General features: G+C 42.7%; 4 protein-coding genes across 4 annotated transcripts; 2 read left to right on the top strand and 2 right to left on the bottom strand.

Moving 5' to 3' along the window:
• Positions 1-11775: 11775 nt before the first annotated feature.
• anapc5 (anaphase promoting complex subunit 5) lies at positions 11776-23339 on the top strand. Its single transcript, XM_084359275.1, has 17 exons — positions 11776-12270; positions 12347-12426; positions 13627-13736; positions 13847-14090; positions 14405-14471; positions 14561-14662; positions 14758-14948; positions 15038-15119; positions 15232-15324; positions 16735-16916; positions 17659-17794; positions 17972-18046; positions 18732-18853; positions 18929-19036; positions 19301-19448; positions 20791-20953; positions 21054-23339. Exons 1-17 carry the CDS (start codon positions 12073-12075, stop codon positions 21272-21274), a joined length of 2322 nt encoding a protein of 773 aa, XP_084215401.1. The 5' UTR covers positions 11776-12072; the 3' UTR covers positions 21275-23339.
• An 866-nt stretch (positions 23340-24205) lies between these two features.
• ggt1a (gamma-glutamyltransferase 1a) lies at positions 24206-31904 on the bottom strand. Its single transcript, XM_084360494.1, has 12 exons — positions 31574-31904; positions 31368-31498; positions 31197-31286; positions 30669-30861; positions 30229-30389; positions 29973-30122; positions 29397-29533; positions 27908-28095; positions 27677-27804; positions 26061-26173; positions 25862-25975; positions 24206-24822 (listed from the first exon to the last, which is right to left on the bottom strand). Exons 1-12 carry the CDS (start codon positions 31744-31746, stop codon positions 24676-24678), a joined length of 1725 nt encoding a protein of 574 aa, XP_084216620.1. The 5' UTR covers positions 31747-31904; the 3' UTR covers positions 24206-24675.
• A 5296-nt stretch (positions 31905-37200) lies between these two features.
• On the top strand, positions 37201-58709 carry lrrc75ba (leucine rich repeat containing 75Ba). Its single transcript, XM_084360495.1, has 4 exons — positions 37201-37881; positions 43232-43360; positions 45498-45610; positions 54732-58709. Exons 1-4 carry the CDS (start codon positions 37600-37602, stop codon positions 55336-55338), a joined length of 1131 nt encoding a protein of 376 aa, XP_084216621.1. The 5' UTR covers positions 37201-37599; the 3' UTR covers positions 55339-58709.
• Positions 58710-59804: 1095 nt separating this feature from the next.
• ggt5a (gamma-glutamyltransferase 5a) lies at positions 59805-69616 on the bottom strand. The gene is made up of 12 exons (XM_084359444.1): positions 69365-69616; positions 68146-68273; positions 67970-68065; positions 65551-65737; positions 65303-65463; positions 64926-65072; positions 64621-64751; positions 63678-63862; positions 63378-63469; positions 61981-62087; positions 61698-61808; positions 59805-61614 (listed from the first exon to the last, which is right to left on the bottom strand). The coding sequence occupies exons 1-12, from the start codon at positions 69538-69540 to the stop codon at positions 61468-61470; spliced, it is 1668 nt and encodes a 555-aa protein (XP_084215570.1). The 5' UTR covers positions 69541-69616; the 3' UTR covers positions 59805-61467.
• Between the last annotated feature and the right edge of the window lie 1409 nt (positions 69617-71025).

Below are 71025 nucleotides of genomic sequence, written 5' to 3'. Positions count from 1 at the left end.
GGGTCAACTTGAGATTGGTCAGGTGAGACGGTATGTCATCCTGACATAAGGACAACAGGAGCAGCAGGAGCGCTGATGGACAGAAACATTGATTTAGGGGCATTTTTCCAACATTTCTAACAGGCGTGAAGATCATGCTAACAAAATCCACTGAGGGGACCACTGGGAAATATGGTGCATGAAAAATAAGATCAAAAAAATAATTGGTACAAGGTTTTTCTTGCTTGTGTAAAGTGTAAATTAATGGTCGGGAAGGCGATTCTGGAGAAAGATAGTTGATGGTTGAGTCTCGTCCGCAGGTCATCAAATTCAAACCCCAAGCGTCTTTTATTCTCTTTCCTTTTTTTCAACCTAATCACCAAAATGCAAACCGCAGATATGTTGAAACTTGACGTTTCTTTCTGCACAAATGTTCAATTGGTTAGGTTAGACACAAAAACTACTTGGCTAGTTTTGGAAAAAACATCGTGTTTTGGCTGGAAAAACCTGGAATTGTTGGCACAAACATGGCTGTAAATTGTCTCAATGTCTCGTCAGAACCACATGGTTCTGTTTGCACAAATGTGGCTGAAAATTGTCCCGAGGTCTCCTTCAACATATCCTGTGTTGTCATGCTTATCACAGATGAAACCCGATGGTCCCTTGTCAAAAATATCCAGTGGTCATACCAACATTTTGGGTCACTACTGGACAGCATTTGACGACCTGTGAATAAGACTCAACTATCTCTCTCCAGAATCGCCTTCCCAGCAATTAAACAGGTAGAAACTGTCAAATTATCTCACTGAAATACTACTTTGCCTTCTACCATGTGTAATTGGATGTTAAATTAGAAATAAGAAATATATATACTGGGTAAGATTGTGAGTTTTGCGGTTCATTTCAATGATCGATTTTTTGTAAAGCAATCTCCAGGATAAGGAAACTCTGAGAGGAACGAGATAAAGTGAAGTCTGAAGATCCATTTTTTAATTCTGATCCAAAGTGTTTTCTCTCTCCTGTGTTTATGACCTAAGAACAGGTGAAATGAATGTTTTGCCAGGATCATTTCACAAAGTTAATTTCATTTCAACTGTGAAAAGAGGTGGGAAGAAGAAAGCCGGCCGGTCGCCAGGATGAAAATGTTGGCAGGTATCGTTCTGCAAAACAATAAGTTAACAGTTGTACGGGTCTGTAATGGGTCCACGCACCATATTGTCATTTCTACAAAACGTGTCATATCACTGACTCGCATGTCGGCTGGTGGAGAGGACAGCGAGGCTGCAGGAAACAAGGTTAGCAAGCCAGTGACTGCAGCTCAAGACTGTGTTTCAATATTCTTACGGGTCCCGAAGGTGATTCTGGAGAGAGATAGTTGATTGTTCAGTCTCATTGTCAGGTCATCAAATACAGATGCTTTGGGCAAGAACTTCTGGTCCAATACTGACCCAAAATGTAGAATTCCCAACCCAGGTGTGAGACCACTGGATATTTTTGACCATGGACCATGGTGTTTCAACTGTGATGAGCAGATTTGTGCAAACCAAAGAAATTACGTTTTTGAGGAGGAGTTAGGAAATCTCCAGCTGTGCTTGTTGCAACAGAACCGGGTGTTTCTGATGAGACATCGAGACAATTTACAGCCATGTTTGTGCCAACGATTCCAGGTTTTTCCAGCCAAAACACGATGTTTTCCAACACTAGCCAAGTAGTTTTTGTGTCTAACCAAGCCAGACAATAAGCACAGTGTTGTCACAACATAAAAGTGAAACTTTGTCCCTAAAGTGGGTTAGTGGTTTGCAGATCCATATAGTGCCAATATTTATTCTGGCGAGCAGGTTGAAAACAAGTTTCGGCACACACTCACACTTTTCCCTTCATGACCCGGCTGCTCTCAATTCATATTTTAAAGGAATCTTGAGATAAAAACGTGACAGATTTCGCCGACAGGATTCAGGAACCAAGCGTGAGATTTATTACACAAAAACTGAATGACACACAAAAAAAACAAGAATCCAGGGAAACCAAAAATGACTCAAAAACACGAAGTAGCAACAAAAGAGCTTCAACAAAAGCAAAGTACAAATCAATGTGAACACAAGGAACAAAAAGACAAGTACATACGTGAGGTCAGACGGAGAAACGTTGGAATAACACTGGAGGACGCTGAAACACAACGATCTGACAAAGACGAGAGGAAGGACGAAGACTACACACACACAGACACACTAACGAGGGGATGAGGTGCAGGAAATCACACAAAGGGAGGAACTGAAAAGCGACACACGACACATGAGGTCACAATTACAAAATAAAACAGGAAATAAGAAAAAACAGGATCATGACAACAATAAATTATTTAGATTTGATACATCGTGAAGCCTCTTGTGGCCAAAATGAGGACGACATACACAAAAAAGTGAACATAGCATTTCTATTTTACCTGATTTATTTGAGCATGTATTTATTTGCCTCTATTCTGTTTTATTTTTTCTCTTAATTCATTCATACCTCGCGTTGCTGCTTGTTGTTATTGTTGACACGTTGTTTGTTGACTGTCAGATTGAATTTCTCCTACAGGGGCTGAATGAATGTTCATCTCATCTCATCTCATCTCAACAAACAGTTGGAACGAATTTTGCCAAAAATTGTTGTTTCACAGATGAAACATATTTTTCAACACACGGAAATGTTTCCCCCTTTTTTCACAGATGAAAAGAAAAAATTGCCAATTTTTTTTTTCCCAGCTGGCAAATAATTTCTGTTTCACTCATTAAAAAAAATAATTACGGAAAAAATATCCTGGTGAAATCTTTAATCCATCTGTAGAATATATTTTTCTCTTGCTTCTCCGTTTCCATATGACAAAAAAAGATACTGTCTGTTTTTCTTCTACTGGAGAACAGTGTTTGTGTTTGTGTTTGTGTTTGTATACAACATGAATCTCCATGTCTAAATATAACACAGCACAAAGTTAAATGTGTTATGAATGTGATGCTGTGTGTTCAGAATAAAGACAGTTGAAAGCTCGACAAAGCCTCAGTCGCTCTGAAAAACAGTCGTACTTTTTCTCTGAGAGATAACCGTCGATGCCTGGGTTGCCATGGCTGCGTAGCGAGCAGCCCTGATGTTTATTTCCCCCCACTGCTTTTAAAAAACTGCAAGACGGGAGCAGACTAATCAGACTCAAAGTTCCTCCATTGCCACACAGAAGCATGTAGCCTCTGCTGCCGCTGCCTTGTTCCTGTCAGTCCTTTTAAAATGATAAATGATTTTGCAATGTATTAAATAAATTACCTTGAGCACTGCACGACAAGGAGAGTGCTGCAGATCTGTGGGTGGGAGCTGATAAAGGTGTCCTTGAGGCATTTCATGCACGGATGAATTCGCAGTGGATTAAAACAAACTAGACGACTGCAAATAGCTCCGATCTGTGGAGCTGAGAGCTTCTCGTGATGAGCCTGCAGAGCCTCAGCGTGGCTCGGTTACAGAAACTCCTCTGTGTCGAAGGCTTCAAACCGCAGACGTGAAGTTATTGTTAGCTCATGATGCATTTTAACTGAGAGGAGGATAATTGTTGTGTTGTTCATTGATACAGCGAGAAAAACATCCTTCATCCATCTGTGATTCACTGAGTTCATCTTCCTCACAAACATGTTTTATTGGTTAGATGATAAACACAGACGCAAATATGACGCGTCCAAAGTGAAAGTCATCCATACAAACAGTACTCGAGTAAAAGTCTTGAAGTATCTGACATTAAATGTAGTATCAAAGTATCAAAAGAGAAGTAAAAGTAACTCATATGTATTTACATGTATGTATACCTCCCTGTAAGCCAGACAGTCCCCTTTAATTCAATCAAGCCTAATTAGATATCAAATAAAAGCACATTTCCAGATTTCTGTTTGGGTCCACATCAGGTTCAACTCACTCATAGACACCAGCCACCTAACTATGCCAGATTTTTTTTCAACCCACAAGATCCGTGCATTATTCCCTTAGAAATCAAGAAAAATGTCACAAAAAACATCTTGCAATGTTACAGACAGTGAGAACAAATTCCTGGATCTGCACCAAAGGTTAATGAGCACTATTCTGGGCTGAGACACATCCTCCATCCAAGTTTCGGGGAAATCCATTCAGTAGTTTTTGTGTAATCCTGCTGACAAACCAACAAACAAACAAATGGACACCGGCGAAAACATGACCTCTTTTCATGCAGCATGTATCAAATAAATGTAGTGGAGTGGAAGTATAGAGTAGCAGAAAATATACTTAGGTAAACATACTTTGTTCAAGATTTAACTAATGAAATTTGAGTTACTGCAGTCAGAATGATTTATTATTATTTTCTGCAATAATCCAAAAATCCAGTCGAAAGATCTCATCAGCTTTTTGTGGCGGGCTCCAGGTCGATGCTAACTTCAGGGTCAGCCTGCAAAAATAAGTAACTCCCGCCGCTCTCAGTTGTGACTGAAGATTCATCTTCAAACATTTGAACCACTGACTGTATGAAAGTACGGACGGCGCTCAGAGGGACTTTAAACCTGCATTGTTTCTGCTGGTTGCTAAAAGAAGTCCTATAGTAAGCTTATGAGAAAATGACCCTACTTCTCACTTGATTTTATACCTGAATAAACAACTTCTTGATGAGTTTATGGTCTCAAACCGTAGTTTCAGGTCTTCTTCAACACAGCGTGATGTTCATTCAGTAAATTATGGTCCCGTTTAGAGTAATTTAGACGGGATGCTTTAGTACGTGGCCGAGTTGTAAACAACAAGTCGCTACCACAGCGTGTCCTCGGATCAGTCAGGACGTCCTCCACAGCTCCAAGACGGTGACGGCCGCAGTGTGAAGATGACGGGTGACATCACTTTGTGTTTCCTGTGAAGATGCTGATGTTAAATAGTCGTTCTGTAATTTCACACTTATTATATAAAAATAAATAGTTTTATTTCTGAAGTTAAATGACCCAATTACCTGCGAGCACGACTGTGAGTTTGTTATTTAACACACAGCAGGTTGTTAATGTACAAACTTGCTTAATGTCTTTCTCTTACAGAGGAAACAATTTAAACAACACAGAAACACATTCATATTCAGTGAAGACGTACATTTCCAATCAGCTTCTCACTGAGAGAAACACATTCAGACGTTACAGAGACAACAGCGAGGTCTGAATTCACATCTTCTCCCTCCATCATCTCCTCGTTGGTTTAGAGAAGTTGGTGTCACGTACTTCAGATCATCAGCTGTCACTCAGACGCCCACACGCCACTGATGAAGCAGATTTACTGACTTTTTGAGGGTAAACGGTTTAAAGATGTGTTTTTTTAAAAACTGTTGCTTATTTTTATTCATGAATATTTAATGTCACAGAGAAAATATTTAACGATTTGAGCTGAAGTTTTAAACAGTTCGTTCACAGAAAACTGGAAATATGTTGGAAAAATACTTCAAGGAAATATTTTTGCACTTTCTTCGGTTCCTGTCTCAGATTATTGTCTCTGACGAAACTTGATTTTAAGACATTGTGTAAGACGGCGTGTAAATCCTCGTCGTCTTCCTGCAACTAAACGACTGTAGCGTCTTTATTAAGTGCTGGAAAAACATTCATGGGTTTATTGTGCTGAGGCTTTTTCAGTTTGGCTCTGTCACGAAACAGCAGCAACAGCTTCAAGATATTTCTGTGGAATAAAAAAAACACCCACTCAGTCTCACACACACACACACACACACACACACACACACACACACAGAAATAAACAGGCTCAACAAACTAAACACACCTCCCAGAGACAGAAATCCACAAACACACACAAACAAACTGACATGTTTCTGTGGATATGTGATGTGATGAAACGGGTCCAAATGCGCTTCACTCTGCTCTTCATGGTTCTGCTGTTCTGTTTTAAGTCCGGCAGCACGGACAGTGTCTCAGAACCGTGGACAGAGGAAGTCATGGATGTGTTCAAGGTCCATTCAAAGAGGCTCAAATGGACAGTTAGTGCATACACGAAGAGGAAGGTGTCACGTGTCACTCGCGGTCCAGTGAGCTGTGTGTGTGTGTGTGTGTGTGTGTGTGTGTGTGTGTGTGTGTGTGCGTGTGCGTGTGTGTGTGTGTGTCCTCTCGCTTTAGGTCAACAAGCTTCAGGTCGGGTTTTTTGTGTTTCTTCTTCCCCAAAATCCATTAAGTTTTCAAGATTCTCCTCGTGTTTCTTTCTCAGTCTGATCCTGGTTTTGGTTTGATGGAAGTAAACAACATGAAGAAATGCTGGAGAAATAAAAAAAGGTTTAGAAACTTCCTGATACAGAGTCTGAGACCTTTGGGTTTCAGCCAGTACCGATCCGATACCAGTGCATTACAGATATATGAGATGTTGGCATTGTACTTTTCCCACGTATACGTATCATTTGTACTTTTCATACGTATTACTTCAACATTTCTACAATCTGTCGTATCTCGCTCAGTTGGTGCCGTGATTTTTTTTCATGAGACATTTTCCAGCTACATTAGAGACAACAAACCGTATATTGTTGACAAGAAACAGAACGTGAGGACATAAACTGACACGTATGTTTCTGGTACAATAATAAATCTGTCAGGAATAAATGTTTGTCTCTGAGAACCACAAATATGAGTTGATACTACATTTATTTTGCTTTTCTTTCTCATGACAACGCTGCTGATGCTCCGGTTAGGTTCAGACACAAGAACAGCTCGGTGAGGGTTTGGACATGATCGTGTTTTGGCCTGAAACACCTGCTGCGGTCGCCACCAACGGCTGGAAATCATCCCGATATCCAGGGTGTTTTCCCACAAACTCAGCTGATGTCTTAACATTTGTAAGTGGTTAAGTTGAAGTGCCATCTCAAACGGTGGTCTCTTGCTTGCTTAATTCATCAGAATTAATGTTGGCGATGTAAATTTCAGCAATCTGGATGTTGAAACTTCACATTTCTTTACTTTAAAGGTTTATTTGTAAGAAAAGTCTTCAGATGATGACGCTTCAGGACGATGGCCGACCTGATCCCACAGCGGTTGTTGGGAGTGAGACTCAAAAATCAACTTTTCTTACAAATAGGATGTTTAACTTAGGTTCACGTTTACATTGTATCTTGTAACAATGCTGTGCTGATGTTCTGGTTCGGTTTAGGCACAAAAAAACACTTTGAGGGTTTGGAACAGATTGTATTTTGGCTCACCTGGTTGTGTTGCCACTGCTGGTGACCACAGTTCAAGCCTGTGTTTCAGTTTGTGTAAGACCTGAGACGACTTCCAGTCGTGATTGTGGGAACAAAAAAAACAGATATTTTTGACGGTAAGTCGAGACGTCTGCAGCCGTGTGTGTGGACGTCTCCTGTCCTGAGGTTTTGTTAACAACGGCCGGTTAAATCACCACAAACAGCCCAAACTCTCTTTAAAGATATTCAGCGGTGTGACGCTTACAAATACTGAAACTCAGAAATGTTTGCGTCTCTTCTCTCTGTCTACATCCTCGTCTTCTCCTGACATGACAGTCATAGCATGTTATCTGAACATGATATGATGCATGTTGCAGAAATGTTGATGCACGTATGAAACACACAAACGTAACATATCTGTGGTTTTGCAGAAAAATGTAAAATACCAACATTTATTCTGCAGATGTGTTGGTTGCATTCAGGTGTATGCAGGAAGCTGCTGGGAAGTATCAGAGTGCCGTTCCTAATAAATAAATTACATGCTCGGTTCGGCCCACAGACTCACAGACACCTGACGGTTTCCGTGTGGATGTAGAGAGTGAAGATCTCTGCAGAGTGAAAGAATGAAGAAGTTAATACGTGTAGAGCCGCTCCTAATTTCTGCAGCTCGTATGCTATAAATCGCAGCTCTAAAAAGATAATATTCGCTCCGGAGTCGCAGGAATATATATTTTCATTCACTCTCCTCAATGTGTTATTAATGTACAAGTGAAACAGCCCCGAGGAACCACAGAGGGCACGGCCATATCTGAGATGAGAAGAGAGAGAGAGAGAGAGAGTCGCAATAAAACCAAAGTAAATCCCCGTGATGCCATTTGGCAGACGGTTGCTTGATATACCTCAGGCTGGATATTAAAAATCTCAGACGGGCTGTCCAACTGACAACTTAATCCATTTAGAGACACTGAGTAAGCAGCAGGAAGCTGAGTCAGGGTCAGCGTACACACAGGTCTGTCATTTCACACACAGGAGGCAACAATACGTTCATCTCAGGTAATCTTTATTCCAGACGCTTCAAGAGTCGGACGCAAAACAGCAGAGAGGCGGCGGACGAAATGCAATCACCCCGCTCTGATATCACCGCGATTAAAAGGTGTCGCAGCAGCAAGCAGAACAAATGGTTCATGCTCAAAGACAGAAGAGACACCGAGAGAGGACATCAGTGAGGTTTTGTGAAAATCCTTGAATGGTGAAGGGCAGAGAAAATGACCTTTTTGAAAAACGGAGCAGTTCAATATGTTAATTAATAAGGCCGTGTTCCCAGGCAGAGCGTGATTGGCCGGGGGGCTCAGCGCTCTCACTCACTTTCCTATTAACGTCCACAGAAAAATAGAAGGAGACATTTGATCCAAATGGAGAAACGGTTCAGTACAGAGTCACAGACGGTTTCAAGTTGTGACATCTAAACGACGACCTCCATCACAAGTTCAGTTCCAGATGTCAGAGAAAATATAAAACTACCTTCACAAGTTCTCAGCACAAAGTGATGAATATCTGTCTGACATCTGTCTGTCTTAAAGTCTGACACTGAAGGGATAAATCACCTGATGATGAGGAGCTAATGGCTGCAAAGCTCCTTTAAAATAAACTAATACTGTTTATTTTTTACTGTATTTACTGTAAATATGAACGTCTTTCTGTTGTCAGACACACAAAACCCTTAAAGTATGTTTTGACCATTTCTTGCTGAGAAAGAGCTCTAACGTCTGTAGCTGAAGCCAGCAGCCAGTTAGCTTAGCTTAGCTTAGCTTAGCTTAGCACAAGGCTTTCATGATGTCAGATTTAGAAAGGTAAAATAGAGTACAGGCTCTGACATGTACTCAGAGTATCAGAGTAAAAGCTTCTTCAGCCATCGTGCAGACATGACGGTGGCGTTCACGTCCAACTCTGAGCAGAAATAAGCAGAATTTTTCCCAAAACTTCAAATAAAATCTGTAGCAACGACTCATGTTGAGTTTTTGTTTCCGATGATGAGTCGGCTGCTGATCGGAGAAACTGTTTGGATGGCTTTCATGACGTCGTTGCATTCAGGGATTCTGAGCTCACTCAAAAATTCAATATCCTGCATTAAAGAAGTGACGCCTGCTGAAGAGTTAGCAGGTAATGGAAATAAATACCGTCTGCTGAGGCTCTCTGCTGGGTCGCAATGAAAATGATTGTTTTCTTCTTATAATGACAGCAGGAGACGACTCTTCAGACACAGCTCAGACAGATAGACAGACAGATAGATAGATAGATAGATAGATAGACAGATAGATAGATAGATGTTGGTTATCTGTCGCTCACGAAGCCGTGGACACTTCCTCAGACTCGACACCAGAGTTTGTTTGTTCTGATCCACTGAGTATGAAAGCACACAGCCGGTTCTGTGGGCTGACACTGACTCGTGTGTTGAGAGAAGCGTTTACAGTCGATGGGTCGAAGCTTCGGCTCTGACAGGTGTCACTGTGCTGCTGACTTCACCTCAGCCTCAGGCAGAGAGGCTGGGTGGAGGGTGATGGAGGCTGATGGAGGGGGCGGAGGGCCCACAGTGTCCCTCTCAGATGGTTCTGATGAGATCAGATTCTGGACCCCACTGTACAGCTGCTGGCTCAACACTGCCATCTACTGGATACAGTGGTTTCAGATCAACGTTGGTACCTTAAATAACTCATCTACAAACTTTGGGGTGATTTTCTGTGTCCACAGCACAACAACACACAACTGCTGCTGGTGTTTTCTCTTTTGTGGTTTTTAATTATTAAAGTTTAAATCCTTGTTTTCAGACGTGATCCTGACCCGAGCTGACAAAGCTTTGAGTTTGAAGCTGTTTCATGTTTCCAGACTTTCATCTGCTGCACCACATTGTGCTCTTGTCAGAATAAGCTGGAAGCTCTCAGAGGTAGAAGCAGATGCAGTTCGTTATTGTTGAAGCAGCAAAAGTAAAAAATTCCCCTCAAAAAATCCCAGAACGTCTCGGTTGATGTGTGACACAGAAACATGGGATGTGGCTCTGTTATAAAGTGAATCTTAAACTGAATATAAGATGAAGTGTCCACTCTAATGTCTGAAAGCTGATCTGGGACCAGCTGAGCTTTGCTCCACCAGGTGACCGACCTGTTGTTAGAAACAGACTCTGCAGCGTGAGCCGTCTGCCAAACGCCACAACATCAGTAACCTGTTGGGAACATGTTACTCTCTATTATATCTACAACACACCTGTCTGCACTGGACTTTAACAAAACCTGCTCAGGTCTGTTGATAATCACATTATACCTGGTTAAAGAAACTGGACACAATGTAGTTCATTTAATTTAATCATAAAATATGTTGGTTAAATGTGTTGTAAAGGAGTCGACTGTTCAATAAACAACAAACTGGTACAGTTCACATCTAAACATGCAAATGTTTCTTATTTTTATTGTTTATGTTGTTTTTACTGCTCTTTTCCTTATATTTTTATATATTTTGACTTTTATTACTATACCTGCTGCTATTTGCTGCTGTAATATTGCAGATTTTCCCATTGAGGGACTAATAAAGGGTTATCTGATCTAATCTTATCTTATCTTATCTTAAATACATGTGTAATAGTCTTTACATCGGACTTTTGGACATTGATTTTCTGAAAGGATTTGCATGGTTGTGACTGATGATATTGAATATAGTTATATAGCTGATTTTTAAGTGTTTTTAGTTAACCTTTATTTTACCAGGAATATTCTCATTGAGATTCAGAATCACTTTTTCATTGTTTGTGAAAACAGCAGCATAAAGAAAATAAATGAAAATCTTAAAAAAAAGATTTTAATCCTGGAGTGTTTTACATTGATGCTAATCTCTACTGCTTTTGCCTTAAATAACTATTTAACATTTAATTCTTATTTATATTCACATCCTACATGATGCAGAATTTCCATAATTCGTTAAATCTTCAAATTATAATGATGTTCCGTTATTTGACTTATTAAAAGTCTTGTTTTGAAAGAGCTGGCCGGAAATGTTGGGTGCTGCTGTGTCTGCATTGACGCTAACTTGCCTGGAGCGCATTTAATCTTTAGTGCCATCTGGTGGCCACAATGTGTAACTGCACCTGCAGCTCTAACACGCGTGTCGGTGAGAACTTCCTCATTAAACGTTGGGATGAACTCGTGACATTTACATTAATGTCGACAGGATAATAAAATATAAACATCTGTGAAAATAATTTAAATAAAAGTTTAAAAATACGGAGTTGTAGTTACGATGTGTGGCCACCAGAGGGCAGTATGCACCCATCATGCTGACACTGTCAAGGCAGACACGGTAGCATACAATTTGTTCCGGTGAAGACCTTCAAAATAAAAGTGTTTCTACGCTGACAGGCGGAGTTCTCTCCACACAAACTGTGTCCGACAGAAAGCAGAAAATCGTCTCTTCAACAGTTTATCATCGTTATTTTCACGTCTTTGTTAATGTTGTTGTTGTTCTGCTGGTTTTGTTTTGAGAGCAAAAATAAAGTTTAACGTAAAAAAAAAAAAAAAAAAGAGAAAAAAAAAGGTACCGTCCCTTGATGACGTACATTTCAGGGGACGGATGGAGGGCGGTTTGAACGCAAAGAGGCAACTTTTGTCAACATGTTTGAGAATAACCACAAAACGTGACGTGAGAGAAGAAAGCGTTCACTGTCAGTCAGATGCTTTATCAGTAAGTTAGCGCAGAATACTCGTTTATATGATTTTGCCTTTTTCACCAACGTTCATTTAACTTGATGCTAGCTAGCTAACGTTAGCTGCCTGTTGGACCGCTGGCAGCTGACTCTGACTTTTCTCTCCGCCGAGTTTGTGACATTATCGGGACATTTCTTCACCATATAAGCCGTTAAAATGGCGAGCGTGCACGAGAGTCTGTACTTCAACCCCATGATGACGAACGGAGTGGTCCATGCGAACGTGTTCGGCATCAAAGACTGGGTCACTCCGTACAAGATCTCCGTCCTGGCGCTGCTGTACGACATGACCGCCACCAAGATCACTTTACCGGAGAGGAGACGCCTCAACAAGCTGATCCTGCCGCTGCAGCAGGTCTGTGTGTGTGTGTGTGTGCGTGTGTGTGTGTGCTGGAGCAGGTGTTCACTGTGTGTTGCTGTGCTGTCTTCAGGGTCCAGACCTGACTCTGGGTCAGTTCCTGAAGACTGTGGAGGAGTGCTGTCCTCAGGCTGCTTATGCTGTCAAACTCAGGTACCTGCTTCAGTCTCCAACACTTCATCAGGACTTTCTTACTCATAACTGTGAGGAAACATTTTAGCATCTGCCGACATGTTGACCTGGTCAGGCTGAGCGGTGCTGATACAAATGATGCAATAAATCTGTGTGAAATCAAGATAAACGATATAAATCTCAACATCTCTTCATACGATGCCGATATTAGGGAGTGAAACGTATCGGTGTCAATAAATCGGCCGATATATTCGTGTTTTGGCAGCGATCCCTCAGTTGTGGTTATCACACACACACACACACACACACACACACACAGAGGCAGGATGATGATAAACGTCTCTCAGAATTCAATAATTATAAACTCCAAACATCTTTTCCTGCGTTGTAATATCTAAAAAGTTTTCATATCAGCACATATTGGAAAACATAAATCTCGATACTGATATATATCTGTCCAATATCGACCAACTGATACATCGGTCGAGCTCTACATTGTATGTTTTTTATATTTTTTGATAAAGCTATAATATATATACGTACACACAAACACTTTGTAATGAGCATAAAATCAGATATTATGATATTTTTGACCAAATACCTCAATATCAATATTGGGACAATATTTAAGGAATGACTTTTGGTACTTTCACACAATGTTAATGCAGTTTGTGATCGATAATCATCAGTAATGTAAAGATAGATAGATAAATCCTCTATTGTTATTGTATAGTAAATAAATAGGACATAAAATAGTTGACTCAGCTGCAACAAGTATTCAATTAATCTATCATAAATCAACTAATCTGATAATCACTTAGTTGTTTGAGATTCTCTGACTTCAGCTTCTTATATGTGAATATTTTCTGGTGTCTCTCTGTGACAGTAAACTGAATATCTTTGAGTTGTGGACAAAACGAGACACTTGAGGTCATGTTGAGCTCTGGGAAACACTGATTGATGATTTATAGATCAAATAACTCGAGAAAATAATCGATGATGGGAATAATCATTAGTTTAGCCCGAATGACTGAGTGAATCTCTTGAACAATACAGCAGGTGTGATCACTTTCCTGTAATGCAGCTGTTAAAACCATGATGTCCAACAGGAGATACACAGTCTCACGTCTCCAAATGAAGATAATCCAGATCTGCTGCCCTGTGACCAAAGCAACACCACACTAATGTTGACATGTAACTCTGTTGTTTCTTCATTGGAAGGCTTCATGAAATGGCCGACGGGGAGCTGAAAGACATGGAGTACTTCTTCTCCACTCTGCCCACGCCCTTCACTGCCTTTGACTCTGAGGCCTATAAGACCAGTGTTGTAGGTGAGTGCTGGTACACATGATGTCACAGTCTCTTTATACGTGCTGAAACATTTGCATCATCGTTATCATAAAGAAGATTTACATGAAGCTCCGTCTCACTTCTTCTTCAGGTCTTTTTATGAGACACATGCTGCTGGCCTACAACAAGCTGTCGTTCAGTCAGGTCTACAAGCTGTACAAGTCCCTGCAGCTCTACTACCACAGTCACTACGGCAAGCCTACAGACGGACAGGTGGGGCTGCCGGCGCTGGCCGCTGACGACTCCGACATGGACCTCACCAGCACCGAGGACACTGTCGGGGACAGAATGGACAAAGATGAGCTGGACACGCCGCTGCACGAGTCAGAGCTCCGGTTAGTGAGTCACTGTGATGTGAAGAACCTGCCGGTGTCAGCAGGAGATGTTTGAACACACCGTCTGTTTCAACTGATCCAACCGCTGAACTAGTAACCACAACATCACCAGACTCCATTAACAAATTGCATAATTTTGAGAGTTGTTGAGTGAAGAGAAACTTCATGTGTGTGGTGCTACGTCTACGACAAACTGTAAATCATTGGCGCCTTCTTGTAAATTTGGCAAACGTTCCACATGAACTTCTTTCTTTCTTTGTGTCAAAAACATGTTTGTTTGTTTCAGTGATGAACATGTTTTGTTCCTGTTCTAGAAACGACAATAATCCCAGCAGAGGTCCACTGTCACAAAAACAAGCAGAGTACTTTCTCGCAAGACAGGTGAGTGTTTAAATCGCCTGGTGTTGAACCCAGACGTGCTGTTGCATCACTGATGGGCTCTTACGGGTTTTGAATCCGTCTCTGTGCAGGCGTATCTCCTGAAGAACGATGAGAACAAAGCTCTGAAGCCGGCCGCGCTGCAGGAAGAGCTCAACAACATGCTGAAGTTTAATCCAGATTTTGCTGAAGCGGTGAGATTCATGAACTTAACTTTCCAGACTTTATCAACAGGTGTGTTAGAGGAGGATCTCGTCTTCATCAGCTCTGTGGTTTTCACTCTCCTCAGCATTACCTGAACTACCTGAACAGCATGAGGGTCCAGGACATCTTCCTGTCGGCCCACAGTCTCTTACATTATTTCGACCGACTCATCTTGTCTGGAAATGAGGGGAAGAGTAACGGGGACGAGGGCTACGGCCGGAGTCTCCGCTACGCCGCTCTCAACCTGGCGAGCCTGCACTGTCGCTTCGGACACTAGTGAGTACAAGAACTGCTGCAGTCTGACTACATGGACACGTTCCTGCTGTAAAACATCTGGGTTATACAGCAGCTTTCTCTTCCCTCAGTCAGCAGGCTGACCTGGCTCTACAGGAGGCCATCCGCATCGCCCAGGAGTCCAACGACCACGTGTGCCTGCAGCACTGTCTGGTAAAGAACTTCCTCTTCTCTGATTATCTGACTCCATGTCACTTCTGCAGCAGGATGGATGGTTCATTATGCCCTAGTTAATTCCTCCCCGTCTCTTTGTGTCCCACGTCAGAGTTGGCTCTACACTCTGGAGCAGATGAGGGGATCTGACAGCACTGTGTTAACTGAGGACTCAGTGAAGATGGCTGCCCATTTCTGCCTGCCAGTGAGTGCAACATGAGCTCATGAATAGAAATGCCTGTATTAAAGTGGCTGTGGCTCTTCATGATTTTTTAATTACTTTTGGATCACTTTTCAGTTTCGCTTTGAAAAACTCCTGATTTTGACCTGAAAACCTCACAAAGAATCAGAATGATGAAGTCTTCAGACCAGGTGACGGTGATGGAGGAGGAACATGGCTGATAATTACTGAGTCTCATTTCCAGGTCGTCAAAAACGGACATTTTGTGTTGTTGTTGTTGTGGCTCTTCCATCACAGCCTCCAGCCCACCGACCTCGTCCCTCTTTATAAGTAAAACCATTAGTGACCCAGTAAAAGCTGTAAAACACGACCTCCTCTGTCTGCCAGCTGCTCTGTGCCTGCACTGTGTCGCCCTGAACTCATTCATAGACTTTATCATTAAAATATAACAATAACAGTTAATACAACGAATTGTCCGTTTTAAGAGATCAGTCAGGCAGCATCTCGTGGTTTCAGTCTTTGTTCCCACATTTTGGCTGCAATGCTGCAATAAATTTGTTTTTATCAAAACACCAAAGTGGCCTAAACTCCAGAGCTGCCGTCCGACTGTGACTGTTTCTGCTCCATGTGAACCACAAAGTTTGGTTTTATCCGAGACACCAAACCTTAAATGATTCAGTCCACGGCAGGTTTATGATCTAAAACACATTAAATATAATGATACTAGTTCACACGCCTGTAACAAACAGGGAACTCAACATTTTGACAGCAATGTAAAGGAAATAAGTTGCTGTTTTACTTTGAAGATGCCAGAAATGCTTGAAAATACCAGAGTCATTGATTCAGTGATCTGTGAGCTCAGTAATAAGAACTAAACTTGTGTAATGAGGTCGCTGCGTCCTGAGTGTGAGTTAGACTTCTGCCTTTTGTTGTTAAAAACGGAGCCGCAGCGATGAAACGCTGCCTCATCGGTGTTCACGGCTCCGGACTGCGAAACATTTAGTCTCATTTTGGGACCATTTTTTGGTGCGACTGAATTTTTAGCTGACAAATCATAAAATGTAGACTAACACTGGCCTGAGAAAGTATTTGCATCACGTCACACGCTGCCTGGAGAGTTCAGTACATTTAACATTATTAAATTAATAACCTGCCAAGTTTCTATATTTTAGTCAGCAGATCTACTTCATATTTCATATTTCATTCAGATTCCTCTAAAACACATGAAACAGCTGTTACATGGAAGTTAAACATGTTTAATATTTGTGTCCTCGCCTGCATTGTTTGTCTTTAAGTCAGCGTTCCTTCATTAAATACCTGACAGGAGTACTCGGAAAGGTTGAAATAAAAAGAAGGATCTCTGATTAAAACACTGCTCGCTTCACATGTACAAATGTTCTCCACCACACTGATCCATTCTCCTCTCTGCTGCAGTACCTGGCCTCTCTGGGCATTCAGTCTTTGGTCCAGCAGGGGGCGACGCAGGGTAAGACAGCCCACAAACTGATGGACGCTCTGAAGGACACGGACATCCTGCACTGGAAACACAGTCTGTCGGAGCTGATCGAGATCAGCCTCGCTCAGACGACGTCCATATGGAGGATGTACGGCAAGAGGTCAGACTCTGCGACCCGCCGCCCTCAGCTGACACAGTCCTGTTCTGTTCTGTTACTGAAGTGGACGTCTCGACACAACTCAAGCTGCCCCTCACTCACAGCACATCAGCTCTGTGAAACAGGCTTACTACGAGTCGTAAAGTTTGCTTTAAGGGATAGTTCACCCAAAAATACTTCAGTTGTTTAGCAGAATGCTGCAACTCTGTTTTACTGTGAAGCTTTACTGAGACTTCACCTGACTTCCCTCACCTGAGGGAGGAGATGACTGGATTGTTTAATTTTTGGGTGAACTTTTGCTTTAATGTTAATCGTTGTGTTTAAAAGATTAAGAATATGTTTAAATTCTAATAATATCTTTAAGATCTGCTTCAGTTTCATCATAATCTGGTGTTTCATCGACACACTCACTAATGTGAACCAAAAGTCTTTCAATATCTGAGAGGAAACGATCGTGACCTCGTATCTTTTTGTTCTTCTGGCTTCGAAAATTAGCAAGAATTTAATAATCGTAATCAAATCATACCATCAGAGTGAATATGTTACTGTTTCAGATAAAGATAAAGTTTTCATGAGAATAAATCTAAAAACCAGAAGTTTAGCTGTAGAACTGGATGAGTCAGGTGTGTGTGTGTGTGTGTGTGTGTGTGTGTGTGTGTGTGTGTGTGTGTGTGTGCGTGTGTGTGTGTGTGTGTGTGTGTGTATGTGACCACTCCTTCATGGTTCCCCCCTGTGTGTCATGCAGCACCATGGCTCTGCAGCAGGCCCAGCTGCTTCTCAACATGAGCAGTCTGGAGCCGGTCAACTTCGGGGTCCAGCAGAACAACACGGAGGCGTTCGCTGTGGCTCTGTGCCACCTGGCCGAGCTGCACGCTGAGCAGGTAACACATTTTTGATTTGATCTCGCCCGTCTGCTTTCTGCCCCGCTGTTGCATATCCATTAGTCACTTGGCCCGGCATCGCAGGAAAGTAATAAACATTGATTGGGTCTTCTTTCCAGCTCCAGCCGAGTTAAACACTTAACTCTTTGTCCCGTGTCCGTTCTGCTTCTGTTGCAGGGTCTGTACAGTGCAGTGTCAGAGATTCTCATGCATCTGAAAGAGCAGTTTCCTCCTCACTCACAGCACGCCAAGGTGTGTTCTCTCAACCATGATGTATTATTCAGAGCTGTCCTACAAAGACAGAGCAGTCTCTGCAGAAACGGTTAAGTTCTAGAAAACAGGAGTTCAAGTTTGTGGGCTGGATGGCAAACTTATTCAAACAGATGCTGCAATTTTAGGCCTTTATGGCTGTTTCTTTAATACAAAATGAACATATTTGTGCTTTAAAATGAGCTAAACTTGAACCAAAACACATGAATTCAACACAAGTCAAAAGCTGAGATGGTAGTTGATGCTACTCTGCTAAGCTAACACAGTATATTTAGTTTCAGTGCACCAGCCGGCTTTCACCTGATGACCCAACCTGTGGGTCCCATCCCCCTGTAGGGGTCGCTAAAACTTGGACTGTAGTTTTTTCTTTCACTATTTGGATTAACTGTACAGGTTATCAGCTGTTCTATAAAGTCTGTGTCATATGAGATATCCATCAAATATGTCTCTTAGTCAGTTTACTCCATGATTTCTAAATTACCGACCCTCATCTTGTCTTTAAGCAAATTATACATAATGTTTTACTTTAGATGTTTGTGGTAAAACAGTTTTTGTTTGGAATAACTGATGTCAAAAAGTCAGATTTTGATCTTTAGTCAGTTTGATACGATGTATCATAACTCATGAGAGGAAAAAATGTACAAAACACTGTTGTTTTTTGTTTCAGCTGTGGATGCTGTGTGATCTGAAAATCCAGTTTGAGAGACACATGAACGAAGGGAAATACCACCTGGCAGAGCCGCTGGTCACAGCGATCTCCGCCTTAAACAAAACAGAAGGCCTCTACAGGTAACAATCTTCACGGCTGTCTCATAAACACGTGTGTGGTTTGTGTTGAAGCTGTAACGGTGTGTCTGCCGACAGGAAAGCTCAGGTCCTGAAGGCTCTGAACCGCAGCACTGAGGCGTACAGCATCCTGCAGCGTCTGCAGGCGCACTGTGAGAAGACGAAATGCACAGAGGTGGTCATCAGGTACAATGTCTGAGCCATGATAACCTGTTTCTGTAGAAGAGGGCGAACACAACTGAACTTTTGTCTTGTGTTTGTGGAACTGAATGAGTCATCTTTTTTAGAGCTACAATAAATGTTTAATGTGTTATGTTCACATTATACTTCCTCTTTGGAGGCACAGACTGTTGTATTATAAAGAGACAAGAGAACAAACATGAAAAACGTTTCCCAAAATATCTCTTTCTATTCCTGCTCTGTATAAGCGCCTGTTTATGTGTCACACAGAGTGATGCTCTCCACCGCGGAGCTCCACTGGGAGTCTTCTGGCTTCTCCACCGCTCTTCCTCTCCTCCTGCAGGCCTTGGCTCTGGCGAGACAGCACCACCTCCAGTCCCTGGCCTCAGAGACCATCCTTCATCTGGCCTTCACTCAGGTCAGCCGCAACAGCGAAAAACAGGCTTTATTCAAACACTCTTGCAGCTCCGATCAATGCAAATCAGCACACGGGATTATGCAAAATAACAGCGGCACGCAGGCAGTGACTTCTTGACTCAGTTAGTTGAATGGTGGACGAAGGTCAAACATATTTTTTACAAGCAGACAAGAAATAGCTTTTTTTGTGTTGCATATTTTTCATTTCAGTACATTTCATCCAGATAATACGCTCTAATGTTCAAAACAAACTTTAATACTTATCAACGGTTAATCAATTTAAGCCTGAGTGAAACTCATGAGGTCTTGATCTCTGAAGGACTCACAAAAAAACATGTTGGGGTTAAATTAATAAAAAAATTGTCTTCTTCGGTTCTGATGTATCCAAATCCAAATGTCCACCCTCTGGACTTCTGACTGCAGTCGAACATCCTGTGACGTGTTCATGTCGTCACACGGAGTCTGCGAGGGCGTGAGGGTGCAGAGTGATGTAAGCTGCTAATGGACGGGCTTAAAGACTCTATAACAGGATGTGTTTCATTACTTCTCTAGCCTCTGTATCATAATGTGGTTGTTTTACACATTCATAATAAGCTCTACAAAGTTGTGTTTGTATTGCAGTGAATTGTGGGTAATTAAATGAGTGAGGTCTGCAGAAAGTCTCCTTGAGTGTCTGTGTGGACCGGATGAATTGTGGGTTTGGACGGCGCGCAGCTCTCAGCACTCGCACAATTCCCCCGAGTCTTCAAGAGCAGTGAAGTTCAGACGTACGGGACGCAGCCTGCAGTCACCAGCACTCTGTAGTCTCTCTCAAACTCCCCCGCTGCACTATTATCCAACAGTTTACACGTCACTGGTTATAGCCTGTCAACTCTGAAGCCTGCTGTGTCACAGAGGCTGAGCTGTGGTGAGACAGCAGATACTGACAGAGTTAGTTACCCTAATTCTTTGATGACATCCTCGTTCAATTTCCCAGTTACATCCCTGAGAATGTCCCGAGTCACAGCCGACAGGATTTCACTAAATGGAGGCGAAAGCAGCTTTCAGTCGCTCATCCTTCTCCCAAACACAGAACACATCAGTAAAACTGTATTTCACGCTGTAATATTCAATTTTGTAATTAATCCACCGTTTACATGAGTGTTGAGCTGAGGGGGATCCTTACGTTACATCGTCAGACTCTCAGCTGGTGTTGTCACCTACTGGAGCCTCTGACATCGATACAGTACTTGACTATTTGATACAATTTTTGGTTATGACGACTCTCGTAGTACAAACATTACCTGCAGGTGTCGTGTGAAGCCTGCAGACATTTACACTCTAACTTAATGTGTTTCTTGCAGTTGATGTTGGGGGTCCCTGAGCAGGCTCTGAGTGTTCTCCATGAAGCCATCGAGCCGGTCCTGGCTCACGGATCAGTCATGGACAAAGGCCGAGCCCTGCTGCTGACGGCCCGCTGTCAGATGGCGGTGGCTGGGTTCAGGCCAAACGGACAAGGGCAAGCAGGTACCATCCACCCACTCATCCACCCACTCATCCTTATCACACTGTGTGGTTTTTCCGTACATCCTCTATTTACACACTGCTGCTTGTTGTCTCCCTGCAGATTTGCATTTGGCGGTTTTGGCTGTTGACACGCTAAAGGAGGCTGCAGCGTATTTCTCCAAGCTGAGCTGTAAAGAGCGTCTGCGGGACGTCCACTACCTGCAGGCGCAGCTCCACCGTGCTCTGGGACAAACCTCGCAGTGCAACAAAAGCGCCATGCTCTTCCGTCTGCTCGACCAGGAGCTGCAGTCACCGGCACCACCGGTCTCCATGCGGCTCTGACTGCTCGAGTTATTTTGGATACAACTCCTCCTCTGACTGTTGAGCTGAGTCACTGCTGCTCACCACTAGATGGTGATAAAGATCTGTTCTGCTCTGTCAGCTCTGAAGCCTTTCATGTATAAATATTTTGAACAAAAAGCAACTGTGGAAGTGTTTGCGTGCGGTACGAGGCCAATAATCAGAGAGGACAATGTCCACAGTCATAAACAAGCCTGAGCTTCCAGTAAAGCAAGAATAAGGTCAAATATCCCTTGTGGTCAGGTTCACATTTGAATAATGGCCTGATGACAAATATAACATGTGCTTTAACAGCTTCCCACACAGCAGGAGTCCAGTCTTATCAGACAGACTGAACATGGCTGCCGCCAGTGTGGTATAAATGTCCAAAGTTTATCAGGAGCTGTCACGAGCGGCACTGATTTACCCGCCGCTTTGTGATGAATGAGGGTAATATCACAGTTAGCTACAAGATGAATGTGTTTCAGTGGCCTGGATGATTCATATTTCGCCAGGAGAATACTGATGAAGCTGGAATCCGGAGGAGGAAATCGTGCTCACATTTATAATACGACAGCAGATACTGTCTCTGTATTCCACTTACGTCTGACACAATTTGTGAGAACAATTCCAGCGTTTAACATTACATTTAGGTGTCCCGACGGGCTTGTGATCCGTTACTTACTGCACTTCTTTCAAGAAAATAAACGACCGGTTTCAATCTTTTGTAGTTTTCAGTTAATCAGCCACAAGTACAGGAATAATTGTGAGGGGAATATATCCACAGCGGGAATGTCTCAGTTTCAGTGATATTTAAAGTTTATAGTTCTGGTGTCTCTGGGACTGATGACATGACTTTTCTCTCTCGGTGCCGACCCCCCGAACGTTCCTGTTGGCCGGGTTAAAGTACCATGTTTGGCTTCATGTCATGTAGCGCATAAACAGACGGACTGCAGCGGTCGGTCGGAAAAGCAGGCCTGTTTTTTATGTAAATATTACACATGTGAGGCGGCCTGCTCTCAGCTCCTTTCACTGTCACCGGCTGTGTTCTGGCTTCGGGCGCGGGGACGTATTTAGATCCTGTATTTACATGTTCGCCCTGATGAAGAGGGGAGAGCTTGTGGGCCGGTCCACGTGGCCTGTTTAGGATGAACTAATGCTCTTACGAAAGGAGCATGTGTGTGTTAACAAAGAGCAGCGTCTGGACTCTGTTTATGCTTTTAGCCAAAGAGTCTTAAAGGAACAGTTCACCCCAAGATTAAATGCATATGTTTCCTCTTACCTGTAGTGTTATGTACCTGTCTAGGTTGCCATAGAGATGTCTGCTTTCTCTCCAGTATAATGCAACTAGATGGCACTCAGCTTGTGGAGCTCAAAGCTTCAGAAAATACATTCGAAAAGCTCAACAGCAGCGTCTCTTTCCAGAAATCATGACCCGGTTACTCGAGGTAATCCACAGAGCTTGTTGAGAGCACCCCATCAGTTGTTTAGCAGAATGCTGCAACTGTTTTACTGTGAAGCTCCAGAAATGTTTTGTGGACCACAGGGACTTTCCATCAGCATGAGGGGAGGAGATGATGACTGAATTTACATATTTGGGTGAAGTTGTCCTTTTAATGTTTACGTCCCTGTCATGAGCACAAGCCTCTCGTCCGTGAGCACGTCCTTACTTTTGGTGGTGAAACATAAAGAAAATCGTTCCAACATTGAAACTGGATCATGATTTCGGGAGAGAGATGTCGCTGTTGAGTTTTTCAAATGTTTTTTCTTTCCTTATGCTGTTTTGAGCACCAGGCACTGACTGCCATTCAGCTCCATTATATTAGAGAGAAGGCCGACAACACCAAACAATCTAAGTGGATAAATAGTCCACTACAGGAAAATCTGCTTTTCTGATTTTGGCGAAATTGTTTTCCAGAACCCTTCAAAGCAGAAAGCTGATGTTTGGATTAAATGCGGCTGGTTACAAAGTGGTTTAATGCAGCAGAGACATTTACACAGGTAGAGGGATTTCTGCCATCATGAGGGATATTTTAAAAACCTGATGATTAAAGAAGCTGAGACGATATTTTTAACCTCTGAAAAGTCATGAATGACAAACAGTCAGACATTTTTGAGATTGAGCCTTTTACCCGAAGGCAAACAGACGTTCTCATTGTGACTGGTACTTGGTTTTTCATTTGCTCAAAGAGCACACATGAGTGGAGATATTTACTGAATGCTGATTGAAACTCAGTGGACAGTGAAAGACTCTTCAGGGGTCCTGAGTCCTGCACAGGTTTTTGTTTACCTCATTCGACCGTGACTGAACCGTCGTCCTCAAAAACTTAGTTCACTGTGAATGTTTTGGTGCTGAAACGGCGAGACGATGAATCTATTTAAAGTCGTTAATCGAGCAAATAATGCCAAAACCTTAGAATAAAAGATGAGATTTAGTGATTTTGTGCCAAATATTGCAGCACGGAAAGAGCACAGAAATACCCAGAGGGGTCATCTGGTAAAATATAACATCTTTGTTCAAAATGTTTAATAACAAGCATGGCAACAAAACATGGCATAAGAACAATGCATGTTTAGAAAAATATATCTGCAAATGTATTTTTCAGAACACACTATACATTCACTGAACCTCTACTCGATATTAAACATTTACAGTTCAAAAGTAATCGTTTCAATAAAGAGTCACGGTAGAAAACAACAGTTTCTGTTAAATAATGTTGGTTTCAGGATCAGCTTACATCAGGAGAGAGATGTCTGCAGACGATCAGGTAGAACAGGCAAACGACCTGAGGTGTCCTTAGTTTTCACGGGTTAAACCTGCCTCCATGTCTAGTTTATAATTAATTAATGGTTTGACATTAAGACAACCCCCCCCCCACCCCCCCGTTTTCAGACAAATTGTCTAATTATTCACAATTTTTTTTCCTTCGACAATAAAATAAATGAAAATACTATACGGACAACCTACAACCACTCAGATTCTTACCTCAAACATTTCTTAATTTTGACATGATCATTGGCCCTAATTATTATTAGTACTTACTTGGTTGTTTTTAATATGTTTGGCACTGTGTCATACATAAAATAGGGTTATTAAATAAAGCAGATGTCATCACCGTCCTGACCAGGTTCCCAGTAGTGATGATACACGAGTCAAACTAGGTGCAACCTCTTGTTTTACTTCAGAACTCAAAAAATAATTCCAAAACAATAAGTACTGCTGAAAAATTGAGTTTGAGTAAAAAGAGGTTTTGTGATGAGTCGTTTGAGATTCATCTCGCCGTGTCTCTTAGCTTAAACACTGCTTGAGTCTTCAGTGCAGACTTTGTGTTGCCGCTCTGTCCGAGTGTCTTTGAGGAGACTGTCCAGACGGAGAGCAGCAGAGGAGGACCTGAGGTCACCCGTCAGTATCCTGCTGGATAGCCTCCTTTCCTGGGGTCGGACTCGGCACAGAGACGCTCTCCCTGCCGCACCACCGCTTGGACCACGGAGTCCGGAGTCCGCAGCAGCTGTGTTACGTGGTTCTTCTGGACCAGACCCTCCAGGACACTCTGCCGTGGTTTCATCAAGACACAAACACAGGAAAAGAGTCTTGTGCAGGTACAGGTGTTACTGGTCTTACACTACATACACTTAAACAACATAGTTTCCTCCCTCTCAGGAAGCTAAAACACTGACTTTCTGTCAGATTACAGATAAAATAAACTGCAAAACACAGTTAATAGCCTATAAACAATAAAAAAATCTGAATCTGCAAAGTAACTAGTTACTAGAGGAAGAATAAAGCAGCAGAAAAAGGAAATACTCAAGTAAACTAACTCAAAATTGTACTTAAGAACAGTACTGAAGTTCACTTCAGTGTTTCTTCTTAATTTTGACACAGATTTTAATTTTTACAGCAAATGTGCAGTATATGAAATATCGTTTATCGCTCTCCTTGATTTCTAATAATCTGTAGCAGTACTGGACCTGAAAACCCATACTGGTCGACTCCTAATAAAATAAACTCAAATGAATCTAAAACTGGGTCAAGAGCCTGATATAGCTGCTAGCATCATAGCTCGGATAATTTATGTATATTCAAAAGTAAATCGTAAGTGCCCAATTATTTCCATTTGTGGGCCAAAAGTATAACTTAATGCCGGGCCACAGGCCAAAAGCAAACACCTTTTATTATATTATATTGGTTACATAAAAAAAAAATGTTCCTAGGATCCTAAGTTGCCTTAATCGACTGACTCACTGTGAAAAATGTTACGAAAATAATTAATTATTAGGGATCCTGCATATTTAAAGAGCACTGTGTGTTTTTGAATTTGGGGTGGACTTTCCCTTTAATGCAATCTCAAAGACTAAAGAAAAATAAATAAATTTAGTTTTGTTTCAGGTTTTTGCAAGTTGATTTTCATCCTGACGTTGCTAAATGTTGTCTTGTACGGAGGTAAATCCATCAAAAAGCACAAGGCATGCTGGGTAAGATACTGTATGTTTGTAGTCAAATGAGTCAAACTATCAGCATCAGAAGCTGCTGCTGCTGTTGTTGTTGTTGTTGTTGTTGTTTTGCATCTTTAGTCTCCAGCTGTGACTCACCTTTTCAAAGCCCTGCTCCACTACTGTCATATTTGGGTTGAGCTGATTGTGAACTCGCGGCTCTGTCACAGCTTTCTTTAGGTCGTAGTTGAAGAACAAGGAGTTCAGGATGACCTGTTTCAGTCAGATAAAAGGAAAGAGTTTCAAATCACTGGCGGTGAGCGTCTGCAGGACGGAGATGTGACTGAGTCACACTTACTAAAGCGGTGGCTGTGGTGATTTTCGTGCCGCCGGACGCTCCTACGACCATTTTCACTCTGTTTTCTTTGTCAAAGATGATTGTTGGACACATGGAAGACAGCGGCCTCTTGCCTGCAACAGATAGACATAATGTGGCTACCACTGCTTATAATAATAATAATAATGATACATTATATTTATGCAGCATCTTTCTTTCAGTCACAAAGTCCTTAACAAGAACTAAGACCAGACGAGGCAGATAAAATATAAATCAATCTGTGCTAATTGGAGACCTTCCGAGGGAGGCCTGGCTGAGGTCCCAGTACAGAGCTTTACGAAATCACGCTGAGAGCAGATAAAAGTATGTTCAACTCTCTGTAAATTCAACAATGATACAAAAGTGACACATTTTTTAGATTATCTTGAGCTGGAGGAAACGAGATTAAACCACATTTTTGACTTGATCATCGAAGCAGAGGTCTGAACAAATAAATAAGATTCCTGACAGCCTGTTTGGCTTTATCCTTCTCTATTTGTCTCTGTAAATGAAAGAGTACGTTCTAGAAATGAAAAGTGTCATGAGATCACTTTGTTGTGAATTGGCAGTATATTAATAAAACAGACTTTACTCGACTGAATCAAATGCACCAGACAGAATGACCTCAGACTTGTCATCGTTATATTTAAGGACATTTTGAGACATCCGGGATTTAATATTAGAAGGCAAGAAGTGAGATTTGCAAGGCTGCCCAGGATCTGTGGATTTTAGGGCATGTATAGCTCCATGTTGTCCACATGAAAATGGATTGCATGCTTTACATTACATAGTGTTGCTTAAATTGTCCACCTGTATGCAAGCACACTGGCTTGCCTCGCCTTTCTGTTTCCATCTCTACCAGCAACGTTATCCGGTTTCTTCATCAGCAGTAAGTTTTATTAAAACTTAAAAAAACAACACTCAAGGAAGGATTTAATACCAGAGAGCTTCTGGTGTGATTGACAGTAGATGAGAGGGACAAAGTGAGTCGATAGTCACTTGTCACTCATCTCAGACGGATTACAAAAAAATGGGGTCAAAGAACTGACTCTTGAGGGACGCCACAACTCGTGAGAAAGTAGAGTTACCCAAAAACAACAGAAAAATTCTGTTGGAGAGGCATGATGGTCGTACGCTAAGAGCTGAGCCCATGAGACCTACACAAGTCTCTAAGTGATTTCGGAGGAAACTAATCTGTCTGAAGCCAACAGTAGGTCGTTAGAATGGATAAACATTTAGTCCCTGTGCAGCATTTTAGGCTCAAAAGAGCCACGTTAATTGAACACGTATTTAAAATGACTTTAAACAAACGAGAGAACAGGAGAGGTTGTAAACCGACTCATTTCTTTTAAGAGTGACGCTGTTTGAGGGCTATCAGAGTTCCTGACAGTGACGGATGCAGGAACAAGTGAAAGGCTGGTGGAAACATCACCTCTGCATCCAGATAAAGGGGTCGAACAACATCCTCTTTGTGATTGTGGAAACAAGAGGCCTAATTTAAAAAAACGCTCTCATCCATCAACACAGACTTGTCCACAAAGTTTAAACCTAGACTCGGGTCGGAGTTGTACAAGTGTGATAATTGAGTCCAGCCACACCTGGTTGGATGAAGTTGTTCGGTGACGGAGGGATGCCAAACCCGTTGGTCATGTACGGAGAGCTGAAGTCGTCCATTTCGTCGTTGAAAATGATCCCAGTCGATCGAGACATGACTTTGGAACCAAAGCTGGAGAAATAAAACAGCTTTGTAATGAGTGAGTCACAGATAATAATCATCACAACTGAAGAAATGCATGTTTCACTCTGAACGAAGGCCTAAAGCTTCTCACTATAGGTTGATGGTGCTCGTGGCCGCCACCGCGCTCCCGTCCTCTGCTATGACCGACAGGTGAGCCGTCCCGTGGTTGTCTGGGACAAAATAGTCTGGCTCGTAGTAGCTGTCTGGATGGGTGGTGTCGTCTGTAATTTTACTTCTTATGCCGTCCGCAAAGTAGTCTGAGGTCATGTTGTGGATGAGCTGAGGAGAACAAAACAAGTCCGTCAGACAGTGTGGCAGGAAAACTGGTAAACAGCAGAGCAGTGCTGGTTTTTGGAACGATACTATGAAGCCTGAAACATCTGAAGGCTAAATTATTACCTCCACCAAGGAGGTGATGTTTTCGCCAGTGACTGTTTGTTGGTTTGTGAGCAGGATTACACAAAAACTACTACACAGATTTCCACCAAACTTCGATGGAGGATGAGTCTCAGCCCAGAATAGAGCCCATTAACTTCTGGTGCAGATCCAGATAAAAGCGACGGATCCAGGAATGTTTCTTTTTATATTTAATACTGAATTATGCTTGATTAAATTAAAGGGGACTGTTCAGCTTTGGCGGAGGTATGCGCTCTACTGAGTGCCTTTAATTAACGGAGTGTATGTCTGCAACTACAAGCTCTACAGGTATCATAACAAAGGGAACACTTGAATTATTTGTTCAGATGTGTAAGTTTATATCTCACTGGGTCTGAGTAAATGAAGTTGGCACGCAACATAAATGAAAGATTTGATTTCCGCCTAAAACTAATTACACTTTTAGAATGAATCTCCCGGAGGAACGATGCAGCTGCAGCTCCAAATCTCTGGCAAATGATAGCAAAACATCTGAACGTTACCTCTGCCAACGTTTATGCTAATAAAGTGGATCAGAACAAAATTAGAGAGATTTGGCACATTTCGGCTCCATCTGTGCCATTTAAAATTTCTCAGGTACCAAACTATATATTTTAACTTAGAAGTTACCGAGTTGGGCTCGTGCCATAATCGAGATCTGAAGATTATTTCCCAGTGATAACAGGTTAGTTTATCTCATCATCTCAAGATAACGACCTTTGTTACCTCAATAACAAGATAAATCACCTGTTGTCACTGTTATCTTATTACTGTACCTTCATATCAAACCCAAAAGTTGTCATGGTCCACTGGTTTGATAAAATGTCTTATTATCTCAAGAAAACTGCTTTTTGTTTCCTCCAGATAATAATTAACTCGACCTGTCAAGATAGCAGCATTATAAAGCTAAAGATAAATATGCATCAGATGGAATTTAAAGTGAATGTATGTAACATTTTGCATCCTTATAATAAAGTGTAATAAATATAATTCAAACATTTAGAAACAAGGCTGTAAATAAATACACATGCTGCCCCTTGAGCAAGGCATTTCATACCCACACTGCCCCTATAGAACTGAACAGCGGCCAGCAGGAAACGCCTGATCATACTGAGTAACGTGAAGCTGGACATAAAAGTCTGAAGGACGACAAGAAGAAGAATTACATCAGTAATATTGAGATATCGTGGGTCCCCGAGTCTGCTCCTCTTGGCGTAAGCAAAGCGAAACGCCTCGACGATGCGATGGTACGTCAGAGTCTTCTTCTCTGCTGTCGACACGCTCGTGCCTGTGAAGTTGTACCCTGCAAAATATCCACAGGAGAAAAAAAAGAAAACCACGTCTGGAGTAAATGAAGAATCACATTTTCTCGGCCTAATGAGTCTTCTCCATCATCGTGCTAAAAGCCCCTCTCTCAGCCAGTGGCAGGTCATTAAACTGTCTGAACCGCAATTCAAATAGCAACATGAAGCCTTTCAGCAGTTTGAATACGTGATCTTATATGAACACATTAAATCTCATCCTTCATTTAAAGTTAATGATGCCGCTTTTTATTTAAAGCATGACTAAACATGCTGTGGCTGAACAGATGGGCTGCTGAGGGTGAAATAAATTTGGCGAGCAGAGTCGCAGCTCTGTGTTCTCGTCCAAATCAGGCGGAGAGACATTCGAGGGACGACCTGGGGAAACCTGACATCCTTTTCTTCTGCACGGCTGCACAAGCACTTGGCCGGCCCGCTCACCATCCACTATGTTGAGTATGAGCGCCAGCACGGGGCCACTGGAGGGGGCGTCTGGGACGTACATGGTGTATTCCCCAACGTTCAGCCTCAGAGGGTTTTCATTCAGCACAGGCTGGTACTCCAACAAATCATCCAGGGTGATGATGCCACCTGGGACGAGCACACATGTCAGAGTGAGTTTAAAACCAGGGGAAAAATGCTCAAAGTTAGTCGTGATGTGTATTCATTATATTCAGAAAGAAAAACAACACACGACCTGCCGCCTGGATGTCCTCCACGATGCTCTGTGCCATCGAGCCGTTATAAAACACATCCGGTCCCTCTTCTGCTATTCTTTGGTACGTGTCGGCCAGCTTTGGGAATCTAATGATATCATTTTCCTTCAGGATGTTTCTTTGAGAATCACAAAACACCTCACTGACGGGAAACAAAGAGAAGAAAACAAGTAAACTGTAGAAGTCTGTGGGAAATTACGGACAATACTGTTTGAGCGGAGGTTGAAAATGTCGGCTGTTGGCGCTGTAAAAGACACAACTGTCACTTTGGTTAACGTTTGTCTGGAGAGCTAAGCTAACCATCTGCTTGCTGTAGCTTCATATCTCATGTATTGATGTGACGAGCGTGTATACAGTACCAGTCGTAAAATTAGAAAAAGCAGCAGATGAATTGCGGCCACCTTCGATTCATCATCCTTACCACATGTTGGCGTCTCTTTGAATGGAGTCTTTGCTCTTGAAGATGGCGTGAGCCAACGCTTTTCCAATAGGGAAACCGTCACGAGCCAAGGCGATGCTGGGCTCGAACAGGTCCTTCCATGGCAGTCTGCCATGCCTCTTGTGTGCCATCTCATAACCGCGGATCTCCCCGGGAATGGCTATAGACAGTCCACCTGTGATGAAACTACTGTGAATTTCAGGTCTTTCTTTCTGTCTATCATACTAAGAGACAGAATCCAATAGATAAAGTGTTCTGCACATACAGATTTAGTATTTTATTTTGATGCAGCAGACGCACGGGAAGACAGAAAGGTTGTTAAGCATGATGGAACATCCAAGAGAGGCTGGATTTGATAGATTTAGGATTATTTATCCTCTTTAAATCCCTCTCGCTCTGTTACAACAATAGAGAGACATGTTGCAGTAGCTGCAACAGCTTTCCGGACCACAATCAGTCAGATCTGCACTGAGTGAACCTGTGCCCGGGAAATCCTCCAACAGCTCGTACCTGTACGAGAGAGCTTGGTGTTGTTGCCAAACATGTCTTCAGTGGCGTTCATGGGCGCCGTCTCCCTCGCATCGATGGTTTCCACCCTCCCTGTGGAGCAGAAATGAGGGCAGATTGATGATTGTGCTTTTACTCAGTTAACTGTGCTGAGGAGTTATGATGCACACTCACCCGTGGTAGCGTTGTAGATGACAAAGAAGAGCCCTCCTCCGATGCCCATGCTGTGAGCGTTCAAAAGGCCGACACATAGCAGGGCAGCGATAGAAGCATCCACGGCCGAACCGTTTTTCTTCAGAATGTCCCTGAAAACACGAGAATACACTTAGTGAAGCTGGCACGTATTCAGAGACGGGAGGAGAGTGTCAGAGTCCTCTTACCTCCCCACTTCTGAACACTTTCCAGCATCAGCAGCCACAGCAGCCTTTGAGTAGAAGTGGTCCGAGGGGGGAGGAGTGTTTTTCTTCCCCAGGCCCATGAACACCCCCAGGAACAGGCTCACTGCAGCCACCAGAAGGACCACCAGACCAGCAATCAGGGACTTCCCAACCATTTTCCTGTGAACATCAACACACTGTCAGACCGGATCCCTCAGCTCAGAAACAAGAGTCTTCATCTGTCAAATCCAGAGCGGTAGTCAAACGCGTACATGACAAAACACATATACATCATCAGAAGCAGAAAAAGTCACTCACCCACAGATAGACGGAAAATATCAGACAAGAAGAGACGGAAGAAGAGAGCAGGCCATTCAGCAGGCTGCCAGTGTGTCAGTGATAATGCCAAGGTGTTCGGTCTGACCAGCTTCAGACTGGTGAGAGAACATGATGTGTCATCTCTGGTATTCAGGTGTGACTTAGCTCAGGTGTCACACTGTGACGCCGATGAGCTGTGGGTTCTGGATAATAAGCATGTTCCCTTATCTGTGTGTGTTTACAGACACATGGAGAGAGAGAGAGGAAGACTGAACCATCTCCAGAATAAATGCTCAAAAAGTCATGCACTCCTCTCAAACTCCCTCCTGTCAGAAGCCTCTCGCCTCCAACATGTTCAGACTGCAGCCGCGAGGCTTCTCACTGCTTTAACAGAGGCCATCACATGACCCTCAGTTCTGGCTTCGCTCTGTTGGCTCCGTGTCTGATTTAGAAATGATTTTAAAAAGAAAACTCAGTCATCATCTCCTCACCAACATGTCGATGGACAGTCATCATCCACAAAACATTCCTGGAGCTTCACAGTAAAACAGAGCGCTGCAGCATCCTGCTAAACAACTGAAGCAGCTGGAGACTTGATTTAAAACAAAAAAATCAACCAAAAAAATTAAAATAAAATGGCTCCATTCAGATTGTTCGACATAATCCAAATCTCCAGAAGCCCTGAGATCACAAACTGATCTGTAAAGACGTTATTTACAACCTTTTTAAGCTGAAATCTTCACTGTAGCACGTCAAAGATGTAAAAAACATGTTTTCAAATCAGTTTGTGATCTCGGGGCTTCTGGAGATTTGGATTATGTCGAACAAGCTGTATGTTTTTCCGTTTTAAAACAAGTCTACTTCAGTTGTTTAGCAGAACGCTGCAACTCTGTTTTACTGTGAAGCTCCAGAAGAGACGACGCTCGCAGAACCAGCAGCATCTTCCAAATCACGTCTTAAAACCCACTTTTCTAGACTTGCTTTTATGTGAAGTCGCCTTTTTAAAAAATCCTTTTAGTCTTTCTGTTGTCGTTTATCCATATCTAATTCCTCTTATGTGATGTTGGCTTTTTAGCATCTTTTTATCCCTTTTATTCCTTTTAATTCTGTGTAATTACTTTCATGCTATGTTGCTTTCTTCAAAGCTTTTATTCCTGTATTTATATTTATTCATAATGATTTTGTGTTGAGTCCTTGTCTTCCTGAGTTTCCTGCTTTTGCTTTACCTGTCAGTGACTTTGTAAAATCAGTTTTTAAAGATGCTTTATAAATAAAATGATAATTTTTATGAGGAAGATGGGGGGCAAAGGTCAGCGAAGCTTTGTTGTGTAACTGCTGGATGTTTTTGAGCTCTTGGAAACTTCAGCAATGCGGCGATAAGGTTTCAAATTCTGACAGAAATCCGCACATTCAATTATTTACAGAAATCTGGATTTGCTGTCTTTTAATTCGATCATTTTTTAAAATCTAGACGCAGTGTTTCAGGTGATGGATGCCTCCTTTTCCTCACTTTGAAGTGAAACTCTTGAGTTTGTCTTTTCAGTCGTCCATAACCTTGGATTTCGGTCTGATATCAATCTGGCAGGCTTGCCAGAGTGAAGGTGAGAGCGATTTGTTATATGCAGGCAGAACTCAGCCTGACTCGACTCGGGGCTCCGTGTGATTGGCTCAGCCGGCAGCGTTGCCATGCTCGGTAGCCGTGTCACAGTCGATTAAATGGCTTAAATTCTGGAGGCATCGTCAGGCCGATTGAGATGCCTGAGCCTTCTCCGGGCAGCGCAGGTCCAAGCTGGCAACGTCTGTGACAGAAGCTACTCAACAGCAAACCCCCCTCTGTGGTACCTCGGCTAATCCAGCGTGCTCTCCTGTTGCTGGGCCACACTGATAAAGCACTTTGAAAGAAGCCTGCAGGCTGCTGCTGCTGCTGCTGCTGCTGCTGTTGTGATTGTGTCCAAATCTAATCACTACTATCCTGCTCTGGATCTCCCAGGTTCAGAGCCGCCCCCAGGATCAGAGTTTATTTAATGGACGGGGCTGATTTATAGCGGAAGAGGACAATTACATATCTGTTTGTTGCAGATCACAAAAGCCTTCCTTCAGCTTTTGTGCACATGTCACCGTCACTGTCACTGTCAGGGAGGGAGGAGGGAGGAGGGGTGCTTCATGAAATATCAGCTGGAGCTCGGTCGTATTTTTATCCCTCAGCTGGAGGCGCGTCGCTTTCATTTTGACACTTAACACACCTCCGATTGTTTCCACACAATAAACGGATGATGTCCTACTGCTGTACTCCAGGTGACAACAAATCGTGACATCAGAGGAAAATGGCCGCCGTAGGAATACGGCCTATGCCTGTTTACTGAGCAGCAAATGAAATCACGCAGTGTTGTTCCTCAGCAACAGGTTGAAACAGCCCGCAGAGACACTCGGTTGGCCACAGTGGAGAAGAGGGTGATGTCACGTGCTTTGATGTGTGGCTGCAGGCCTTTAATGACAGAGGCTCCACACAGTGTGTGTGCTGCTATTATAAGTTCAGCTTCTTCCTCCTCAGCAGAGATGGACGTGTGCTTTTAGGTGTTTGGCATGGATAGATACATCTCTATTTTTGACAGTCAGATGCAGCAGAATGATGCAGCAAAGGTCCCTGACCAGACCTGAGCTGGTGATGCTGCAGTTCATGATCAGCGTCTTAACCTCAACACAGTTGCGTCGATGTCTCGCCGCTTCCTGCTGCTCTGCGTGGTGTGTGTGCTGTCTTGAGAATGTTGATTTTGTTTCCACTGTTGTCTCTTCAGTGTCTCCTCCACTTCTCACAACAACAATCATCTCAAAGACATCTGAATCAGGACCGTCTGACCCACCCTGCTCTGTCCACCGTTTAGGGTTTTACATTTCATTCCCACAGTGCTTCAGTAGTTTTTATGGCACTGTGAGACACCAGACAGTCGGACATGTTTGCACATATTAAAATCTCCATTTAAACCTGCCGAATTATCTATGAGTAGTTCCTGTTTGTGGTGAACCTGTGGCTGTACAGACAACTATCACTGGATTACTGTGATACTGAAGAAAACTTAAAAACATGATTTTTCTCAGGCAGGTTCTGCACATGTTAGGTAGGACCGTCTTTTTAAAGATTTTCCAAGCAGATTTATGGAGTCATCATCTCCTTCAGTAGTGTTTATGCTACTGTCAGACACCAGACAGTCAGTCATGTTTGCACATATTGTTAAAATGAGTTGTTCATCAGCGCTGCTCGGAGAGCCAAAGCTCTGACAAAACAAATCAGCAGCATGGGGATAATAGATTAAATTAAGGGCACAGACGATCATAATTACAACCTCTAGGATAAAACACAGCAGCCAGAGGAAGTGTTTATTAGAGAGCAGCCAGCGTCCTGATCCACTGATGAACCAGAGGAATCAGGAGCCACGACAATGACTGGACCTAAAGATAGAAACATCACAAACTAATGTAATCTGAGAGAAGATACCTTCATGTTTACAGGAAGAGCAGGTGTCATCTTAAAGGAGCAGTTCACCACTCTGCTGTCGCACTGCTCAGCATGGTTGTGCTCTTCAACCAGCAGCATGTTTAGAGTTGTTTCTGTTTCTGCCTCACAAATAATACAATTTATTTTTATATATGTTTATATGTATTAAAGAAACACCACCCGAAGACTACAAACCATCGTCCTCTGCTGCCGCTTACTGTTCCACACTGTCGATACAATAACATGTTCTGTGTGAACATTATGTCATTTTCCTCTGTGTTTTAAAGGAACTGTTCACCCAAAATGTAAAATTCAGTCATCATCTTCTCAAAAATGTAAAGTCAGGTGAAGTTTTCGTAGTCCCCAAAAGCTTCACAGTAAAACAGCATTGCAGCATTCTCCTAAACAACTGAAGTAGCTGGGGACTTGTTTTAAAACGTAAAAATCTACATTTAAACTTTGCCGAATTATCTATTAGTAGTTCCTGGTTGCAGTGAACCTGTGGATGTACAGACAACTATCACTGCATTACTTTGATCCTGAGGAAAACTTAAAAACGTGATTTTTCTCGGGCAAGTTCTGCACATGTAAGGACCGTTTGTTTTTTGTTTTTTTTAAATGATTTCTAAGCAGATTTATGCAGTCATCATCTCCTCCCTCCATGCTGATGAAAGTCAGTAGATGAAGTCTCGTAGTCCACAAAACATTTCTGGAGCTTCACAGTAAAACAGAGTTGCAGCATTCTGCTGAACACCTGAAGCAGCTGGAGACTAAACAAAAAAACATCAAATGTCTGCTGTACTCTCCAGAAGCCCTGAGATTACACACTAATCTGATAAAATGTTATTTACATCCTTTTTAAAGATGAAATCTTCACTGTAGCTCATGAGTGAAAGCCCCATCACACGTTGAGGATGTAAATAATGTCTTTTTAAATTAACTCAGGATCTCGGGGCTTCTGGAGACCTGGATTACAGCAGATGAGCATCACAACCTCTGAAATGACAAAATGTCATTGTTGGATTTTTGGATAGACCAATACGCTGAATACCATTTATGTTTTTTTGATTGTTTTTCCAGAAATGCTTCGTGGACTACGAGACTTCACCTGACTTTCCATCAGCATGGAGGGAGGAGATGATGACTCGTAAATCTTATGCTCCTTACATGTGCAGAACTTGCCTTACGAACATCACATTTCTGAGTTTTCTTCAGTATCACAGTAATCCAGTGATAGTTGTCTGTACATCCACAGGTTCACTGCAAACAGGAACTACTAATAGATAATTCGGCAAAGTTTAAATGTAGTTTTGGAGAATTTTTTTTATGATTTTTGGTTGTTTTTTTACATTTTAAATCAAGTCTCCAGCTGCTTCAGTTGTTTAGCAGAATGCTGCAACTCTGTTTTGCTGTGAAGCTCCAGAAATGTTTTGTGGGCTATGAAACTCTGAGTGAACTGTTCCTTTAACTGAGAGCTGTCTCTTATGCAGCTGGATGCACCCAATTAATGATCCTTCAGAGACCTTGACAATAGTTTTATGGATTTCTGAATGACTGCAAGTTAAAATGGCTCACACAGAATTTGCGAAACTGGAGAAAAATCCAAACTTTATTCTGGAGGATAAATCTGCAGCCTCCCTCTGAAACATGCCGCTAAAAACAAAACCTGAGTGTTTTTGTATTTGTGGTTATTTCGAGGACTTGTGCATGATTTATCAGATTGTACTCTGCTCTGCTGCTTCCCTCAGATATTAAAAACAACACAGACATCTTTTTTCTCTCTCTCTCTCCATCCTCCCTCGTAGCTGCACGGAGGAGGGGGGGCGCGCAGCAGGCACCAGATGCAGGGATTGGTCGGACGCTCCACGTTGCACAAACCTAAACAGCAGCGTAAAGGAGCGGGGACGGCCGGAGGATGAAGCAGCCGCCGGTGCATCCTCATCATCCCAGCCAGGCGCACGTAGCCCGAGGAGGAAGAGGAGGAGGGGGGGAGAAAAATCAAAACAGCAACGTGTGACGGCTGCATGAGAGGATGGTGGTGATACATTAGACTGTGGAGGGACATCGTGCGAGTCTGACAGCAACGCAGCGCCAGACTACACGGCGCCGTGTTTCTACCAGGAGCAGGAAAACCGAGCTGGTCATGGGTTTGTCCTCTTGGTGATATTCTCTGAAGCTGCAACACACAAAAAAAAAAAAAAACGCGAAAAATACCACCATGGGTTCCAGACTGAGCCGGCAGAGCAGCCTGGACAATGAGAATTTCTCCAAAAAGCGACGCAAGCTTCTGGATGGCACCGGAGAGAGCGACAGGGGCAGCCGGGGCGGCGGGGACTTTCTGTTCGCTCTCATGCTGAAATCAGACAAACTGCCGGGGATGCTGCGGAGGACCAACCACAGCCCGTACATGAGGCGGGTGGCGTGGATCAAAGAGATCCAGAAGCTGCTCCGTGACCGCAGGATAGAGCAGGCGACCGACGTGCTCAAATTACTGAGGAAGGTAAGGAGGAGGTGAAGTGCGCACGGCTCGAGCTCAGCACACTGACCTGTTTACATACAGTAGACTGCTGCTGCTGAAGCCTGCAGACACGCACAGCCCGCACACAGCCCGCAGCAACAGATGGACAACAGGCAGCAGCTGTTTGTGTGTCCGTCTGTGTGTCTGTGTGCAGTTTGATGTCGAGTATCTTGCAGCGCCACAGGTGTCCTCCTGCAGGCCCTGACCTCTGACCTCCAACCAGGGCTGCACCATCAGCCTGTTATGTCTCCTATCAGTGAAATTATAGCCGATAAACAGAGCTGATAATTTGAACCAAATTTCTTCCATCCACCTCCATCTGTCCGTCTGTCTGTCCGTCTGTTCCTCACGTATCTCCAGAGTTATTCATCCGATCGACTTCACACTTGGCAGGTTTGTTGCCGAGGGCAAGAGGAAGCGCAGTGTCGAATTCGGAGCAATTTGGACAAACGGCACATTTAATATTAAAACATTTTAAATAAATAGCGAATACTTTACTCAATTAAAGTGGCCACATCCCTACTTATTCATTTCCTTAAGCCTTAAAGGTCCAATTTGTAAGAAAGTCGATTTTTGAGTCTTATTTCCACAACAGAAATCAACCTTTCTTACAAATATGACCTTGAATATAATTTAAACCAGTACGTTATATAAAGATTCACCCCTGTACAGCTGTCACGAGCGGGGAGATTAGCTGCAGCTACTGCACCAGGCTGTCAACATGGTTATTTCTGCTGTGAAGTTTGGCATTGCAACATGGAGTCTTATGATTTCTAGATTTTGGAGCCAGCCTCAAGTGGCCGTTAGAGGAACTGCAGTTTTGGTACTTCCTTGTTGGCTTCGGCGCTCTGCAGACTGAATCTGGACTCTCACATGATCTCATGATGAACTGGAGGTTAGCGTGGTGCAACAACTTGCTGCGGTAACGAGTTGTAGTGAGAAAATAAACAGAAGCAGAAGGTTAAACGAGCGATGATGAACGGGGAGATTTTACGTTTCTATCAACAGTAGATGGTAGCTAACGTTAGCCTCAGCACTTTCAGCTGCTGCGGGACGCCTCTGGTTGATGATTGATATTATCAAAGATGAGTCTGTGAGCTGTTCAGGAGGCTTCAAACTGGATCTCCAAAGTTACATTACATTACCAGATAATCTGTACTGAGCAGCATGTTTTGGACAACTTAACAAGCGAGGCCTCATGACATCTGCTGCTGCTCATAACATCCATATAGCGAGCCAAACATGTCGTCGCTTTTTTACAGTTTCAGAGGAAAACGACACAAAAGTCGCCAAGTTTTAACTCGACAAATCTCATCAGAGCTATAAAATAATGATAATCCATCTTTGCTCCCAACGTCTCAGCTTTTCGTACCGTCTGGTGTGAATAAACTCGAGGTTATAAACGTCTTTTTAAAATATAAAAATGTGACATTATCTTATTGCAGGGAATTATGGGTTAGGGTCGGGATGATATTAGATATTATGGAATATCACAATATTTGCAGTCATGTGCACTCTTACATTAATTTATTAGTGTTTTTTTCTCACCACTCCAGAGTTCAGAGGGAGGACAGTGACGGACAGCTGCACCGGATACTGTAGACTGTTCTGTTCATGTCTGCAGTTCATTCTTTGCATTAAAGTTCTAGTTTATTTCTTTTATTGTGTTGCTGCAGAGGGAGAAGTAAACAAGTAAACAGCATATCAAAAAAAGACGATGATATTGTCTGTTGCTGTATTTGGGCCGGTCGATATGGTGATGTAATATTTTGGATATCGCCCAGTTCATTATCAGCTGAAAATAATCCATATCGTGCCTCTGTACCTCTCGCCTGATCCAACCTCACCCCTCTTCTCCCCCCATGGGTCGACTCTTCGTGCCTCGGCCTCGTCCTCCTCCAGCAGCAGCAGAGCGCTTGTTTCTACAGAAAGTAGGCCACTGGCAGAGCGTTGTACCTGTGACACATTGTTTCGGTGACTCACTCTCAGTGTGGGTAAACGTGCTCCGTGTTGACGTTTGATTTGAAAGGATAACCTGCACTCTGTGTCGTTGCATTATCCCAGATCTAATTATCTTCAGATGAGATGTGGATATATTTCCACCAACGCCGCGCAGGAATAGAGCAGCATCGCCCCGACTCGCATCCTCTCTACATCTGCCCTTGTTCCTCCGAGCCTCACCTCTCCTTAGGCTGTGCTAACTCTCCCATTAGAGCGACCTGCCCTCCCTCCATCCCTCCATCCCCCCCTCTCTCTCCCTCTCTCTGTGATGGTCTGTGCTCCAGCAGCAGCACTGTAAGCCCTGGAGTGATGTGTTTCACAATACAAAATATTATTCTTCTCCAAGAGGTTTTATTAACTCTCACCTCGAGGAAGAAGGTCACAGAAATGAAAATCTAGGCCGCTGTTGTTGCTTTAATATTGTTTTTTCCCTGTCATACACATGAGTCCTTGTCATTTTTTGGTGATTTTCACAGAAGGATTATTCTTTTGTTTAGTTTTTTTTGCCTTTTTGGCTGATGAAAATCTCTAAAACCCTCAGGATCGTATCAAACGAGCTCTGTCATTGAGCCAGAAATACCATTTTTGTATTGTTTTGAGAAGCTTTGGTTGCAGGATGTTTGATGCACTCCTCTCCTCCTGACCATGACGGTAGATACGAGCAGGTATTGTAGTCGTGAGTCGTAAACGACGTTGGATCTGGATTCGAGGTTTGATTCGTCACCTGCAGTGGGACGTGTTGCATTGAAACACGTGTCAGAGAATACAGGTGCATGGAGGATGTGACAGCGGCCCTGGTGATCTCATTTGTTTGCTCGCCCTCAGGCCCTCTTCTGTCTTTTAGCTGTCGGCCAATCTGCCGTTAATTACTGTGAAGCCTCGACACAGGAGAGAGTGGAAGCTCCTTAATCAAGCCGAGGAGATAAACTGGCTAGCCCGGGCTCCATGACAGCCTCATCACAGGGGACATGGGCTCGCTTCCTCTAAATGAGCTCCACTTTTATTAAATAAGCTTTACTTTATCTTCTCGCAGATGTCTGAGAGATTCTGTTCTGTGAATTTAAAGAAGGAGTTCGTGGCAGAGTTAATTGGTGTGTAACAGCCAGCTCTGCTCCAGATATGAGAAAGATCTGAGCTCTGCTGCAGATATGCGAAGGATTCGTGTCTTCGTGCCGCGCTCGCATGTGACAATCGATGGTGTCTAAACTCAGAAGGGAGATATTTTTATACCTTGTTTGTCAGAAGGGCAGCAGCAGCTTCTCTCCGCCTTGGGTTCAGTCTGTATTTACTGTTGCCCTTGTTAGAAGGGGAGCCGGTAATGTGGAGCTGTCAGCCTCCCACGCAAACTGTCTATTACAATCAATGCCGATTGTGTTGGAGAGAAAATAAATGTGCAGGTATGTGCATACTGTGTCTCAGAGGTTTGCTCCTCTAATTAAAGTTTCATGGGCCGAACCAGAGCTTGTCATCCTAGTTCGCCTCATTAGGACGCGGAGGATGGACGTGACGATGGAGGCAGATTGTACAGTTCAGTCCACGCAGCTGCACCGCTGACTGCCGCTCGTCTCGTCACGCTCAAAAGGTCATCCGGACCCGTCCTGCCTTTAGTCGGTCTGATTTGTTTTTCCTGCACATCCTGTTGGATTTTGTCGTATTGGTGAGTGAGCTGCTGTGACAGCTGTCAGTTCTGTACTCACGTGCTGCACAAACGTTTCAATCATGTTTACTCAAAACCTGACATTTAAAGGTGCCGCTGATGGAAAGAGATGCGTCTGCGTTGGTAAACAGCTCGGGGATTAAAGGAGTAGTGCAGCCAAAAATGATAATTCATGCATGATCTGTCAAATTCTGTTTGGACGGACGACAAAACATCTAAATCATTGTCATTGTTTGAGGAACATCTGGGTCCCGATGTGCCTCCCTGTCATTTCAATCTCAGTCCAAGGGGGTTTTCACCGTACTGCTCTATCCAAAAATCCAACAATGACATTTGCAAGCAGACTAAAATATTTTGTCACAGTTCTATTAAAATCCTCCTCGCCAATAGTGAAATATTTTGTTATTTCAGAGGTTTTGATGCAACCAGAGAAAACACATAAAATGGCTCCACACAGTATCGATGTCCAGATGATATGATTTGATTCAGTCGGAGATATTTCAGTTGCAATACCAACTGACTCAGACTCAGTGAGAACTGCTTAAAACTACCAGAACCTGAAAAATATAAATGTTAATGTTGAGAATCATTTCAGGAATCGTTGGTTAAATTCTGCCTTTGTAGAAATAAACTGGTGGTTGTTATGATATTAGCATCTAGATGAAGGCCTGTGAATTTCAAAATAAGAATCAAAATAGAAACTTTCACATTTTAAAGAGCCTCTGGGATTATTTTGGTACAAACAGCTTTCAGAGATTTATTTGCAACTGACAGCATTTTGAATGTAGATGTACATTTGCATCACAGGAAGAGGAATATATGAGAAGTCTCAGTCTCTCTTAATGAATCAAAAGCAGATAATTCAAATGAAAATTGAATTGAGCCGTATTTTCTGGTGTAATCCAAGTCTCTGGACGCCACGAGATCCCAAATTGATCTGAACAGACGTCATTTACACCCTTTAATAAAGTAAAAGTCTTCGCTTCAGACTTGGAGTAAGCCGGACGAGCTGTGTGGAGCCATTTTATGTTTTTTGGTTGTTATTTCCGTTTTCTTTTGCTGTGAAGCTCCAGAAATGTTTTGTGGACTACGAAACATCACCTGACTTTCCATCAACATGGCTGGATGTAGATGATGAAGTAATTTACATATTTGGGTGAACTGTTCCTTTAATGCATCAAGAGGTTTTTCACTGTCATGTACAGAGGGATGAAACGGTTTGATGAACTGTTCCTTTAAATGTATGTGTGAGTGTTCTTGTCTCAGTATAGAAACGTGACCTGAACTAATCTCCAGGGTCTTCCCATCAGATGAGACTGGACCGGTCCGTGTGAGGCGTCGGTGCTGAGGCATGTTGGGATGTGCGGCGTGGCTCGCTGCCATGGTGGTGTGGTTATATATGCTAAAACATAGTGTTCCCTGCGACTCCCTCCAGACTCCTCTCTCCTACAGTCGATGAAAAAGCTCCTGTCTCCTTTAATGAATATTTAAAACAAAACACATCTTTTATCTCTCCATCTCCAGTCGCAGCGCCCTTGACACACAGCAGGGCCTCGTTCTCCTCCACTAATGCACTTTATTCTCAGGTCCAGAGTCTCACTGGAAGACACTTTTAATTGAGATCACTGCAGGATGTTTTTTACAGTTTTTCTCTCCTCTTGTCTGCTCCGATAGGATCTCGGTCTGGAAGGCTCCTCGCTCAACGACATCTTATACAAGAACGCCGCCTTCCTCAACCTGGTGGACCCGATCTCACACGAGCTGCTGCTCAGTCTGGCTCGAGAGATGCAGTGTCCCAAGAAGGTCAGCTCGCTTGTATGATGAGTCTTTACAAAACACACATCTGGAGAACATCTGTGCATCTATTCTGCCTCTGTGATCTGGACATTGCAACTGGCCATATTGTGATTTGCAGCCCTGTTGGAAACAAAGCCTTCTCTTAAAACATTCTCCCCTGATGGTTTTTTCCTTTTGTTCAGCGATGAGTTCTCAGGATCAATGAGAATCCAAATCCAAGGATGTTAGCGACCTACATTTCTGCAGACACGTGTTCCTTATGAGCAGATAGAAATAGGAAGAGCCGTTCGGTATTAATCCTCGTCATTTGTGCTTCTGTAATTTTGTAAGTTTTCCGCAAACAGCACATAAAATATAAATGCGGTTTGTGCACAGAAAGAAGCTCAGTGTGTCTCGACCTCCAGCAGCTCATATTGAGTTATTGTGATGTAGGTAATGACCACCAGCAGCTCCAACATGCCTAATGAACTGAAATCACCCGTGTGTACCAGCGGCTGTGTTGAATCTCTCCTCTCCTGTGTACTTCCTGTGTTTTTTTCCCCACCGATGCACGCTGCATGTGATTAGATTTTCCTGCTCCAGCTCGGCAGCTAAATTGTGTTTTTGTTCGGGACTAGCTCAAGGCGTCTCGAATAATAACAACCCATTTTTTATTCCGTTCGTGTGAGAGATCTTACAGGTTGAGGAGTTCTAGAAAATGGAGGGAGGTTTGCAGGATTTAAAGGCTGGATGGTGCGAAATAAAGATGTTGTCTCGTGCACACACAAGCAGAAAATCTGCTGCTTCTCTGAGTCGAACGCGTTAGAGTAGGAACATGTATTAAACATTAACTAGCTGCTCCTTAGTCGCATATTGGCTCTTTATTAGTCATTATAAAGCACTTAGTTATGCTTTATTCACCAAGACCATATTTTACAACTACTCATAATTACTGCTTACTGATAATAAGAATAAAAAATAAGAAAGTTGTTAATAAATAACTCTAACGGTCTTTCACTGGTTCTGCTAGTGAATTAGTTATGAACAAGAACTGACTAGAACAAATATTCTGAGTGAGTAAGATTTACTATAAACCAGAGGAGCACAAACTTCTTCCCTGAAAGGACAAAAACTCAAACTACTACTAAGATCTGAAGTTCCCTTAATTTGCTAATTTCCTGCTCAGATTATAGAAAATATTGATTAAAGATGAGGGCGACCGGACATCCTGAAAAACTCATCCTGCTTGTTGCTGTTTGTTAATCAGGTTCAACCAGACTTCTGATTGGTTACAGCCTAATAAAATATTAAATACTAATCATTTAAAACATTTTCTTGGTTTTGCCCACAATTAAAAAGTCTGTAGCCTCCGTGATTTATTGTGACAGACAGTTAACTTCATGACCAAACTAATCAATCGCATTTTGACTTGTACGTCTCATCTGGTCGCCTGTCAGGGATCCGACATATTTAAGGAGCATTTTACCTACAAGAAAATAAAACCACTATTATTATATTTCTTTGAATTATTTTGTACATTTGGAGGGAAACTTTGCCCCGCGAGTCTCATTTTGACCAACGCTGATTCAGGTTATTTGGGCACTATTGATGTACATGATCTGATATCGCTGCGTTGGTGTAATTAATGTTGTTCTGGGTTCATCACTGAAACTGACCAGTGTCATGTTTGTAATGGATCGAAAGAAAGACTGGAATAATACACACATGGGCGTCTGTATTAACCAGAACCATGTTCTCCTAAACCTAACCTGGTATTTTTGTTCACTAAACCAACTAAACAGCAGAAAAAATAATGGAAAATAGTGAGTTTAGTTAAAAAATAGGAGACTAACCTCCTGATGAGAGTCCTATTAATTTACAGCCTGAGAGCAGCAATGATTATTATAATCCAGCAACAACAACAACATTCAGATCAACCTTACCAATACTGAGCAAATCATATCAAGATCAGAATCTATGCACAACAACTTCCCTACTTACACTAAATAATAAATAATGAAGAGCATACTGAGGGAAAAACACGTCAGTGACCTAGTATTTGTTGAATATGGTCAAGATTCATGCTCATAAGCAACAAGTTAACGATTAATATGTGCATGTTAAGTGTTTTGTGCCTCTGAACTGTGTCTGCTCTGTTCCACAGGACGCAGACACCATAAAGTCTTCTGATAAGATATGCAGACAGCTGATCTACCACCTGACCCCGCACTCAAAGTGGCTGAGGCAGAGCATGTCCAGACGGAAATCCCAGGCCTGGTAAGCCCTCCTGTCCAGACATCCAGTGTGTAATAAATCTGCAGCGAGCGGCGCTGTGGAGACTTCCTTTTCTCTGTAGCTGACATTGAAGTAGGACAGAGCTGGCCACAGGCTGACCTGACGGGGAGCGCCATGGTTACCACGGCCGTCAATCATCTTTTCATTTTAAGTGCTCGTGTCCGTGCGGGTGGATGTGCGTCGCCACCGGGTCTTTCTCTCTCTTCAAAAGCGCCACAGCAACACATTTTTTTCCATCTGTTGGCTGAAGAGGGCTGCGTTCAGATGTAATTACACTCCTCTCGATGAAGGAGTGAATTGCTTTTGATGTGCAAATGATGAATAAAGAATCAGCTCGTGTACAACTCGGTGTTTCTGTGTGTGCCGAGGTAATCGTATCCACGCACAGAAACAGGCTATCGTAATTCATTCTGGAGTAATTGCTTATTCCACAGCTGCAAACAGTACATTCATTTTCTGAGGATTGAAAATAATCTCGGGTTTGGAGGACGGAGACAACACGAAACACAGCGAGATGAGACAGGTTCATTATGAGTCAGTCGGAGGTATCGACACGCAGAATCAGACGTATTCTCGGGGATCTGGCAGGATCACACACCTCGCTGTCGAGCAGGGCTGCGTTGTGTTGTAGACGTTTAATTCAGCCCAGAAGAGGAATGACACAGAATCTAACCGACACTGACAGCAGCTCTGCAGATGTGCACATACGTCCGATTTGCTGAATCCCTCGCTGAAGGGGTTGTTTTCCTTTTTTTATTTTTTTTTTCTTAGTCATGTTCATGGCCTCATAAACATGCAGAGAGAGAGACAGTCTGACACTGGCTGAGACAGCAGGAGCAACATGAATCATTAAAACAAAAATCCACCCTAAAACTGAATATTAATACAGTGGATGCTGAGCTCTGACAGCTTCGCCTGCCGTTGTGTTCCTGAACAAATACCTGTCAGAGCTGAGAGGAGACGAGACAGCGCCGGCCTGCCGCTCACCATGAATACTTCATTTTAAAAAAACAGACTCTTTCTGGGTTATAAAAGCAGCTGTGCAACAGTTACAATTCTGACTGTGCGGGTGCACAGATAGTTTCCCGTTTATTGTTATTAAAGAGAGCAGCTCAGCTCAGCCTGCAGTCTGTTGTACTGTCGTGTGTTCATCTGCAGGTGGGACGATTATTGTGCAACAGTTCAACAATTCATCAGTTAGAGAAGATCAATACCAGCTGCAAACCGCTCATGACTTTACCCGTTGGCTCGAGTTTGGCATTATAGACACTGACATATAATGAGAAGTGGATTCCCGGGTACAGATTTACCCAGATCCTTTGGGCCCGTAGAGCCTGCACCACCAGCTAACCTCCTCGTTTAGCCCACGGCTAACTTGAGTAGGGATAAAATGATGTAATCGTGCAGCTCTTCTAATCTTATTGGATCAAATCTTGACCAAATGTATTCACCATTTTACAGCTGCTTCTTTCACAATGTAAGCACATTATGAAAAAACATTTTTTTGGGCCGTTATGCGTCACGTGACGCTGTCATTAAAGTCTGAGAAATCGTTTGACTTTGAAATATATGTACAGTAGCCTATAGTTAGCTTTTTACAACTAGCGACAGCATTTAAACATCAGAAATCCTTACAGCGGTGTTCATATGTGAATTATCTTTAACTCAACATGGAAGCAGGATAAACTTGTTTCATCCACAGAGATTATTTTCTGCAATAATCCAAAATCAAATTTAGGGTTAGCCTACAAAAATACATCATCCCTGCTGCTCTGTATGTACTGGACAATAAATATGAAGCTAGAACCAGCAGACGGTTAGCATAGCTTAGCATAAACACTGAAAACATGGGGACACAGTTAGCCTGGTTCTGTCTAAAGGTAACGAGACCTAAATAAATAACACATTTTGTCTTGTTTTAGTCATTGCAAAAAGTAAAAACTGTGTTTATTCAACGTGGTCATGAGTTGGACTGTTTCCACATTGTTGTTGTTATTACATATTGATTAATAGATGAAACAAAAATAAACTTTATAACATGAGCACTAGTGAGCGTTAAAGCAGACAGAGCCAGGCTAGCTGTCGTCCTAGCTGCTTTTCATTGTCTCCTGAGAGTAGCATCCATTTTCTAAACCGACTCTCTGCACAAAAGCAATTATTTCTGAAATTGTTGAACTATTAAGGATTTAACTATCCACACTAACAATGTTTTAAATATATTTTTTGGGTGGATTTTGTTTCCCTTTAACGACCATCTTTGTTCAGCTGCGGGCAAACTGCCCTCATCTGTGCAAAAATGCAACAATCTCACTTGTGAGAGGTTTCTCTGTGCTCAGAGGAAACAGAAACAGCTCAGTCCGCTTTAATGCTTCGGATTGTTCATCCCTTCATTATCCAGCATTAGCTCTGCACACCGCTCGCTCTAAATACTGTACTCGCATTTCTGACTGAAATGCCACACTGAATTAATGTCTGAATCGCACTAATCCTGTTAATCTATCTAACTAGTTTATTTGGGTTTTTATTGAAAGAGCTCGACAATAAGCGTGACGGAGGCAGTGACCCAGAAAAGCTGCGAAGGTGCTCCCACCTCAGGGTGCTTTCATGTGAGCGTAAAAACACTTGTGTGACCTTTTTCTCTTCAGCTTTCACACCTTTATCTTCTTCTTCCATCAGGCTTATCTGACCTCACCATTACAGCTGTCAGCCGAACGCTCTCAAAGAAACAAAAACCTCCATTTAGTGGCCTCGCTCAGTTTCCACATCACTTATCTCCATCACAACGAAAAATTACTGCTTTTCCGTCCGTTCTCTGCTGAACATTATATCGTGCGCTGTAGCGTACGCTGCACATTGAAGCTTCCTCAAAGACCCATCAGTCATTTTAACTGATTACTTCTGTCAGCAAGTTGCAGAATAAGAGGCTGTTCAGGCCCGGTGTCAACATTCATCCTGAGTGATCCGATCACAAGTGGACAGCTTTGAGTACTGGTGTGAACGCCACCGAGACGCACTGAGGGCAAATTTTTACATGTAATCACTCAGACCACATTCAGATGGAGAAGAAGGAGAAGAAGAAGAAGGAGGAGGAGAAGATGAACTAGTAACCACAACATCACCAGACTCCCTTAACAAATGTAGTGATTTTAAGAGTTGTTTCATGAGGAGAAACTTAACAAACTTTGTGTAAAAACATGGTGTCTGTTTGTCCCAGTGATGTAGCCTGTGTCCTTATGTGCATACAGAACGGGGAAGTGAGCGAATCTGATCAAATATGGTTTCTCCAGACACACGTCAGCGGATTTATAGCCGTCCACTGATGATGGGATCACTCAGGACTGATGGTAATAACAGGTCTGAACAGATATAGCCGTCACAAAAAGGACAAAGTGGTCAGATCAGCTCCTCGGCACCGATTTTGACCTAAACATCAATCAGACGAAAAGATATGAAGGTGATATAACTGTCTGGACTGTGAACTGTGAGCTTGGATTCCCTGCACCATGAAGGACAATGCAGTGGTGTGAGTGTGAGTGTGTTAGTGTGTGAGAGAGAGAGAGTGTGTGAGTCCTAGCCACGTATATGATACAACAGAAAATGAATTGAAAAGTGAAATGTCAGGCAGCAGATGTGATCAGACTGCTCATCTCGGCTCTCTTGTGCAGTTCAGATGGCTGAAATGAATAACAGAGCAGAGCTTCGCCGTAAATGACTCTGCAGAAAAACAAAACGATGTGAGCGACGCAGTAATAACCCGGAGAGGAGAGCGAGGAGGAGATGAACTCCTGCAAAATATTTGGAGTTGAATTAAAATGAGATTTTTATGACAGCTGTAATCATCCACCCACGTGTTAACACATGCATGTTAAATGTTTTTAAAAGTATTTCCATGTTTTTATTAATTAGCATCTCCATTAGCATCAGCTAACCCTCCAAACTTGAATATTTACGTTAATAAATCATAAGTATGATTTGATTAATGCTGACTGGATTAAAATGCTGCCTCGTTATATTAAATCGATGTCTGCAGGAGACTGATGAGCCTCACATGGAGACGGGAGACGCTCTCTGCCTCCTCGCTGTTTAAGTGGGAATATTTAATAGTTGGCTTCATTAAATAATGTAAATTTAATTGATTACTTAATTGTGGAGCGGATATTTATTAGGTTACTTATTTGTGCATGCAGATTGGTGAACATCCACTGTTATTGATGTTATTTCTGGCTTCAAATCACAGAGGGATTATTTTCTCGCTGCCTGCTGCTTAAAGGAACAGTTCACCCAAAAATGAAAATTCAGTCATTATCTTCACAAAAACGGAAAGCAGGTGAAGTCTCGTAGTCCACAAAACATTTCTGGAGCTTCACAGTAAATCTGCTTAGAAATCCATAAAAAAGACGCTCCTTACATGTGCAGAACTGAGAAAAATCATGTTTTTAAGTTTTCTTCAGTATCACAGTAATCCAGCGATAGTTGTCTGTACAACCACAGGTTCACTGCAAACAGGAACTACTAATAGATCATTTGGGGGGAGGAGATGATATTTCATTTTTGGGTGAACTGTTCCTTTAAGACATCTACGTAGCAACAAATATAAAATGTGATCTGATTCATAGTGAAGAATCTGAAGTGTTACTCGTCATTTCACCGTGTTATCGGTGTTTCCTATGGATGTAAAGACGACAACAAGCCGTCGGCCACGCAGTTATCGGTGACACGGCTGTTTTCTGCTATCAGGTGGATCTGGAGCAGGATGAAAGAGGCTCAGACATCCATTTATTTTTTTTGTGCCTCCTGAGCTCAAAAAGACGAGTCTGTCTGAAAAAAGCCAGACAAAGACGGAGTTGTGTGATCAAAACCTATTCACACCTGCAGGGGCCTCTCTGCCAGGCTGCGGCCATTAGGACCTCTGTGCCTCTGGAGGAGATGAGGTGTGTGTCAGATAACAAGCTGCAGGGCCAGACAACGGAGAGGGAGGAGGCACGTCATGAACATACAGCAGCCCCGACAAATGAGCTACAGCTGAATACATGTAGGTCGTTTAGTATCCAACAGGACGATGGACGATAAATACATGCTGCTGTGTCTTCTGCTCGTTCACTACGTCACGACTGGTTTCTGTTTATTTCACAACTGTCCGATCTTTAAACCGCCCTGTGTTATTTTGCTTTGTGCCCAGTTTTGTTCTGCTGTTTGTCGTCTTTCCTTTTTTTTTTTTTTTTCCTTTGTTGAGTTTTAAGAAGCCTTTTTTAGACCTCGGCACGGACACTGCAGATGAGAAATAGCCTTTTGGCGAATAATGGGATTTGACTCATGTATTACTGTTTGTTTTCTTAGCTTGAACTGTCCCTTCTTAGATAAACTGAACTTAACTGATGCCTTAGATAAGATACTCTTTATGAGGCCATTGTGAGTCCTTCAGAAATGTTTATTAACATCTTTTTAAGCGTTAATGATGGCATAGTGAACAGTTTTTTGTCAGTTTTAAGACATTTATAAGCACTTAACAGTTTATAGACACTTAGAAATGTTATTAAAGCCTTATGAGTTCCTTACAATTGTTTATAAACAAGCTAATTTATTGAATTTAGCGAACTTATTATGCTTTTGTTGTTGTTTTACAAGGCTGAAATAATAATATAATAATGCTTTATTATGCATTTAGCAACAATCAACTACGCATTTTGCAGATATAAAACCTCAAAAAAAAAAACTAAAGCGAGAACAATCACTATTATCAACAATTTTCGTAAAGTCCATAATAACACATTTAACAAGGCATTGTTCTTGTTTTTTACATCCGGCAGCTGCGTAAAGCATATTTAACTGTTAATAAGTGCATACTAAAGTATTTATTATAATTAATAAAGGAACAAAAATGTCTAGTAAAGGTCTAATAATGACGTGAGTAAGAAGGTAAGTTAGTTAAACTCAATTAATGTTTCTTATAAGTGCTCATAAATGACTTATAATCTAACAATGGAGTGTTTATTATGTAATCATTAACACTTATACAGTCTTTTTAGTGTTAATAAGCATCTTTGAAGGACTTGAAAAGACCTTATTATCTGTAAAGTAATATGTTTATTACGAGACCTTAAAGGGAGATTCTGGTGTTTTCAAACCTGAGCTTCTATATTTACACGTTTTAGAGAGTTTTTTGGGAATCGTCTCATAGATCGCCTCAGCTGGCAGCCTCAGCGTAATCCTTCAGGTGTGTCTGACAACATTACAGGTACAATTCCTACAGCGATCGACCTTTTAGTCAAATGATCTGCTGTGTAACCAGAAACACAAATCGTGACTTTGAAAATAAATTATTGCTGTAAGCTCCTCGACTCTTCTCTCTCCGACTCCGACTCACATTTCCACCATCGTCTTACTGCAACAACTCACCTCTCACGAGATTTCAGAGCGAGACTTCTCCTTGAACGAGATTTGTGTTTCTGGTTACAAAAAGGATCTTATTATCTAACTTATCTAACACTGAGAGTAACAACCTCAGCCTGTCGGTGACAGAAACACACGCTTTTAGTAACTTTGACAGTCACGGTTGCCCCAAAGGATTACATTGCAGCTGTGTCGCAGAGATCTACTGGACCGATTCCAGAAGTTTTAGTAAATATGAATCATTTACACACCAAAACATGTAAATATGGAGCCCAGGGTTAAAAATACCACAATTCCCCTTTAATATAAAGCATAACTGATATCAAGCTTCCTTTTAAATCTGCGTTTTTGAGCAGGGTTTATACTCTTTTAGCGATTAATACAGGCGCTCTGATGCATGACCTTTCTGCTCATCAAGCCGTCACCTGCTGCTAAAAGGAAGCCTCTCAGGGAACATCCATTTTCAACGTGACCAAAAAAACACTTTAAAGCATCACTAGTGACAGGTACTGCAGTGGATGTCACGGGAAGACAGCGGGCGCCGGAGGATGCAATAATTCACTCTGACACCGAATCAGCGTTACAGGCCACTTCGGTTACAGCTCGAGTTAAACACACCGCATCCTCAGGGGGGGAAATGGGCCACCAGGAAATGTGACTGACTGCAGACAAAAGGCCACAGGAGGGTGTGAATAATGCACAAATATTCTCAGCTGCAGTGTAAAGTAATAGCTCGATGCTACGGAGAATCACGTATGTTCAGATTCAGCCTCAAATCCTGCTTGTGTTACACAACCTCCTGAAAGGGCTTAAAGGTTTTCAAAAGCTTGTGCTGTGAGTCTGCGCAGCAAAACAGACAGATATCCTGCTCAGAGTACTCCCACACACCAAACCAGACTTCTTTCACTTCATATAAATCACCTCAATATCACTGAGAGCTCAAACCTCAGCAGCCGCGGTTACACAATCCTCGTTATCTGCTTTGAAATACACACTTATAAACATTTAGGGAACACGTTTCAATGAGGTGACAAACACATCTTTAAGAAAGGCAGGAGTCATGATGAGGTCGAGGGTGAGCTGACTTGATCCGTTAGTGGATTAAACTATTCAACAGTGTGTGAAGGAGTTCAGATGAGCTCGATCTTAAACATCTGCAGCAGTAAAGTGACACAAACACACAAACACAGCAGGAATATTAATCCACAAACATCTGATGTAAGATGTGACTTCTCCTCTCTACATCTGAACACAAACATCTGAACTTTCTCCTCCTCACAGCTTCAAACAGCCTCGTTACTTTAGTTTGATGCATCTGAGGTGAATTATGGATTATTGTTATTTGGCGTCATCGCACGCCGCCTTCCCAACATCACCAGACTGATGTCGACCTATCAGAGCACATCACGCACGGCAGACGCAGCGAGACGAAACAAAGACGTAAAAGACGTGAACAGACAGAGAGGGAGGCTGAATGGGGAGAAAAGGCGTGTTAGTGTCTCGTCTCTGCAGAGAGTTTCTTATTTTCTCTCTTTGTAGCTGCTCGGGACGCTTTACCAACCCAACATGTGGCTATTTGACGTCCTGGGAATGAGACTCAACAATCAACTATCTTTGTGGTGCGTTCAGGAACAGCTGGGACAAATCCTACTGACTCTACCTTTAACTTTAATAGTCTTTGAATTATATTAATATGACGTGAGCTTCAGTTAGCTTTGACCACAAATGTCCTTCAGAGGGAGACTTTTACTCTGATACTCTGAGTACATGTCAGAGCCTGTACTCGATTACTTTTACTGGAGTAAAGAAGCTGAATCAGTACTTCTACTTTTACCAGAGTCTGTTTGTACACAAGTATCTGAACGTCTCCTGGAGGACAGACTGTGTGGACATTGGACACCTCTGATAGTATTAGGGACATATCTCACATCTCTATTTCTTGTAGAAAGTCTAATTCTAAATATAAATATAGTTTTCACATTTTATAGTTTAATTCACACAATTTATTTGATATTTTATTGCTTCTATCTTTTATTTTTGCCGTCTCTATTTTGTTATTGTCTTCTCTTATTCAAATCTCTCCAGAGTTTGATGTTTCTACTGTAGAAGGACTTTCTGTAACGTACCAGTATTTCTGATTCTGATTCTTCTTCCTCCACTTTACACCCTTATTATAAAGTGTTACAATCAAACACATAGAAATAATATCCAGTCATGTTTGTGCAGTAGTTTGTAGTAATCATGAAAATGCTCAAAAATGTCTTTAGAAACAACTTTCTACCAACTTCCACCAAAATCTTTCATTGTATGTTGGGAAACATTTTGGGAAACATTAATCTCTTCTCTATTAAACCGGAGGCCACGTATCTCTATTCCAGCGTTATCTTTTCTAAAAACACGTGAGCGTTTATCTCTCCAGCAGTAAACTCTTCTGGCTCGGTGCTATAAGAAGCTCCTGGCTGTCAGAGCTTTAAGCTCAAGCCGCTGCCTCGTTCGGATGTTTTGGCTCCTCTGTTTACACGAGTAAATCCCCATGCTGGAGTCTCTGTGTCAGCCTTCCGCTCCACGCCGGCCCGGTCACCCCTCCTTTATACAACACAGGAAACACAACAGAAAACCAGGGCCTTCGCACAGATCCTGTCACCCTCCACTTAGAACTGATACATGTTAAAGAGTCGTCTAAATAATCTCCTCTCTTTGCTTTCCCCAACAGTCTGAAGACAACCCTACAGAAGAAGCTCTCCAGTGACTCAGTCGATCTATCTGGCATCCCCTTGTCCACCCGTGACGTCCGTCAGGTCGCCTTCTACCTCCAGAACAACAGAGACACCGTGGTGGCTGTGGACATCAGCTTCACCGAACTCCAGGACGACAACCTGATGATCCTCCTGCCTCTCCTCGCCTCGCTGCCCAAACTCAGCACCCTGGCTCTGAACGGTAACCGCCTGACCCTGGCTATCCTCAAAGACCTCACCGAGATGCTCAAAGACCCCAAGATGTTCCCCAACCTGGCCTGGATCGACCTGGGCAACAACGTGGACATCTTCACCATGCCTCAGCCGCTGCTGGTCGCTCTGCGTCGGCGCTGCAGCCTGAAGAGCAGCTTACCGACGATCTACGAGTACACCGAGGGTCAGCCCTACTGCTACCACCTGGAGACGTCTATCGAGGAGCCCAGCCACTACGAGGAGGAAGAGGAGGAGGAGGAAGAGGTGGACGATGACGAGGATGACATGGGGAACAAGTTTGTGCTGGAGCCGTGGGCCTCAGGGGAGAAGCAGCTCTCCAAAGACTTCACCCTCCACTACTGCGAGAGGTGATGGGGCCTTCTCTCAGCGAGGCTCTTTCAACCGTGGTTGAAATGTCGTCCCACGACACTCTGTTACTTCCTTCGCCCTTTCGCCCTCACACCACGAGCCCAGTCACCCTTTGAGGCACGAGGGAGACCGATGCCCACATTGTGAACTTCCTCGTCCCGACACGGCTACCAAAGCTAATCCTAACCATCTCTGAGTTAACCCACACAAGACGACAGCGAGGCGACGGTGGACTTACTGTGTTGGTGGATGGTGCTCTTGGGAACGAGGTGCGGTTTCATTGGAGGGGGGCTGGAAGAGTCAACGAACCGGTGCTCTCTCTCTCTCTCTCTCCCCCGCTATCTCTCTCTCTCTCTCTCTCTCTCTCTCTCTCTCTCTCTCACTCTCTCTCACTCTCTCTGATAGCTGAAGAGCCAATCCCAAGGAGATTCAGATCAGTTGGTTGGATGGAGGAGCAGCATCCCGGCGGTAGCTGTAGTGGAGTTAGTTTGGAAAACAGAGGGTCCCTGTGGGTTCTCTACCAGGACTGAGACTATCTCTGGCAGGCAGGGCCTAGCTCCACATTGTGTGTTCTCTGTTAATCTCTCAACAAAAGCTATGACACAAGTTCAACAGACTATACAGCCGACGACCCGTCACGTGACGCCGGCAAAACTGCTAGGTCAAGACTTTTTGCGTTTTCCCCCCCTTTCCAAATGTCCACTTGTGAATACCCACGCAGCCCCTGTGTAGATGTAAATGAGGACACAAAACATGGCTCTGTTGTCTATTTTTGTGCACTTTTGGTGAACAAAGCAATCTTAGAAGACAACAGGTAGGACTCAACAATGGGTAGCTGTCACTGATTGTTGTTGAACTTGCCTAAATGCTGGTATTCACCTCTTTGTAATTACTGAGCTGTTGTAGTCATCACCACAGTGTTTCAGTGTATTTACGACACTACAGCCAACTCGTCTGAGCGGTCGTCCGAACCGCCCGTCCTACTGCCGTTTGTCTCCACGGATACGTTGTCGTCGTCTCCATTTATCGATGTGGCCCCTGTGTTTGCTATGAGACACAGCCATGACTGTTATCGATTGGTTAGAGTCTGTCTACTGTAGCACATAATGATTAAGTTAGACTGACCGAAACACTGCAGTGCACTTTAAGGCGACTATTTTTTTATATTTCAGTTTTTCTCCACATCTCAAACTCTCTGTGTGCATTGTTTATAACTACTTATTGACAGAACTGAAGCTGAATGCAGCTTTACATGGAGGTGCTTGTAATGAGCGGTAGTTAATAGGTTATACGACCCTTTTAGGTCCTTAGAAGATGGTTATTAACATTAGTAAGAGTATATAAGTGTTAATAATAGCATAATAAACAATTTATTGTTGATTATAAGACATTTATAAGCACTTAACAGTTTTTAGATGCTTAAAAACACTATTAAAAGTTTCTTCTTATAATTGTTTATAACAGCATAGCAACATTTTTTGAGTTTATTGGGTTTTTAGTTGTGTTATTAAGATTAATAAATGCTTTATTATACACTTATTAACAGTTAACCCTTTTTGCAGCTATGGGATCTAAAGTGAGAACATTGCCTAATTAAAATGACTAAATTCTCTATTATTTACCATTTTTATGCAAATATTATCAATACTGGCTCTTGTTTTTAGTACAATAACAGAAGGCTGTTGTTAATAAGTGCAAATAACATATTAAATAACCCTGACAAGTCATCTATCCTGCTTTAGATCTGTAGCTGCACTGAACTGCTAACAAATGCATAATGAAGAATATTTGATCGAACTAAAAAGCAGGAATCTGTCAGTCTGTTCTTCACATGTCTTAAGAACCGTTCATCCGATTTAATTCAAACTTGTTAGGTTTGTTGCTGAGGACCGAAGGAAGTGCAGTGTCGAATTTGGTGCAATTTGGACACCTGACATGTTCAATATTAATACATTTTGAATTATCAGCACACTACGCTCGGTGGAGACGTAAATAAAATGGAGAATAAATGGTCCAGGAAAAAAAAACAAAGCAGAAGGTTAAACGAGTCCGGATGAGTCAGTGGACACAGTCAACACAGATTTTCTGTTCTTCAGTGTGAACTGTTTCTGTCAACAGTAGTATGCTAGCTAACGTTAGCCTCAAGGGCTGCTATGAGCTGCTACAGGATTCTTCTCTCATTGGTTGTTGTGGTCCAGCTCGCAAAGTACTGATATAATTATCTAGATTTCGGGAGGCTGAGGACTGGATCTCTAAACGCCTCACGTCACCAGATAATCTGTGACATACACCAGTAACACAAATTCAAATTATGTATCTTTACCAGCACAATACGTCTGCTAATCCCTGCTGTTAATACACGTATAATAAATCCACTAACTCTACTACAACATTCGCTGCCGTTAATACAAAGAAAGCAGCATCCGAACACAAACTGCTCACCAGACTCGGATCACACTGTCGAATCAGGCAGAGCTGATCAAATATGAATCAACGTTTTGTTACTGCAGAGCCTCGCTACACTGCATCTGTCACTTCAGATGTTTTCGGATCATACTTCAGTGAACTGTTTAGCTGTGAAAAACAAAACGTTTATGACCACACGGCTGCATGGTGAACTGTTTATCAGTGCAAACCTGACCGCTGATAAATGCGTAATAAAGTATATATATTAATCTCAATAAAGCAGCTTAGTAAAGGTTTAACAATGACACAATGAGTAAGATAGTTACACTCAAGTGCTTTTGAAAGTCTTATAATCCAACACAATTGTGCTTATGATGTAATTATTAACACTCATATAGTCTGATTAATGTTATTAAGCATTAATAAGGACTCATAAGAGCCTTATAACACATTAACTAACGCGTATCACAAGGACCTTGATGTAAAGCGTTACCGATGGTTACCTCTTTAAGATAAATGATGACCAAATGGCTCATGATTGTTAGAAGGCTCATTTAAACCTGCATCACCTGATATATAATCAATGTTTAAGTGTGTGTTTAACGTGTTTGTAACAGTAAAAAGTCTGATTACTGCTGTAATTATTTGTTTTGGTGTTTTTGTCATTTGTCCAGTCGTGTAATTATAATAATGACTCTAATGACTAAGAAACCGAGCGCGGTGGCCTCCTGCGTGGAGCGTGAGCAGTAAACAAAGAGGGACGTGGCCGATGAGATTACACAATAAAACAGGAAGTAGTTCAGTCAGTGTACAAACACCTTTAATGTCAAATGTTTAACCTGAGTGACGGAGAGCACTGTCCCTTTGGTTCGTAGTTTCTGTTTCCGTGTGTCGATGTCTTTCTTGTAGCCCGTGTGTACTCGTCTCATGCCAAACACTGACTGCCAATAAAAGAACCGAACTGAGAAGTGATGTGTGTTTTACTTTGGAGTGCTGCAAACATCTGGGTCAGGAGCAGAACCTGGAGCTGCTCACACAAGCGGGTTTATTTATGCAGATTAGTCTGTAAAATGGGTCAATAAAAAGCAGCCGGCTCGGCCCGTGCTGTTTGGGATTGGTTGTTGGAGAGCGGTGTTTGTTTCTGAGCCAGCGGATCATCTGTGCCGCTGTGTGCTGTCAGGGAAACGCCTGAGCTGCTGCAGTTTGCCAGAGAAAAGGCAGGGTGGTCATCGCATGAGGTCCTACCCATGATCCTCTCCTGGCAACTTTTTGTTCCTGCTGCCAGACATGGTAATGTGGCATTTGCAACAGGTGGCTCCTATAAGGTCAGGGCACAGTGTGACTGTCACACCCCCCGAGGTCCAAATACCATGTGACAGGGCGACAGAGCCCACCCCAGAAATCACCAGGATTTTATTATTTGACCTTTTCCCTTCAGGATTGATTTATTTTCCTGCATGTTGAGTAAAGAAATCCAGTCGTCTTTTTGCTTTATTGTGTGATTAAAAACGTTTCCTGTGTCGGCTCATGAACTGCTTCATATCTCTGCACAAACTTCCCTCTCCTGACGGTGTGACTCACTCTTCTGATCTGATTATCGTGCTCCAGCTGCTGCAATGCTCCGGCACAAAACTGAAAAATAATTCATGAAAAAGCAGCAGAGAAGTGAAGATTTATCAGAATACATTTCAGGCACAGGAGGACTGGATCGACCGAGCAGGATTCAATAGCTGTGACCTCGGGTCAGAGGGATCGACCTTTTGGCTGACGGTCACTTTGATGCATCCAAAAACAGAAAGCCCTTCTCTTCACTGGATGTTTGTCAAAGATTGCAAACAGGATTGATTTATTTTTATGGGTTTTTTGTTGTATTTTTTATATGTATTCGACCCTGAATTAATTTGTTCTAAACACCTTTATGGGACAAACGCATGAAGTCAGATTCAAGCACTCAAAAACTTATTCTGATAATATTTCAAACACAAAAAGATGACTTGAGTTGACACATTTCTTACAAGAGGTTTAAAATAACTTGCAGCGTATTCATTAAAGTACATCAGACAAAAAAAGCAACATTTTATTTGAATAGTACAAATAATTCCATATTTCTTCACTGTATATTCAACTTGATACAACAATGATAGATTAACTCCAGCACTGAGAGTGAAAACTAGATAATAAAAGCTTTAAACATATTGATGAAAGCAACATTGTGTAACTATTTTACCTTCAATATCATTTTAATGCCCCCATCACTTGTTTCTGTACTTTGTAGGATCACAGTGCGTAACGCTTCACGGCACTTCCTCACACACACACGACTATCAGTGATTTTGGTGAAAATGCATCATATTTTATGGAGAAAACGTCCTCTGGTTTTCACTCTGCCTCAGCTCTTCTTCATTTACAGAGTTTCCTGAAATCAGTTGATCAATCAACCTTTATTTGAACCCGAGAGATCACTGAGGGGCGACGCACGTTTACAATGAAATCGAGTCAAATAAAACAACAACAAAAAATAAAATATAATAACAAGATATAATAAGAATTCAGTAACATAAAACCCTGAAAACTATGCAGCTACACCGGATAATGTTTAAGATACAAGAACATAATTGAAGCTTTGAATTGACTTTGAACCAATCACAGTCATCCTGGGCTCCCGGGATAACAGCGTGGAGGTGAGCGCTGACACTGAAATGACTCAATCCCCACACAGGAAGAGGCAACAGCTGCCGGTCTGTTGACGTTGGTGCTGTTAGTCTGAGAGCAACTTGCCAGTTTCAGGCTGCAGATGAAAAACTCGGAGGCTGTTTTGTTTTGAAAACAGTACATGTAGATAGAGTCGGGGGAGGAGCAGGAACATCTAGCCTCAGGTGAAGTTTTTCTTTTCCCACATGATGCTTGTGCACACTTTGACTGACACATGGTAAAAAAAATGCCTGAGTTTACTTAAAGACATACGTTTTTTATGACATAAAGTTAAGATGTCACATTTCATCTGTGACCTGGGATTTACGACAACTGTCACACTCAAATCGCATGAAGAGACCTGTGATATTTTTTTGTTTTGTTGTCGTTCCTTCAGTGTGTTAAAAAGTTTCTTGAGCATATAAAATGTCTTGAAAGTTAAAAAACAGAAGCTCCTCTCTGCTCCTGAAACACCTCGGCAGTACTCCCGCCTTTACTTTCCGTGACTTTGTGACATCACACTGCGTCACCAGGTCACATCTTTGCATAATTTATGCCTATATTCACAGTAGAAGTGACGCTAACATGAAGCTGAACACACGACAGAGCAGACTGGGTAGTTATGAGATAAAACAGCGTTTCAGACGTGTTTTCTGAGCATTAAAGCATGTAAACCTATTCTAGTAGTGACCCAGAACAAAACTATGGACCTGAAAATTAGCATATATGACATATATGAGTACAAATTACCAAATGATGTTGCATTAGACTAATGCTAATATTCCATATAGTACATCAACAACATGATGAAGCATCGAGGCGCTGGTGTGATGACAGAGTGTTAAACATGTGTAGAAACAGTCCCAGTTGTTTCTTCCTGCGCAGTGAATCCATCATGTCGCTGTTACTGTCTCTTCTGTCTGAAGGCCACATGTTGAGCTGCTTCATGTTTCTGAGAGCGTTCAGCTGATTGTTCAATGATTTTTCCAGCAGCACAAACACCGGCCGTTCTGTGGCTGAAACCTTCAGGCCCACTCAGTAACCGGCGGCTTCGCCCATCTTCCTGGCATCAGACACGGCGCAGATACAGCCGTCCTGCTTCTCCACAGCGTTGACCACGTTGAAGAAATGTTTGGTAGTTCCCTGTTTGTGTCCCAGAGCCACCAGAGCCTCGATCACATCCTGGAGGGAGAGAGGAGATGAAGCTCAGGGTGGAGTAAACCTGATGTGTTGCTTTAGTAAATGAAGTGTATTTCATGCGTCACCTTATCAAATCTGGGTTCAAACTTCGCTGTGTTTTGAGAGTCGACAAACACAACGGGAGCAGCGATCGCCTCCTTCAGGCTCTTTCCTAACCAGAGGTGGTTCATGAGCGCCTGGAAGAGGAACAGAACAGAACAATTCAATCTGTCTGACGATGATTACTGAACGGATGATGGACACGCTGAAGACTCCGGTGAGGACGCCGCCTGCTATGACAACAGTGAGGGGCATTAGTCTGCAGCAATTATCTTGATGGCACTTAGTGTGATTTCCCTGGATACGTACCGAGGCCAGCCCAGTCGTGATCATGCTCCCGCCAGTCGATCCAATCACCAGCGTCTTCGACGGGGACTTGAACACAGTGGGGGCCATGGAGGAGGGAGGCTGCTCCCCTGCAAACACAACAAAAGGCTTGAGTGACAGGCCAGACGGCTGCAGACTCATCAATGAAAAGAACGAGGAGAAAATGATTATAAATGCGTCTGAATGACGGCTGAGGGGCGTTTGTTCAGATCAGACATGTGATTTTTAGCTTTGTTCAATCAGACAGCGGCGAACGTTTCATCATCGTCTCGTTTTGAATATGGTGCATACAAGGCACATGGAAGACTCTAGAAAGTGCCACATGAATGTATAAAAATCTGACTTTTTATTTATATAAATTGTGCTGCAACAGTTTAGTTTTGTGCAATCGAGGTAGAAACTCTTCCGCTAACACAATATGTCATTTCTGCCACTAGAGGTCTCGAAATTAAAACAAAACAAATCATAAGACGTTGGAAGTTGTGTCGCAGAAATGTTCAGTTATGTTTCGTCTCATTTTCCCTCCACACCTGTGCTGCGTCAGCCTCATTAGCTCCGCCCTGTTCGCAGTGCTTCTTCCAGCCTATCAGCTCCCTTCCTGCTCTCATTTCTCTCACCTGAGCTTCCCCGCCTCTCTCCACCTGCACCTCACCCCCTCGTCAGCTTAGTTCGTATTTATTCCAGTTTTCAGTTCAGGCTCTGTTGAGTCATCTGTTCAGTTTACCTGCTCCTGACGTTAATTTGAACAAAAGTGCTGTCGTTCAGATTAATACGGTCCGGTGTTTACATGCAACAATGAATTTGATCTGAACAGCTGTGTGACGTCACTCAGTCCTCTTCCTCGTCGGATAGTTTATATCTGTTGGCACGTGTTTGATCAGCTCCCTGACCCGAAGGCGGATATCTGTCGTCGTTTCACAAAGAGTTTGTAAACTCTGCGGTCGACCAGTTCACCTTAGGAGCCGCCATCTTTGGTAAGTGGAGAAACTCAAGACGGTGGGCGAGTGCAGAAAGATCGCAGCTGGAAAATAATCAGTAATATTCTGTTTATTCTGATTGAGGTGTTTATACGGAGCATTTTTAGTCTGTTTGGGCTTTTAAACCGATTATAATCAGAATATTAGGCTGCATGGAAACGCAGCTAGTGATCCATCCACCTGCTGTCGTCTGTATTTGGGTTCAGCTTCTACACAGGGTTCATATTACAAGTACTCAGTCCTGCAGCTTCTCCTTCCTGATGATCAATATGTATTTGAACGTATGTTGAATGAACAATCCTGGTAAATGAGGAACAGTAACGTCCTCTGAATCTGAACAAAACTACATCCAAGCAGCAGACTTGTGTAAAGTGGAAGATCGTGTCGTGCTGATCTGATTACCGGGGAGCATCTCCGTGACTCGCCCACAGAAGTCGGACAGCTCGTTGTTCAGGATGATTCCGGTTCTCGGAGAAAAGATCTTTGAGCCGAATCTGTGAGAAAATGCATCAAAAAGAATCCAATCTATTCTGGTGCCGTTTTAAAATAGAGAAGAGAAACTTAAATACTGTACGCTGTGCTGTTAGAGAAGCCTTTGGACTGGAGTATTTTCAGCTTCCTTTTACAAAAACACTTTAAATATATCAACAGTGTTTGAAGCTGTGATCCGTCACTGTGCAGCAGGATGATTCAGACACTGACATGTGGTTGATGGTGCTGGTGGCAGACACAGCGGATCCGTCCTCCGCCAGCACAGACACATGTGTGGTGCCCACGCCGTCCACAGACGGGGTGATGTTGTAAACCTCTGGATCGAGAGCCCGGTCTTCTCTGATCAGACTCCGGATGTGGTTGGCGAAGCTGTCCGTGGTGAATTTCTTGGCCATCTGGGAGAGAAAAAAAGAGTTTACAGTCACAAACATACATTTTACAGGTCACATTATGACTCTACTTAAAGGGACACGATGTCGTTTTGGAGAAAAAAAATCAAGAATTTCAGAATTGTAATATTTACAATATTGAATAAACGAGCTGTTCTCAGAGGAAAATAGGGTCCCAGGACACTGTTTAAGGATAGAAAGGTGGCAGGGTCCGCCACATACAAACAAGTTTAGTTGTTTAGTTGCAGAAAAAAAGTTGCAGAAAAAAATCAGCCAATGAAGATCTTTCTCTTCTCATTAAGATTTCTTCAACAAAACTACAGACTGCTGCTTTAAAAAACTGTTCACAGGCAATGAGGCCTTTAGAAAATATATATTAACATTGTTCAGAGGAAGCTGCATGTAATCTGATAAATTGCTCAGATGCATTGTGGGTAAAGTAGGCTCCAGGTTTTGAAAAGCAGACAGCAGCAAACAGTTTTAAAACAAACGATATCGATACAGCAGAGTCAGAAATATCGCCTTTTTCATTCCACACATTTGTTCTCCATTTTCAAAAACCTGGAGCCTACATTACCCACAATGCACCTAACCCACTGAGTGACATCACTGGAGGCAGTTAATCCGACTACACGCAGCTTCCTCTGGAGCCACAAAAGGCTTTATACTTCTTTTCTTCTGTAAGACCTGTAAACACACTTTAATCAGGAAAAATTGGTGGAGTTGCCCTTTAAGAAAAATGTGAGAAACACACTGAAACTCACTTCTTCTGGGCTGAACTTTGGGTCTCGGATGTGTTTCTTTAACCCGTTGGCGAACTTGAAAGCTTCGATGTAATGATGGTAGGCCAGAGTCTTCTGCTCGACGCTCAGAGGGGCTGAACTCAGGTGATATCCTGTAAACAAACACCAGGACGAGCAGTAAGAAGCACATCACACCATCGCTCAGCCGCCTCGTTAACCTCCGAGAGTATGAATTTATCACGGCTCTGCTCGTTATGAGACTTCAGCTCTGCAGGGTGTGTGTGTGTGTGTGTGTGTGTGTGTGTGTGTGTGCGCGCAGCAGAAACCTTTCATGACGTTCAGGATGAGGCTGAGGATGATGCCTCCTGCAGGGGGTGGAGGGATGTACATCTGGTACTCTCCCAAAGGAACGGCCCACGCATCAGTCACCGTTACTGCGTACTCTGCCAGGTCCTGCACCGTCAGGGTTCCTCCTGAGCACAGAAACATTGAAACAAATGGCTCTGCTGAGCAAAGCTGACCGAAAAAGCATCTCGGCTCCACATAATCAGGACTTTTAATGGATCCAGGCAGCTCACTCTGAGTCTGAGAGCGATCACTGCAGAGCTCTACAGGCCCAATTGATTTGTTCATGTGTAATAAGATCATTGTGGCAGCAAGAGATAGAAAATGGTTTCGGGAAGGAAGAGCCGTCTGACAATACCTGCCTCCTGTATGTCGCTGATTAAATCCTCGGCTATTCTTCCAGTGTAAAAACCGTCCGCTCCCTTTTTGGCGATCACCTCCAGAGTGTCAGCCAGCTTCTCAAACTTCACCATGTCACCGGCCTTCAGCAGGTTCCCGTTCTGATCTGAGAACAGCTCTCTGACAGACAGACACACAGGAAGTTAAATGTTGTCAGGTGAAATGTTGCTTATTGTAGTTTGAGTGGCGCTGTGGAGTGGTTGGTACCGTAGTTTCTGGGTCTCGTTTGAGTCGATGTATGGGATGTAGCGACCTTGGACCGGAGGGACAGGAAATCCCTCTCTGGCCAGTTTGATGGTCGGCTGGAAGAGGTCGGCCCACGGCAGCTTCCCATACAGTTTATGAGCCTTTTCATACCCTCGAATCTCACCTGGGACTCCGATCCAGTGACTACCTGGACGACAGGATGGATGTAGGAATGCACAGGTGGGTACATTTACTCAAGTATGACTTTAAACCACTGATAAGCAGCTATCTATGAAACCTCTCTCTGATGTGGAGATGATGTGATCTCCTGCTGGTCATGTTGGGGTATTGCAGTTCAATGAGCCTTATGAACAATGTGCAGCAGCGACACACTTCCTGCATGTTTGTTTAGCCACTGTTGAGTCCACTGAATAAAACATGTTGCCTGTTCAGTCTCCTCCACCATCGCTGTGATCTCGTCCTCCAAAAAGTTTGATTTCCTCTTTTTAAGCCAATGACTTTTCCTCACTAAACCTTTCTTTGTGCTGCATTATATAAGAGGGAATTACAAAGTCGATATGTTGATTTATACATCACAGGTGTGTAAGTTACAAACAGGAATCTTAAAACATGCTTATAAAAGGTTTTTATGCTCAGCGTCTCTTCTGAATCGAACATCAGCACACCGTCGGAAATATTCTCTAGACTAAGTTCAAGTTTAAATCTAAGAGCACTTTTAAAAATGAGGCCCCAGAACTTACGAACAATTATGAGCTACTTGTATTTAACTTCCATTTTATTCTACTTTACTCAAGACGGCTGAAGTAACTTGTTACTTTTGTCTCTGGAACGAACTCCCAGAAACCTGCAGGTCTGCTCCACTCACCTCTTTTAAAAAGGCTGAAGACCTTTCTGTCTGCTGCTGCCTTTCACTGAAGCAGTTTCAAGGCTTTGAACCGCACTGTGACTTTATTTTCTATTCTTATCTCTTTTACTCCTATTCTATTTTAGCTTACGTTCCTATTTCTTAACTTGTTTTAATGTTATTTTTATGCCTTTGAGTTGTCTTGTGTCTGAATTGTGCTGTACAAATAAACTTGTCTTGCCCGACCTACAATACCAAACATCAACTATCTTACCAACAGGAGCTTAAAATAACATGTTAAATCCTAAAGGAGATAGAAGATAATATCCATTATCTGAAACCTCTCATCCTCTTCAGGGTCACGGGGGGGCTGAGCCGATCCCAGCTGATATTGGGTGACGGCGGGGTCCAACCTGGATGAGTCACCAGTTCATCACAGGGCTGACATGTTGGGACAAACAACCATTCACACCTACAGACACTTAGAGGACCGATTAACATGACGTTTTTGGGGCAACATGTCGGTGCAGCAGTCAGTGCTGCTGCCCCACAGAGAGACGGTTCTGGATTCGTCCTGGTTCAGATACGGCCACTCTGTGTGGGGTTTACATGTTCTCTCCGGGTACTGTGTTTCTCCCACAATCCAAAGTCATGCAAAAAAAGCCCTCAGATTTAAACCCAAAGTCAGTGTATTATTATTTTACCTGATATCTGTTATTCCTCTGACTGTGTTGTTTTTAACATTGAATCGTACTCTTCTGAGTTTGAATTGAGTTGTTTTAACTTCACATCTGAATGAAACGTTCCTCAGAGATACATTTACCTCGTCTGGTCTGACATTTGATTAAACAGCAGCTCCACCTCAACCAGCAGCAACAATAACCTGCTGTCACACATTAATTCATCAATAATAAAGACCTAATAATGTAATAAAGTATCAATCAGAGGCAGTTTAGTACTTTTGCTTTGATAGATGTTTTTACTTCTGGACTATTCCTGAGAAAGATAATGATAAACATCTCATAACAGACCTCTTACAACAAGAGTTGATCATCTGTGTGATCTTGTCTGTGTCATCTCAGCAACATGTCACAACAAGACCAGCAGCTGCTTCAGGACTCCTGCTCCTCTGAGTGTGTGTGCGTGTGTGTGTGTGTGTGTGTGTGTGTGTGTGTGTGTGTGTGTGTGGTCTTGGCTGAGAGCTCGGCTCATGGTCTGAGTGTATGTCAGGGCCGTCGGGCCCCCGGTGTGTTTACGGTCAGACTCACTGCAGCGGCAGCACGGAGACAACATTATCTTCAGGCTGAGTCATAAACCTTCCAAAGTTGTGTCCTTATGTGGTGAACAGTTTTCCAGTGAACCATGAAGGAGTGTGTGTGATAGAAAAGGCCAAATATTGAGACTTATCTGTGCTTCCTCCTGCGTGATAAGCCTGGAGTTACCTCACACCCAACACAAGAGACAGAGCCAGAAAAAACAAGAAGGGCTCCTGCACAAGAACGAGAAAGGAAAGGAAGGGAAAGGAAAGGAAAGGAAAGGAAAGGAAAGGAGAAGAGGTGATGCTGTGATCTGTACCTCTCGTCATCTGGAAGGTTTTGGGACATGACTGCAGCAGGTCAGTTTTAAAGTTCCTGGGTACAGTCTCTCTGGAGTTGATGATCTTCACTTTACCTTCAGACAGAGGAGAGATCATCATTAACTGTGTCTCCGCAGGGGGACACTCGTTAGTTCTGACTGAATGTTCCTGGTACCTGAGCTGTCCATCACTGTGAAGATGGACCCTCCTCCGATGCCCATACTCTGCGGGTTCATGACGGAGGTGCACAGCAGCGCAGCGATGGCGCCATCTACCGCCGAGCCTCCTCTCCGAAGGATGTCCCTGAAATATTTTACTGTCAGTGTCGTGCGTCATGATGCAGCTAGACGAGGGAAATGTTTGTGTTTGGCGATAATTACAAACATGTGCAGTCACATTAAAGGAAAGAGGAGAAACAGCTGGAGTGCTTCTGTTAAACAAGAAGCGCAGAATGTTTCTGATCCGGTTCATCACGTTCATAAAGATTTAATGAAACTGCCCCCGGGCAGAAGCGATAGTTGTTCATTATGTTTTCTGATGCCGATGACAAATGTATGACCCGTGGTTTGTTTGATGGGAACAGATCCAACATGCAAACACAAACACAAACAGAAACAGCGGTCTGATGCAACGACCGTCCCCATAGAAGGGCTTTAATGAGAAAAAGAAAGTAAAACGGTGATAAACACAGTAAAAGCAATAAAGCACACATTTAAAGGCAATATATTATAATAAGACACGAGGACAGGTTTGTTGTTGAGTTAACCAGGATGTGTTGGCTCTCTCTCCAACTTTACTTTAAGTGTGCCGAGTTCCACAAAGACCTTTGACAGTTTACATAATGAAAATCAACCAAATTTGATAACGTCGACTCTTGTATTTCCTTTAAAATGTGACAATGTTGGTAACTTTTTGCTTTTAGTCCAAGATTTTCAAGACCCGATTGTAAAGATAGTTTATTAGAGATTTTCACAGATGACTGAGCTGTAAAGTAGTTAAACATCAGGGCAGATGTGAGAATATCATTGAGTTTATAAGCAGCAAGAAACAGTTAAATTCAAGCGATTCCAGCAGTTTTAGAGAACTTTGTAACTTGTTGCGTAAAGAACATCCAGTTTCCTTGTTTGTGCAATGTTCTGGATTTGGTTCAATGAGGATTATTTGTCCGAATTTCAGTTTCCACCTCCGCACTGAGGTCTATCATAATGTAATACGAATAGTAAGTTATGTAGGTGTACCGGCAGATTTATACAAACAGGTTTTGATCACTCAGGATCAGGAAGAAAGTTTTAGAGCGTCCCAAAGTTTGTGCGTAAAGACAGACGGTGCGTAATGTGCGCGTAAAATGAAACCTGCCGCTTCCAGTCAGAGTTAAAGTGTAAAGTTCTTCTCACCGTCCGATCTGTGAACATCTCCCAGAGTCTGCGGCCACAGCGGCGCGTGAGAAAGTGTCATCTGGACACTTTACAGGTGACACCTTCGCCAGAACAGCGATACACACGATGACAGCCACCACGCAGAGCAGCATCAGCGCGCAGCACGCGTACACCTTCGCCTTTGACCTCGCCATGGCTGATCTGATCCGACAGCGCCGCGGGGATCATCCGAGCTTCATCTCACCTCTGCAGGGCTGAAATATTCCAACTCCACCGACTCACTGGAGTTACTCCATCAGAGGGGGCGTGGCCTCTCCGCCTGGCTCCACCCACCGCCTGCACGAGAGAGGGCAATAACCGCTGAGTCATGATGGAGAAGGTTCCACAACAAAACACTCTGTAGACCCGCCACCAGTGATGTAACTAAGTACATTTACTCAAGTACTGTAAGTGAGACCGTTTTAATATTTCCATTTTCTGCCTCCACAACACTATGGAGGCAAATATTGTACTTTTTACTCAACTACATTTATAATAACTTTAGTTACTACTCAAACAGAAGGGTCTGTACATGTGCTGCGATCCTGCTGAACTTAGCTGCAGTGATGGAATGTAACTAAGTACATGTATTTATTGTATAAGTACAATTTTGAGGTACCTGCACTTTAACTATTTCCATTTTTTCTGAAATAAAAAGTATTTAAGAATCAAAAGTACAAGTAAAACCATATGATACATATATTTTCATTAACCACAAACTGGAATAGTTTAAGTATATTTACTCAAGTACTGTACTTAAGTCCAGTTTCGAGGTACTTAACTTGAGTATTTCCATTTTCTGCTACTTTAAACTTCCACTCCACTACATTTATCTGATGGCTTCAGTTACTAGTTACTTTGCAGATTACATGCTGCATCAGAGCCAGAGTAGCACATTTTTAATGTAATGTATTTTGTTATCAATCAGATGAGTACAGCCAGTGTAGTAAAAAGTACCCATAAGTCATACTCGAGAAAAAGTACAAATATGATGTGTACATATTACTGAAAGTCACTCATGAATAGTACTTGAGTAAAAGTCTCCAAAAGTACTTCTAAAGTAAAAATAAATGATACATACGTTAAGATCTTTAATACTCAGAGATAAAATATAATTTACTTTTACTGGAAACACTTTGTACATGAATGATCGTGTATCGATTCATGTAGTGATGAACGTATCAATAGTAGTGTGATTACAAAATCTTACATGAGTACTTATTATCTTGACTAGTGTCACACTCACCCACACACACACACACACACACACACACACACACACACCAGATAAGATAAGTTGTTTGTGAAAGCACTTAAAGGGACACAACAAATAAACTGACCAATCACAGCGAAGCACATGTAACCTGAATTCAAGGTGTTGCAATCACGATTACTTCATCCTGTCTGTGACCTTTCAAACAAAGAGCACCCTGACCTCAAAGTGGTACTCAAAAAGTGTACTTTTGATGCTTAAGTAAATATAGTAAGTAAGTAACTTTAAGAGTTTTACTCAAGTACTATTCATATTGACTTTGGGGTACTTTTTACCACACTGTCTGTACTCATCTGCCTGCTAATAAAACTAAATTAATTTAAAATTGCGTTCCTTTGGCTCTGATGCAGCATGTAATCTGAAAAGT

Source organism: Pagrus pagrus (assembly GCF_965226575.1).
Source record: "Pagrus pagrus genome assembly, chromosome: 8".
NCBI classification, from domain to species: Eukaryota; Metazoa; Chordata; class Actinopteri; order Spariformes; family Sparidae; genus Pagrus; species Pagrus pagrus.
Note: the sequence above shows the minus strand (reverse complement) of the source record. Positions and strands in the feature narration are given on the sequence as shown.

Bases quoted from the DNA above. Each gene is read 5' to 3' on its own strand.
- ggt1a (XM_084360494.1), bottom strand. From the start codon at position 31,746: ATGGTTGGGAAGTCCCTGATTGCTGGTCTGGTGGTCCTTCTGGTGGCT. The intron at 30,390-30,668 runs GTAAGGATGATG...GTTTCCCGTCAG, and splicing joins CAAAGAGACGCCAACATGTG to TGAGGTGTTTTGTGATTCTC. The intron at 26,174-27,676 runs GTGTGGCTGGAC...TATCTGTTGCAG, and splicing joins GAACAACTTCATCCAACCAG to GCAAGAGGCCGCTGTCTTCC.
- ggt5a (XM_084359444.1), bottom strand. From the start codon at position 69,540: ATGGCGAGGTCAAAGGCGAAGGTGTACGCGTGCTGCGCGCTGATGCTG. The intron at 68,274-69,364 runs GTGAGAAGAACT...AAAATATTTCAG, and splicing joins AGATGTTCACAGATCGGACG to GGACATCCTTCGGAGAGGAG. The intron at 64,752-64,925 runs GTTTCTGCTGCG...GTTTGTTTACAG, and splicing joins CATCCTGAACGTCATGAAAG to GATATCACCTGAGTTCAGCC.
- anapc5 (XM_084359275.1), top strand. From the start codon at position 12,073: ATGGCGAGCGTGCACGAGAGTCTGTACTTCAACCCCATGATGACGAAC. The intron at 15,325-16,734 runs GTGAGTGCAACA...TCTCTGCTGCAG, and splicing joins CTGCCCATTTCTGCCTGCCA to TACCTGGCCTCTCTGGGCAT. The intron at 19,037-19,300 runs GTACAATGTCTG...TGTGTCACACAG, and splicing joins TGCACAGAGGTGGTCATCAG to AGTGATGCTCTCCACCGCGG.
- lrrc75ba (XM_084360495.1), top strand. From the start codon at position 37,600: ATGGGTTCCAGACTGAGCCGGCAGAGCAGCCTGGACAATGAGAATTTC. The intron at 37,882-43,231 runs GTAAGGAGGAGG...CTGCTCCGATAG, and splicing joins TGCTCAAATTACTGAGGAAG to GATCTCGGTCTGGAAGGCTC. The intron at 45,611-54,731 runs GTAAGCCCTCCT...TTTCCCCAACAG, and splicing joins AGACGGAAATCCCAGGCCTG to TCTGAAGACAACCCTACAGA.